General features: G+C 41.1%; 1 protein-coding gene across 1 annotated transcript; it reads right to left on the bottom strand.

The window, feature by feature from the left end:
• Positions 1 to 46021: 46021 nt before the first annotated feature.
• SLC30A8 (solute carrier family 30 member 8) lies at positions 46022 to 66578 on the bottom strand. The gene is made up of 8 exons (XM_039715467.1): positions 66499 to 66578; positions 57823 to 58031; positions 53850 to 53996; positions 50128 to 50281; positions 49411 to 49600; positions 48934 to 49039; positions 47179 to 47313; positions 46022 to 46167 (listed from the first exon to the last, which is right to left on the bottom strand). The coding sequence occupies exons 1-8, from the start codon at positions 66576 to 66578 to the stop codon at positions 46022 to 46024; spliced, it is 1167 nt and encodes a 388-aa protein (XP_039571401.1).
• Positions 66579 to 72089: the final 5511 nt, after the last annotated feature.

The following is a 72089-nucleotide window of genomic DNA, read 5'->3' as shown; positions in this document are numbered from 1 at the left end:
GAAATAGGGAATATTTTTACTTGAAATAAGCTCTCTCCTTTTTAGGAATAATTCCATTAATTTTCCTTAATTTCCCCTTTTGAAGTCCAGAGGAATGAAGTCACAGGTGGATTTCCATCTGTCCATCACTTGGCAGATAGTATAAAGACAAATAACTGCATGATACAAAATAACTTAGTGGGACATGTCTGAAAGGAATGGATATCCACCAATACCATTTTCACTTACTGCTGTTCAATCTTTCTTTTTTTCATTTGTAAGGAGAAGAAAACTCACTTGTAACTGCATACATTAAAGCAAAGTAGTAAAATTTCGTCAGGCTTGCACTGCAGAGCTTTAGGTCAAAAGAATTCAACCAAGCCATGAAAATCAACATATAAGGAAGGAAATCCAAGTCCCACCAGAGTGTGGTTACATTAGCCCCAACCCCACCCCCAAAGAAAGGCTCTTTCATCTCTTGTCAAAAATAATTATCCCTTTAAATACCACTGTAGACATTCTCATTAGTAACACAAATGTGTCTCTAATTCAGTGTTCTTCTGGTGAGATAGAACAGAAAAAGAGAGAAATGAAATCACAAAGCCCAGTATTTAATCACTTTACCAGTTTCTGCCAGAGGTGGTTTCAAAGTCCACTCTACCATGGTATATTCTGGAGATCCTTCTAGCCCTGCCTGGATAATTTCTAAGATAGTTCTTGATATAAAGTGGGCTGTACAGCATAGAAAGTTTTGAAGGGTGGGGGAAAAAATTAATATTTCTCAATCACTTTAGTCTTTTAAAGTAAATTTTGGAGTGACAAAAATGTATCAGCAGTTGCTCAATAGAAAATTGTCTCACACTTTCCATGAAGAGCAATTAGAACTGTATGGAAGTCTGGGTGCATGGCTTCCATTTTAAAACTCTGACTGGCTTGCACATTCATGCATAGACAATATTCCTTTACCTCTAGAAAAAGTAACAGGACCAAAAATCATAGGACTTGAATATAGTTGCAGGTATCCTATTTGGTCAAAAATTAGCTAACCAACGCTTGCTTGTTCAAGAAATAAAATAAGTAAGAAGCCACAAACCCGTAATTTATGAGATTTTTGTATCACTGGATTATGGACAGAAAATAAATTGGTGAATTCTAATTTGAAGGAAGTATCACATAGAAAACTATGAAGCTGGTAGGCACTTCTCTTATTCCCCTCCTCAAGGGGGAAAATCCCACAACCCGTAGCTTTGTTTAACACTGTTTGCACACTCGTGCTCCAGCTAAGTGGGGTGCTCAGCTGTGCTGGGGAATAGCTGGTTTGTACCAACTGCCTGGAACTCTGTGAGTGCTGTTCCTTGCATTATGTGCTTCAGGGCATGTCTCACATGTTAAAAGCTCTCGTACTTTTACATCAGCATTTTCTTAAATCTGTGTTAATATTTTCAATATGCAGTACACTGCAGGCACACCTTTAAACCTTACCATCTCTCTTGAGAATAAAAGCAATGTACAGAGTATTCCTTCAGCCACACTACAGAGTCACAGAGTCACAGGGTGATGGAAAGGGACCACAGTGGGTCATCAACCCTGCTCAAGCAGGATCATCCTAGGACACATTGCACAGGATTGTGTCCAGACAGTTCTTGAATATTTTCATCTTCTTCATACCCTCTGTTCAAATACTTATATACATCAATGAAGTCCCTCTCAGTTTCCTCTTTTGTAGTCTCTACTCTCTCAACCTGTCCTTGTGAGAGAGATGCTAATATTTCTGGGGAAGAGGAGTGATAATTAAATTTACTTTCTGTCATCATATGGATGTTGAAAGACATTCTTTAACTTGTAGTTTTCCCCAGAACAAGCCAGCAACTGAATGCGAAGCTTTTTCCTCATGTCCTTAACATCTAGTAATGGGCTGGTTGTTGCTATAGGTTATAGGTTGTTACTAGGTTGTTTATTGCCTAGTAATCAGCTGCTTGCCACCACTAGCAGTGCTTGTGTAAAGCAGATTTGTTAGTCCTTGTCAAATGGTTGTGTAAACTGCTTATTGAAGTGAATTATTTTCAAACTGTGAAATCAGCTCTCTATTTTTGGTCTGGTCTGTGTGACAGCAGGTAGCATTGCTCAGGACATTTTTGATTACTTTCAGAATGTATTCAGGAAGTTTGCAAATGAAGCTACCTATGCTGTAACTGATGAGAATGCAGTGGCTGAAGATAATTGTATCCTATTTATCATTTGATACACATAATTTTTTGTCATATTTCCAGAAATTCATATGAAAGATTATTTGATAAACTAAGTATTTAAAAAACTTTAAATCATGAAGCTGTTTTTCTTCTTTGTAGAAGTGTTTTCTCCAAAGGTTACTGAATAACATCCAATTTTCTCTACATCTGTGTTATAAATACTGATTTTCCCCTCCAGTCTAAAACCAAATCTTCAATCTTAAAACTGAACTGAGCTTTTGCTCGGATTTGCAATATCATCCATAACCCCCATCCTGCCAATTTGGTTTCTCAATATGGCACCAGACTGTGCATGTTAATGTGGTCACGGTTTCTGTGACTATAAGATTCCAGCCTGACCTTCAGAAATTAAGGGCAAGTCTCATAAATTGACAATTAAAAAACACTTTAACTTGGAACTTTCATAATCTTCAGGGCAGCATAAACCCAGGAGGACACAGTGGCATAAATCTGCAGTCATGTAAACTATCTCTAATCAGTAAACAGTCCAGTTTGATAGTAGTATATTAAGAAAATGCTATTCCACTATAGGAACAGTTAAATGCCAGAGCAGCCTCACATGCTGGAAGAATTGTGAAATCCCATTTACTGGAGATCTTTTAAAGCAGCTAAAACAAATATCTTTCAGGCATGTCTGTCTCAGAGCAAGAGGAGAGAAAAAATGATCCTCTCAAGGTCTGTCTCAGCCCTATATATCTAGAATTCCAAAATGGGCAGTTATTCATTAAAAAAGGAAGTTTATTTATAATGTAAGTCTGTTATTTCCATAGACCAGTGACAGTGACAAGTTCTGGAGGTCAGCTGTAGCAGTGAGAGGTTTATAATGATGCCATGCCTGTAGAGCTGACACCCTGCTGAAACCCATGTGTGCAATAATTACTGTAGCAGCAGACGAGTGTTCTCTCCAGCCTGCTCATGCAGCTCCAATTTACAATCAGTTGAATTGTCTTAGTGATAGATATTTTGAATTCACTTGCAGTTCTAATATTATTTGCCAAATACAACAGTTGCAGTTCAATGTTCTTCTGACTATGACAAAGAAAAGACTGATGAGGGGATTTTCAGTGAGTATTTCATGCAGTTTAGCCTCTGGCACTTTATGGATAGAAAAAGCTTTAATGGGAAACCTGTATTGCTTTTTTTATATGTTGTGCCTTCCTGATACATATTTCAGAGCTTTGTGAAGTAACTCTGGCAATTTATTTAGTTTTCCAAGTAACCACAGCACAACTCTGCTATCTTATTTCTACAGTTGTGCAAGTGAATTATTATGCTGGCAATTATTGTTATTTGAATTATTTGCAAGATCTACAGCATTTATTCCAGGGAATGACAAGATTTTGGGCTGGGCATTTCTTCAGGCTTCTGTATTACTAAGAATAAGAGTCACTTGTTCAGATTCCTTACACCCTCATATTTTAAACCGTGGGGAACTATGGATTAATGAAGGTAGTGCAGTCAAGTAATGAATTCTGGAATAGCTCTGTCTTTCTGTGATTGATACAGTACTTTTTATATGGCTGTATCCAATCACCTGGAAGTAACCTGATTTTTTTATCTTTGTTTCAGTACTCTCCAAGATTTCCTGATTTTTAGTCTCTTGGCAAGCTACCAGAGAAGTTCAACCTCCTGAAATAAACTTCTCAGTCTCAATGTGAACCACTTAGCTCCCAGCTATCAGGGGGTCCTTATCTAATTCTTTATCTGCTTGCTTTAGCCAGCTGGCCCCTTTTCACTTCTCTGATGGGAAGACATGGAAAGGAATCCATTTGCACAAGAACTGCAATTTTCCCAGGCTAGCAACATCAATATTTTTCTCTTCTAGCACTGTTATTCACAATACAGATAGAGGTAGACCAGCACATGGTTTTCACAGTCTGTCATAAAGACTGAGTACAGATAAGCAATTGTCTATGTAATAAGGCTCACAGTTATCCCCACTTAATTTTACTTCATGGCCAGAACAATTTCTGACACATTTTCACTTTGCAGAGCTAGTGCTGATTCTATAGTTGTATAACATTAATTACTCTAGATTCTGGGGAGAATACACATGTTAATGGAAGAGAAACAGACCACATACAAACCCATGTTTGGATTAGGATGTTCTATGCTGACAATGCCTGGAGTCTGACAGAATTATAGTGGGAAACACCTTACATGCTTGCTGTGGTCTTACTTGTCCCCAGGTGTCTGTTTATGGCTGCTGTTAAAAAGGAGATATTGGGCTAGGAAGACCTCTGGTCCAACCAAATGCTGCTTTTCTGTGTTTAGCATTCATGTCACTACCAGCATTTATGCCATGCAACATAAGAAGAATTTTCAGCCTTTTTTACCAATGTGTGAGCAGCCTCTACAAAAGATTATGGACCTCAAATCTCTAAAGAAGCTCTTTGTATTCTACATTTGAAGCAGGTATGTGAAGCATGGATGCTTTCCAAACCATCCAAGTGGACAGAGCAGGATCTATGTTTGGGTGTTTCATGTAAACTGTGGAGAAGCTTTTTGCTTTTCATAACTAGGGGGAAGTAATTTGGGCTGAGAAGTACACAGTGAATGTCCTTTTGTTCTTTTGATGGCCAGATTCAACTTCCATGTGCCATGAGACACTGGGACTTGTTTGCCAGGAGTAGGGCCAAAGGGGCCTGGCTGGCTCCATGGCTGGTGGGTGGAAAAGTAATGCAAAGTTAATGCTCAGGGCCATGAAGCAAGGCACTTAGAAAATTTCTTTGTTTTATTTTACGTCTTTTTATAGCACCTTCTATTCACATTCCTCTGCACAGAACTGACACAGAACTGATCAATCTTGTGCCACTGAAATTAATAATAGGACTTCAGTCAGCTTCAGCGAATATCATGACCAATGTTTGTTCAAGTTGCTGGCAGCTTGAATATCCATGCTGCTGGGATAGATAATGTATCATTGCCATCCAATTTCATACACCAGTTGCAGGGACTCTTTCCTTACTCTCATAATTGTTCCTCTCATCTCTATTTTCTTACCCTGCTGTGTTCCCTTTCCAGAACACCACTCCCAGCACAGCAGCAGTGTCTTTGGCAATGCTAATCCCATCCCTGCCATCCAGTAAAGGAGCATTGTAACTTTAAGTCACAGAGTTCAGCGTGTGTCTGCTCAGGCTTTGTGTATAGTTTATCCAATGTTCTTCTTTACCATAATGATTCACCTTCATGTCAATCCAATGCATTTAAAATCTGCCTCTAGCTAATGGGTTCATGGTGCCAGGTCATTTTCTGACCTCAGAAAGCCCTGATACTTCATTTTCTAAAGGGGAAAGTCTGTCATCGAACAAAATTATCAAGTCAGACACTTAAAATGCATTTTTCAGTCTCTTCTGGCTCCCTCCTAGCCCCCATCCCTCCAGTTGTTTGTTTCGGGTTTTTTTTGCCACATAAAGTGTGGAGCAGGGTCTTGCTGAATCCCTGACATTATGTGTTGTTCTCAAACAATTACTTGGATATCAGTTAACTAATAAATTCTACAGCCATAATAAGAAAATAAAATTATCTGTGGTCAGAGAAGTCCAAAGAGTTATATGAATTTCCTAAAAACAGAAAGGATTTCTTGAAAAAGTTCATTGCAGTCTACATCTCTCAACCTGAATTTATTGAAGCCACCATTAGTCAAGACTGACCATTTTCTTACTGGAATTTGTGAGAATCACAGTTTACACTGCTTTGCCGGGACAGTCCTGAGAATCAACAACCCTGTTCAGACACCAGGCACTGAGGACAGCTCCAGGCACGATGCTTGGGGCATCTTGTGCAGTTAGCAGTACCCCAGAAGCCCCTCATTCCAAAACTTGATTTTCCATCTTGAACTTTGTGGCCTCGTGATATAGGGCCCCACAGGGGAATAACCTCATCTTGAAGAGCCTTAAAGGAGGAGTGGACAGCCCAGAATCACAACTTATACTTTATTCCTGTCAAGAACCTAAATATATTTGCATGTGAGGTGAATCACACTGGTCATGGGCAAGCAACAGACCCCACAGTCTGTTCCCAAGGAGCAACACTTGCATCACCATAAAGTACCCAAAATCCTAGAGAAACAGGACTGTATTTTTTGGGTATGTACAGCTGGGCACTGAAGGGGTGGGCACTGGTTCTGGCAGCTGGGGTTTGCTTCCTTCCACATGTTCAGCTTTGTAATATTTCAGCAAATTTCAGGGGGTATTGTCATCAGAATAACTGTACCTGAGGCTGTACAGAAACCCCTGATGGAGGAGCTCTCTCCTGCAGGATCTGGAGAAAGCAATGCCAGACATCTCATGAGGATGCCTGCTCTGCAAGGCTGTGCTTCCCCAGCATGTCCTTTTCAGGAAAAGGTCCCTGTGCAGGGATGCCAGGGTGGGAAGGCAGGCTGGCTCAGGGGGTGCAGCAGAGGGGAAGGCAGCACAAAGAGGGTGGCAAGAGCAGCCTCAAGCAGACAATGAGATGGCTCAGGAGTGGGGAACTCCATGGCCGTCCTGGCTGTTTTCCCTTTAGCCTGGCACTGTAGCATATGGGAATGAAAGGTCAAGTTGTCGGCAGCAACAGAGATGGAAAGCCTGAGGAATCACTGATGCTGGGCTCTCAAAGGAAAATGTTTTCTCTCCCACTAAAGACAGATCCTGTTTGAAATATGTGTATTCATGAATTTGAGTGTTATCTTTGTGCTATACAGTGACAAAAAGGCCACGTACTATCTACTCCACCTGGCTCCTGCTCTCTGGTGACAAAGGACCTTGGTTAGAATTTTGGGCAGGGGGGAGGTCTGGTCTTGGAGATGGGTTGTAAAAATTGCCTGTCAGTGGAGGCAAGCTGGTGTAGGACTTGGCATCTGGGAGGAGGGAGGAAGGGCTGCCCCTGTGCTGGTGCAGCCAGGCTGGTATGAGAGATGAGTGGGCAGCCTGCATGGATCGTGTGGCTTTACAGAGAACATCCACACACAGCTTCAGGGTGAGATGTGACACTGGGTACATGCAGGTAATCTGATCTTGCAGATCCAGCTGCAGAGCAGCCTGGATGCAGTATGAGCCAAAGAGTCCAGGGACTGGGACCATGCTCCTTGCTGAGTATTCGAGGCATGAGCAGCCCATGGCAGCCATGGTTATCAAAATGTGGGAGCAAAGGGGAGAGCCCTGGAGAGAAGATAGCTGTGAGCCATGAGAGGAAAGTGCTGGCATAGCACCAGCCTACTTCTGTGTCTGGTCCTAATGTTGTCAGCAGGACTTACTAGCTTGGGCACAGTGCCACAATAATGCTGTTTTTGGACCCAAGCTAGATTATATCTGTCTGGCCATTTCAGAGTGTTAGCAGAGGGAGTATGGTTCAGTTTGCTCCTTTCTGCACAGACATGTCCTAAGGAGGTTGGAATAGAGTCATTCCTCATGGTGGAATTTGCTCAGGAGACAGTTAACTTTTAATCAAAGAAATCTACAAAATTATATTGACTAATAAGTGGTATACTCACTTCTGACTGACATTTAATAGGGCTAGTCTCTTTAGCAAGTCCAAGGACACTGCCATTATTTTCAAACAAAAATTGAGCAAAAATTTCATTAATTTACCAAGAATCACATGTGTGTGATTTACAGTGAGGTGGGGCACTCATCAATATCAGATGCTCTAGGCACATACTGAATGCTACACTGAACCTTACAGGGGATTGACATAAACCAGAACTGAGGTCAAGTAGTTATATAATATTGCTCCCTAAGAAAAATGCAGCTCAGCAAGAACTCTATTTATTTTTAATCTTTAGTCATCTGTTGCTTAATATTTTTTAAAAAATTAATCTGCTAGCACTTCTCCAAAGAATAAAAATGCATTTATCTTATGGCAATTTAAGGCATATGGTCCCATTAGAAGAGAAAGGGATTAGTTTAAAACACCAAAAGCAAATGCTTCAAATTATGGTTTGAAAGGCAAATTGACATCTAGATGTCTGGTGTAGGTAACTGAGTTTGGGTCTAAACAGAAAATTTCATCTGCAGTGTCTTATATTTGCAAACAACTCTGTGTGTTAGTACAAGCAAACTTGCTGACCCAGTGGGACAGTCCAGTCGTAAAATGGATCCAGCAGGAATTCAGGAAATGTGTTTCTGCCTCAGAGGTTACATCAGACAACATGAGTAAGGATTCCAAATCCAGGAACTATGAGCATTGCAAGTACTCCACAGGGTGTGGGAGACAGCTGAAATACAAGATTTCTGGTCCCGAAGGTGGCACTCAATGAAATATGTCAAATTCAGTGGGATGGCAATTTTTTTTCAGTGAAATGTTCCAGGAAATGCATTGCAGTCAGGTTGTTGTTTTTCTTATATTACACACTGAGCCCTGGAATACTTCCTCACCATCTTCACCATGAGCACCTTGATAACTAGGTTCATTCACTCATATGTTTATATGTTTTGATGTACTTAACCCAGAGGGAAGCAATTCCACTAGAGGAAGGAGCAATGCCTTTCTGCAACAGCAGTGATGATATACTGTTCTGGACAAGAAAATATTTTCTTCCCACTTTTTCTTCCTTTGGGAAGGATTTGAAGTAGACTATTCTCCAAGACGATGAACTCATAGGGGAAAAAAAGTAGAACCAAGACAAACCAAGATGTGGCCTGATTGCCTAAAATTCCCTGAAACTCTTTTTCAGGTAAGACAGAGAGAAGATTATAAATATAGATCCCAAAAGATTTAAATTGAGGTGAGCATCAAGTTATGCAGCACTATCATCTGAACTGAACAGCCTCTGTTACAAGAGGACTTTAGTGCCTAAACATGATCTCATTCTCTTGGGATCCTCTGGAACACAAGGTGCTTGTGACAGTGATGTTCCTGGGTCACACTTCTCAGCAGAGCAACACCAGGTACAGCTGGGTCACTCTCTGCTGTTCTGAGTCTTTTACCTTTTGCACGATAGTCTCATCCTATTTTCCAAGTGATTGTGTTTTATCAGAGACTTATTTCAGACCAAGTAAAGCATTGTTCTGGGGAGTATGTGTAGATTGCAGAGCTCCAAGGCAGCACAAGGAACAATGGAAGGATTTGGAGACTGGTATGAAATTGTTACTTAGCAGCAGCAAATAGGGTAATAAAATGAACAAGGATACAGTTAACAAGCCAAGGCCAAGAAAAATATAAGATGCCAAGAAGAGAAAACTTTAATAGAGGGAAATGTCACAAGAATCAATAAAATGGGCCAGAGAACTGTGTCTTTCTGCATTAAGTGATGCAGACAGTGTGAAACAGATGCTCTTTCAATGTCATCAGCAACTCAACAAGTTGGATAAATAATTGTTGCCAAGAAAAATAAAAGCATGTGCTGTTAGTGTGGGTGGTTGCCATGATTGTCATGGCCTCTGGTTCAAATGCAGTTACAGAGATGATGAAAAAGAAAATAAATATGGCAGTGGCTGGGGAAAAACAATTAGCCTCCCACAGATGGGCCTTCGGCATACCATACATTGTAGCTGCCATTTTCATCATTATTTTGGGTGGCAACAGGGGAAATAATTAAAGGTGGAGAATTATAGGACAGCCTTTTTCTGAATCCTTCTCATAAAAAAGGAGAAACTGTTGGTCTGGAGCTGTTGGTTCCTCTTGTTATGAGGAATCTGTAACAGACAATTCAGCTGCAAAACAGCTAGACTCAAAATTCCCACTTGACTGCTGCCAAAAGTGTCAATGCCTCCAGAGCTCCAACTCTGCAACCATGTACCACGAGGCCACTGATATGTCATTGGTGGTTCTCTTACAGAGCTCAGTTTTATTCAGGGCATTTCTACACTTGGGGCTATCAGCTGCAGTGTGATGAGGGGCTCAGCTCATGCATAAACTTCCTGAGGACCCAAGGAGAAGGCCTCCAGTGCCTTGGAGTATTCTTCTCACATAATAACTGGATATCAAGTGTTCATATACAACATGACAGGAGGAAGCCCTTGCTCAGGTCACTTGGTCTAGACATGTTTAGTTCATTCCCGCCTTTGTCTGAGGAGAATAATTCCATATCTACAACATCTTGGATGAAAATAGGGTGTCTTCTATGCAGAGTCATAGACAGAATCACCTGAGTATCACATTCATTCTCTGCACACATCCTCTAAATCCCATAAGACCCAAGAAACAGGGTCAGATTTATATTGATGTCAATCCCACTTAAATCTTACTTTAGGAAGGTGAGAGACAGGAAAGACGTGTATTGAGTCAGTCACTTGGACTTCTTGTCTCTATCTCAAGGACAAACAATGTATTTTTATGTCTCCTCTATCATTTTCAATTCCTTAAGCATTTCAGCCATTGAAAATCCTCATCTCAGAACCTGAGCAATTTCACTTACATAAACACAGAAGTGGATGTTCGTATACTTTGCTACAGTCCCAAATAATCTGTGAGGCAAATTGTCAGTAACAAAGCAGGGAGTGAATATCAAATAAATTACAATGTTGTTCTTTACTCATGACACTTCGTGTAAGAAATAAAGTCTGGCTGCAATTACTTGGGAGGCTGATTTGTGTTGTGTACTGAATAATGGGTGAAGGAAGAGAGTACAGAACTTTAGACTATTGACAGGATTCGTCCCATTAAAATACATTCCTTGCCTACAACCACATAAAAATAGCACTGTAATAAGCATCAACAGTGGTGACCCAGCTAGAGCAGTGGCAGAGAAACTTAAACTCTCTGCTCTAACATTTGATGTAAGACAAAATTTCAGGCTGTTTATTCATTCTTGATCCAGGACTGAAATCCACTGAAGATGGGTTGAAATATTTTGACTAGAAGGAAGAACAACCACAAACCACTGACTGAACTGTCATTGTGGCTTTGTCCTGCATAGGTCAAATCTGGTGGCCTGGCTGGGCCACCACTGGAAATAAAGCAAGGGTGGCACAAGTATGAGCCCCTGGCAGGGTCTGGGGTTTCTGGCTGGAATGGAGGAACTGAGAGGGGGTTTGCCTTTCTGGTGTCATCCTTATGGAAGAGGTGTAAATTTCAAATCATCAAAGAATATTACCAGTTTTAGGCTTCTCTGATATTTCAGAAAATTTACACCCCTAGTCCTTTTTCCTCTTGAGAAGAGAGCTGAAAGCTCTTATGGCAGCACTTCCGAACTTTGGCATCCAAAATACAAGATTTACTGTCAGTCCTCATCCCTTGTGCATATGATGACTTTGCTCCAACCTTGATGCAGATGAAGGCTCATATTCAAGGTTGGCTCAGATCATAGGTTTTGAGTTGCTCTCTGGTTTTGTTCCCAGACCAAGCAGAAATGTCAAGTGTTTTATTTCAGAACTTTGTGCTAACATCAGTAGAATAAAACCAAAGCCCCAGCAGTAACACCTATCATTCTCTCTGATGATTTAAAAAGAGCAAGTAATACAATTCATGAGCAGAGCTGCAAAGTATTTAGTGGTCAGCTGGGAGCAAGGAGGGTCTCAGAAGATTCGGCAAGGACAAGTGATCCCTATCTACTGCTCCTCAGAAGCCACTGGATGATAGGGTTAATGTCTTGCTGATTCTTGAACACCTGCCCAGTTTCTCTGTGTGATCCTATCACTAACATTGATAAACAGGTCTGCCTAAAGCAGTAAGAGCACAACATATTTGCCTCTTTGAAGCAGAGTAATTCTGCTGCCAAACCAGAGCTCCCAGCCTTTCAAGGTTCAGCTGTCAGTTACATGTATATTGACATTTCTTTTTACCCCAGGCCAGATGAGGGAGAAACAGTTTCTCACTTTGTAAAGCACTTTTCTTCCCACTGTGTGACAGCTTTTAATACTACATTTTGAAAGGGGAGTGAAGGTGGTTTCCACAGAGATAGAGATATCTTCAAACTTTTCTGTTGCCAAAGAGGAAAGACACACTTCATTTAAACACACAGGACCTGAAACACTTTTAAACTTACCTTTCCAGTAACCTCCAGTGCCTTTCCTTTGAAACCTGTCCTCTGAAGTTAATCAAGATGCTTCCCAGCCTGTTTGTAGATTTCCCATGCTGGAGAGGAGCTTTCCTTAATGCATTGCTTTGGTATACATTGCTTTTTCATATCAGATCATCCAAGAGGTTTTGAGAAGGATTTACAAAAAAGGGTAAATACATGTGTCATGTCACAGAAAGAAACTGCAGTCCAGTCATCTACTCTTCAGAGGATTTATTTGTAATGCTGCAGACAAAGGTTTATGTGTTATGAAAGATTACACTTCTACATTTCTCGGCAGGTTTAATTCTATTTTTTGGAACCATATGTGGAAGGAAATCTAAGCCAGGCTTCTTTCTCAGAAGAGTGAATTCTCTGCAAGAGCCTGAATTTGATGTCTGCCTAAACCAGCATTTTCATCTTATAGTATAATATAGATATCTATATGCCTATGAATTCTGTTCTTGGTGGCAATTCACATGATGTGCTATATTCCCTATTCTTCTACAGAGCCAATTTCCAGTATATTTATCTACTAAAGATTTGATGTTTGTCTCGCTCCCTCCCATTACTCTGAGAAAAGCAGCAGGGTGGCACCTTTCCACCTTTCCTTAATTCACCAGAAATTGCAGGATCTTATTCTTTCTTTTTGTGTATTTTTCCTGGTACATTTAGGAAGCAGGAATTTAAGCATTAGGAATTTCAATCAGAGGCTGAGAAAACAAGCTTAGCTGGTTTTAGGAGAATTATAGGGTCTCTTCATACAAACTTGTTCACTATTCCTGTATTAATGATACCATGTCTGAAATAATTTGATCTCTTCAGTCTTATGCCAAGGTAGAGACAAGGAGGGTGGAGTGCACAGAGTGGTTCTTTCCAGGCTCTGTCAAAAAGGGTCTGTGTCAGAGATCTGCTAATTTCACTTTACTTTAATCCCCTAGTTACAACATAGCAGCAGTTGGAGATGGAACAGACCTACCAGGTCCTGCTTCTGATTTATACCCATGGATCAACACAAGGTGTTTGTCATACATTTCATTAGTCTTGTCCTCTCAGATTTAAAATATAGCTTGATTGGTGGCCAAGTGTTGTCACTGGTCACATTTTTAAAGTTGTTACGGCAACAGCAATTACATGGAGGAACTGCAGTTTAGAAACCTGGTGGAAACGCTTCTATTTTGGGCTCTAATAGCTCTTCTCTGCTAGAGGAGGGAGACAAGTTTGGCAGTATGGAAGAACAGTTGTAAAACTGGAAGGTGTTGGAAAATCCAGATTTGTTCTTATAAAACCTGTCAGTTTGAGACTGACGATTTCTTTCAAAGCAAGCTCCATGAAGCTGTGAGTAGTCCTTCTTTTATAGCCTACCCTTGTGCTCTTGAGAAAGAAAGAGAACCAGTGAAACAAAATACAGTCAAAGGCTTGTATACTCTCCAACACCATGGCATGATTTAGCTTTATATTGTCCATTCCACTACTTAAAGGGAAGAGTTCAACACTGAGGCAATTGATCTAAAAGAGTAGACTTTGTACATGGTACTCTAAGAGATAAAGAGTGCAATAGCTTTTGAGTGAAGACACTTTCATGGACATGAATGGTATGTTATCAAATCTTTAGACGATTTATTTTGATTTATTTTGAAGTGATTTTTTAGAAATGTGGCCACAATCACACATCTATTTACAGTGCACTGTCTTCTCAGATCTGAAGCACAATACAAACATATAGCAGTGATTCTGCAAGGAGCCCTGACTCCTTGCAGAATGCGTCCCTGACATGGGCATTTTAGAAAATGAAGGCTTGAATGTTCTTGCATATGGGGATCCCTCATTCTCATGCGTTTTGTAGCCAACCCGTGTGAATCCCTGTGTAATCTCCTGCCTGAGATGCCATGTGTCACAGTCTCTTTTTCATTCTAACAGCTGCAAATTATCTGACAGCAACATGACTAGCACTCAGTACTGTGACCACATTTATCTGCTGAGTTGAGCTGGGTTTCTTGCCTTGTAAAAGTCAGAAAACACCTCCTGGGGTGTATGAGGTGGGAGGGAGGATGTGGCTGGCTTTTCCCCAATTCATCAAATCCCACTTTGGCACGCCCAGGCACGGGGAGAAACTTTGATGGCAGAGATGCAGCTGCAGCATCAGCCACTGGCTCCTCGGGGCTCCCCAAGTGTGTGCTTGGTTTTAGGAAAGAGAGTAGAACTACCCTTGGCTTAGCTTAAACACGTGCCCTGGACTTGCTGCTGCACAGAGGATTCTGTACCCCCAGCAGTGACACAAAGTGCAATAGTTTAGCATGTGAGCCCAAAGGACTTCAAGGGACCAATTCAAAAGACGAAAGGTACCTCCACCCTGAAGTGTTTTGCTGAATGAGGGCATTTTGAAATACTTTTTTTCACTTGAAAAATCATAAACAGAGCTGAGAAGGCCAAGAAATAAAACCTGAAAGAAATACATAGGGAATTCAGGATTTTAGACATAAAGCATCTGCAGTGTTTTGTGCAGCCATGCCAATTTGTGTGTGTGTAAAACAGGCTTTTTTATTGTACTTTATGAATTGACTGTAGACTATGTAATACAAGCAAAACATAAAAAATAATGAAAATAACAAGATACAAATTAGTCTCCAAAGAGTTTTTATGGCCTTTGTCAGAAGAACAACCCCCCACACCTTACTTTGTAACTGCCTTTGTCTTCACATAAAGATGCGATATTAGAACAAAATCTGTTCAGAATGTTCTTTCACTCTATCCCCACAAGAAAAGCATTGGAATCTGTCACAAAATGAATACAATGATGCTGATTAGAAACAGCACAAACTGGCTCTTCATTTTGCTAACTAAATTGGGAAGTTGAAAGGCTAAAAAATTAATTATTTTCCATGCCAAGCATAAATTCCTGTACATCATTAGTATTTTGCTGCTATTTTATTTGAATAATCCTATAATGACGCAAAGATAAATGGTGAGAACATGCTGGCTGATGAGCATACAAAGAACTAATATTGTGAGAGATGTAGAGCTCGGGCATGTGGAATTTGAGTGTAAGTCCATTTGGTGGAAAAAAGCCCATCTTCACCACAAAGCCATTTTACCTTTGCCAGATGCAGGAGCAGTTGAATGATTTGTGTGATATAGTCAGAATATTCTATGATAAAAATGAGGTATTGATTCAAGGAGATTTTAATTTAGATTAGTTCACTTAAAATGAATAATAAATTGAAATGAACTCTACAGAGCTCATGCTCAGAATGAATTCTCTTGCCATCTCACTGAAACCTGAGGTGAAGAATAGTTCTAGTTAAAACCTGAGCCCAAATAATCAATTTTAAATAAGAATTGTAAAAATAATTTGTACAGGAAAATGACAGATGTGATATCTGTTTTGTAAATGAATTCTAGGGAAAGGAAAAGTAAGAAAACTTATTTTCCTAAAACAAATCAGAAGGAAAAATGTTAGTAATTTCAATACTATGCTTTAATGTTAACAGCTCCTCGCCTACCAAATACTGCATTAATATTTGATAAAAACTTGAATATTGCCACTAGTATTTCTTTCCAATAATACTTTTTTTTCCTCATCATCTTGGCCATTCTGGATAGGATTTTTATGGGTTATTCCTATATTGAAGCCTTTTACAATAACTGACTATTCTGTTTGCTAAGACATCTTGTGCTGATTTAACCTATTTTGCTTTGCATATTGTTTATCCATGCATGTTTACAACGGGCACAGCCACCACCCACACTCAGCCTGTTAGTGTATGTAAGCATGTGTTCACACACTTCAGTATATGATTTTTTCTTGACTCCTTTTTAAAGTCTCCAGTTGCCTCCCCAGTTTCTTACTATAATTCTGATTATATTTTTTCTCTATATTTGTTTCCCTGTATATTGCTGAATTTATTTTCTACATCTGTTGAATTGGAAATACAAGTTCTAAAGATAGATAACAGAACAAAATTGTGATGTATTTTACTTCTATTTTTTCCATAATAATAGCTCGCTCTTTAATCTTCATCTTATTTATTTTATGGGATTTTTTGTTGTTGTTGGCATTGCTAATAATAAGCTTTCCTCTTATAACTGATGGTCTTTGTTTTGCTGTCATGGTTTAAGCCCAGAGGGCAACTAAATACCATGCAGCCTCTTACCCACTCCCCTCACAGTGGGTTGGGGGAGGGAGTCAGAAGGGTAAAGTGAAAAAACTCATAGGTTGAAATAAAAACAATTTATCAGGTACAGCAAAAGCAAACCAAGGAGTTCATTCACTGCTTCCCATGGGCAGGCAGGTGTTCAGCCAGAGCAGGGCTCCCAGAAATGTGAAATGACTTGGGAAGAGCAGCACTATCATGCTGAATGTCTCACCCGGGGGGACTCACTCCAGGATGGGGCATTGACAGCTTCTCTCAGCAACCTGTTCCAGGGCTTCAGCACCCTCACGGTGAAGAATTTCTTCCTAACATCTAAAACCTGCCTTCGTTCAGTTTCAAACCACTGCCCCTTGTCCTGTAACTGTCTGCCCACACAAAAAGTCCTTCTTCTCCTTTTTAGAAGCCCCCTTTAGGTACTGTAAGGCTGCAGTGAGGTCTCACCAAAGCCTTTTCTTCTCCAGGCTGAGAAATTCCAGCTTGCTCCAGAGTGCTCCATCCATCTGAGCATCTTTGTGGCCATATTCATGTGCGTTGTGTCCAGGCACTTGTAGAGACCAGTAATGGTAGACAGTGATAAGGTTTCCCCTGAGCCTTATCATAAGGCCTGTATAAGACAATATACAAATTGACTGCCCATGGCTTGCCTGCTTTGGATTTTTGCTGCCTGTATGTGGTCACCCTGAGCGACCAGCTCCTCTCTGCTTATGGAGCTGCCCTGCTCTTGCTGGGTCCTGGAAATGGGACTAGAAGGTGATTGACATGAAAACATTGCTGATTTCACTCACACCTCCACACCAAGCACCAGGATTTACATGCACTGCTGCTCTGTCCAGCATCAAAGATCCCTGAGTCCATGTGGTCTGTCCAGGGTTCCTAGCAGAGGACAGGATGCCATCTATTGAGTCCTCATCTTGTCTCCTGGTTTGGGAACCCTGTGCTGACTTGTGTGTGTGCCTTTCTGTGCTCCTTTGGGCCTGATGGTCCTTTGTGTCTCCACTTCACCTCCTCTGTGAGTTGTCAGGATTTACTCGCAGTCCTTTGCTACCTGGGTGACATGTGAAGCTGCACTTTGCTGCATGCTAGGATTGTGATGAGCTGCTGATCTCTAGGTGTCTTCAAAAGATGATCTGACATTTCCTTTCATTCCCCATTCACACCAGTCACAACATTCCTATTACTTTTCTCTACACATTCTACACGTGTTTTTTTATGCACTGAACACTTCCAGTGGTGGTCAGATCTAAAAATGTATCAGGGCGCCTCTTCTCTTCCCAAAGGAATAAATCAAATGGTGCTAGCAAATTTTAGACACTTTAATTTAAGAAGAAATACATTTCCAGAAGCAGAGATAAAGGGAAAATTAATAAATTTTCTTCATGTCACAAAATAAATTCAGGTCTAGACTTAGAATGGATTGTATTTGACAACAGAAAAATACCATCTTTACTGTTTGACTCAAAGGCTAACAAGGATTCTGAATGGGGAAGAAAAAAGCAACCAGCTCTTTGACAGCAGTTTCTGTGTTGCTGTAAATCTGCAGCATTACAAAAAAGGCATTTAGAAATGGGCATCCACTTTCAACAAGATTTTTAATTGGGATCCAGTACAAATAGGTCCTTCCTGTCACCCTCATGTGTCTGTGGCTTCTGCAGTGACTGAGAGGCTCCTAAACTTGCTTAATGCTATCAATCAAATTTATAATTTGTGTCATTTCTAGACAATGTCATGTTTCCCTGAGGAGTTTGTGACCACACAGGTAAATTAAATATGTCCAGGCCTATTCTCCAGTTCTGAGGCCACCTGGTATGCTGCCACCTGCACTCATCAGTCCCTAGGCAGTTTAGCCAAGTGCAGATTGCCCAAGTTGGCTGTGCCAACTTTTGAACCTTGTCTGGGAAATATTTAGAAGGGAGCTAACTGGGTTTGGGCAAAATCATGCCAGAGATTGGTTCTAAGAGTTTACCACTTTAAATGAGTGGGTTATCATTCTAGGAACCTTTGGCACTCATTTATGAGTACAAGCATGGCCAGTGTGGACTCAGTTCTTTGAAAAAATAAATATATCTCAGCATTTAGTGTCAGAGAAGAGAGAAGACATTCACTGCACTGTGTCCAGATTTGTTGCAGCTAAATTGTTTTTCTTCTTTTCCTTCTCCATGTCTGCTTTAGTCATATTATCTCCAGAGTGGATATGACACTATTTAATCCTTCTTCTAACTTTCTTCCAGGAGATTACATAGTTATCATTTAGGTAGTAATTAGATTTTCTCTAACATTAGATCAAATCCAATATTAGTAGATATAACTTTGATTTTAATAAGAAAATATTTCTATTTCATAGACAGAATGAGCTAATTAGTAGATAGGATCGTAAAGTCAATACCTTTGAGCCCCTTCCTCAGATTTAATTAAATATTAATTGCAGAACTGCCATTTGCACATGAAAATTAATAGCAGGTTTAACCTTGCATGTTTTATAAAACATAAAGCTTTTCTTAGTTTTTTGCTGCTTATTTCTTTTCCAGCATGATTCTTAGCTGCAGGCAGTTAATCTGCATTCTACTGCCTTCATCGTTTAGAAGAGAAAAAAGTGGATCTGAGATGTTTCAGACCTGTATTTGACAAATAATTCTTTCTCCTGGTGACAGCATGAAAAGTGTTTTGAGAGTGATTTGGAGACAGAGGTGGTGCTTTGCCTGGAACTGGGCAGGGGGGAGAATTTTTTCATTTTTTTTTTCTTCCTTTCATTCATTTGCTTTTTTTAAAATTCCACTCCTCTTAAATGACAAACTGGGGACACTACTGTACTTACTCACCCTTGTCTCCCAGTGCCTCAAACAGATGGATGTTTTCCTTAACAGAACAAATCCTTCTTTCATGGTATTTTTCCTGCAAATCTCAGAATATCAGCAACAAGAAATAAAGTCCTTGCAATTGTTAGGTTCAGTGATGGGAGCAACATGTGGCAATCAGAATGGTGCTAGGAAATGAGCCTGGATATTGAGAGAAAATCGCTTCAATCTCCTCAAGCAGTGTGAGCTGCCAGATATGAAGTAACTGATGCAGTTGCCAAGACACCAGGATCAGGTCATGATTCATGCAGCAGCCAGCCATACTAAGATACACTTTTTAAAACAACTGTAATTTGAAGGGTGATGCAATTTTTAATTGTAATAACAAAGAAACTGGTCTGCTTGTTATTTACCCTGTGTGATTTGCTAAAAGACTTCAGCTTTCTGTCCGAATAAAACAGAATTAGTTATAAAATTATACCTTAAGTCAGTTCATATAGCCATCAGTGAATCGATGACTGAGATCCCACAAGAAGACTCAGGTGTCTGGATAATTCCAGTGGAATCCAGCACCTCCCTATTGATTCCCAGACATCTGGTAAGATTTTTCTGCATGCACACAGATACATAACATGATAGACATTGTTTCTGCAGACCAAGGTTCATTTGTACAAAAGGTACAAGAGAAAAATAGAACTTTAGTCATGCTGAAATTAAAGATACATCCTGTTGGTTAAGGGCTTCTAAATAGCATGCCAGTGCAGTGATCACATAGTGGGGATCAGTCTGCAGGTGCAGCAGAGCTCTGCTCAGCAGCTTCTCCTGCTAGCTGGGCACTGACCAGCTCGAGCACCTTCTGTGCTGAGCTGAGGGATTCATGGCCTTTTGGGATGGTTTGTCACTTTGGATGCAGGATGGGGGGTGGGCAGGGTGACCATCCTGCAGGCCATGCAGCAGCTGCCCTGGTTTTGTACAGCAGCTCCTCAGCTGTGTGGACACTGCCTGGTGAGCAGCTGCCAGGCATGGGCAAACATCACCACAACTGTCTGCATGACTTACAAATGAGGATTTCAGGCAGCCATGCTCATCCCATGCCAGTGGTGAGAGAGAAGCACTGGGGGAGGCTGAGCCATACCCTGTCTCCTGGGCTGCTGTCACTGAGGGGGAGTGAGTTGCTGCTTCTGGCCTTGGATGCCCCCAGCCCCTGGCTGCAGCAGCAGGGGAGTGTTGTGGGGAGCTGTTCTTGTACTTTCCACTTGGCATCTTATGCTGACCAGTTCTGGAGACACAACAGAGGACTAGGTTGTCTATTTGCTTCTACCTGTTCTTAGAGTTTCATTTACTTATGAATTGCCTCTGGAATTTCTATCTGTTTCCACTGTTTTTATATGGCACTGAAGAGGTTAGCTTAGACTAGATGCCTTATTTTTAAAGTCAAATTATATTAATTCTTACTAAAATCTTAACATTTCTATTCTGGGAAAAGCAAACATACAAAAGGTTTTCACTCCTTAACCAGCAAGTAAATCTATAACATCATTGGGACTCAGCATGCATTTAAAGGTTCATTAGTGCTTTAATAACTAAAATGATACAGAACCATTTTGGCAATTATAACACAACCGTGCATGAATAGAATATTTTTCACTGCTCTGTGGTGTATGCTGCATTGCTCTTGCAAAGTAAACCTGTGAATACTTGCTGCTTAGCCTTTCTAATCTCTGAAATTTCTAATTAGTTCAATCAGGGACTTTTCTGTTTACTTGAACTGGCTTTGATTTGAACAGTAGTTAAGATAGCATTATGCAAATTCATGGCAGATGTGCAGAAAATTATTTTTCCACTGTTAATATGTTTGTCCAACCCCTTTCCCCCAATTCCTAAAAAATATCTCTTTTCTTTTTCAACATTACTTTCCCTTTCCCAGCCCCATAGACACATTTAAAAGGAGTGAGAAAATACACTTTTATCTAGGGAAATAATTTCTTATTCCCTACCCTTCAAAACATTTGAAATACTGGTCTGACAGCTTCCTTTAAGAATTCCCTGAGATAAAGCCCTCCTGTTCAAAGCTCTACACAGAAAAGTGGAAACTCCTGGAATCTGGTTGTCAGGGGCCTGTGCTGCTTCTGAAGTTACAGCAGGAATGTTGCATCATGAAAAGAAATGTTATCTCCTATTAAGAGGTAGAAAAAAAGTCTAAATACTGATTTAGCAATAAAAAAGAATAGGTCAGAAACCTCTTCATATGATGAGTTTAGGTAGGTGGTCTTCATGGATTTGTATTCAGTTCATACTTATACTACTTAGAAAAGATTTCAAAGAATCACAGAATGTGCTCAGTCGGAAGGGACCCTCAAGGGTGATCCTGGCCCTGCACAGGATGTCCCCAAGAGTCACACCACGTGCCTGAGAGTGTTGTCCAAATGCTTCTTGAACTCTCAGGTTTGGTGCTGTGACCACTGTCCTGAGGAGCCTGTTCAGTGTCCACCCACCCTCTGGGTGAAGAACATTTCTTTTAATACTCAATATCAACCTGCTCTGACACAACCTCAGGCCATTCCCTCGGGTTCTGGCGCTGGTCACCACAGGGAAGAGATCAGTGCCTGCCCCCTCTCCCCACCCTGCTCCCTCTTACAAGGAAGTTGTAACTGCAATGAGATCTCTCTTCAGTCTCCTCTTTTCCAGGCTGAACAGACCAAGTGACCTCACCCACTCCTCCTTTGGCTTCTCCTCAAGGCCCTTCATCATCCTCATTGTCCTTGTGTGGACACTCTCTAATAGTTAATGTCTTTCTCATATTGTTGCACCCAAAACTCTCCCCAGCACTCGAGGTGAGGCTGCCCCAGTGCAGAGCAGAGCAGGACAATCCCCTCCCTTGCCCAGATGGTGATGCTGTCCCTGATGCCCCCAGGACAGGGCTGGCCCTCCTGGCTGCCAGGGCACTGCTGGCTCATGTCCAACCTGCCATTAACCAGGACCCCCAGTCCCTTTCCATGGCACTGCTCTCCAGCCTCTCATCCTCTCATCCTCCTCTGTACATCCATGGTTGCCATTCAATGGGAATTAATGCTCACCTATTGCTATTAATTGATACCTTAATTCTTTAGCCATTTTTTAAATCAATTCCCATATGTCTGGGTAATGAAATGTCATTCTGCCAACCAAAGCAGTTGTTATACTGCAATGCAGTGGAGGAAAAATATAATGTGCTGGTGTAAGGAAAATTTGTCTGGCTTCACATTCCTCTTCACTCAAAGTTCTGAAAATATTGCACAACAGTTCCAGTAAAGCTCCAGTATTATAATGCAGATACAACACCTCCAGAGGTGTTCTCTTTCTGGTGTTATAAGCATTAATACATGTGTAATACCTGGAAATTTTGGAAAAAGAAAAATAATTGAACTTGGATGTCAGCATACTTTCCTTCTACTGCATTTCTCCTCTATGCAAATGTGTGTTTTCACAAACTGTTCCTTGTTTGTTCACTACAGAAAATGCACCTGCAAGATCATGTCCCCTTGTCTATTCTTGCAAGAGTCCTGAGCAGATTATTTCTTGATGTCTCTCCTTATTTTTAAAAAATAGCTTTCTAGTGCAACAGAAGCATTCATGGAAAACATATGCTTTCCCTCAATGCCTGGTTTTTTTTTGTCAGAAAATTAAATCCACACTCAAAACCACTTTAATCCAGAACTCTAAACTTCATCTGATTTATGCTGGCATATATTTACATAAAGTTGGTGTGCATAGGTTTAAGACACTGCATAAGCACTCAGTATTAACATGTCCCATGGAACTACCAGCCTCATTCCTGTTTATTCATGATGTATGGGAATGAGGCATCTTTGCTTCTGCAGCTTCTATCATTACAAACCTCAGTTGCTGCTTTCTGCCATATCTTCTTGTTATTTTCTTGCTGTCATCTGTAGCCAACAGTCCATCCATCACCGTTGCTTTGATGATTGCCAGAGCCCTTGCACCACGCTGCCAGTTTTACATCCTGTGGGTGGAATAACCTTCCCATTGCAGTAGGGGTTTCTAGCAGCCCAAGTGCCAACGAGACTGGCTATTCCTTGCCAATGATAAGCATGCAGATGAAAATCTTCTGTCTTTCCTGGGTTTGTTTGTTTTATTACTGTCTGTTTTGATTTATGGTTTTGGTCATTCTGATTTCTCTCCTATGCTCATGTTGCTGCTGTGACACAATCTTACATCCAGGATAAAATATTTTTTGGAAGTGAACATGATTTTATTTGCTCTGGTTGACCACAGTTATCAGGAGTGCATGGTGCTGTCTGTATTAGGTCTGATTTCTCAGTAAATACCAGTAAAATGGTGCTGTGAATGCTAACTCTCCTCAATTTTCCTTGGTTTGCATCAAAGCAGTTTTAAGCAGCATGTTTAAACAATATATTGCCTTCATCCTTTCCCATGTAACCCTCACACATACACCTGTATGTATAAAAGTATTGAATTATGTACATAAAGCAAGATAAAGAAAGTCAGATTCTAGGCATGAACAGAACTGACATGGAAGTAACCACGCTGCATCCCCTGAAATTGTTCAGCTTTGGAAGTGGCTGTGTGTCCTTCCCTTGCATTGCTGGGAATTCCTCAGTGAAAGAAGGCTGTGAACACCATCTCTCTACCATGTACAGTTTGGGACATGCAAGCAGACTCCAAGGGTTTCAGTTTCAATCACTTACAGTCAATTAGTACACTTATGTCTTTCATTACATTATTTTATTTAAAATTTTTAAAAAATCCCAAGCAAGAAAAACTAACCTCAGAGAATTTTTCTGAAGTTTTATTTTGATATAGAATGTGTTCTTTTTTAATTCTCCCCAATACATACTTGAGATTTTGAAAGCCTTATCTTGATCAGCTTTTTTTGGTACTCAGAGCCTTATACTATTAAATTGCTTCATTGGTCAGTCTCACAGCCTGGACATAAAACTTCCTCAAACATAGGATCTTGCAAAAGATCTGTTTCAAGAGTATCTTCCCTTGTTGTGTATTTGTTGTATTTTTCATTGATGTTATCCAAGACTGCTCAGGCAACAAAATGTTCCTGTTTTGATGTTAGGGGAATGATGTTGCCACAAAGAATTTGCATATTCCCTCCTGTAGCAGGGGTTTTCCTGAGGCAGTCTGCATGATGCAGACACACCAACAAGGAGATTTGCCATTTTTCTTTCTTCAGAGGAATCAGCTAATGCGTGTAAAATGTGAGGAAGCTTGAACATGTGCTCAGAGATTATAAAAATAAAATTATATTGGGGTAATTTGCTTTCTACTTTGTCATCAAAAATTCTAAAAAATAAGGAGACAGTCACTCTCCTTGCAGTTATAGTTAATGGGCAGCATCATCACTAGCTGAGCAAATACCTGCTCAGTTTATAGTTTTCCAGGTACATCTGCAATGGAAAGGCAGACCCTCCAAGTAATAGAAAGTGTAAAGGAAACTAATAGTGGCTTCTGTGCAATCTTGTAGACAGTATTTGACACAGCAGAAAGATGAAATAGTCTCCAGAACTGGAGAAAAAGTATTTTGGAGAGGAAATTTAATTCAAATGTTGAAAGTTGCTGAATTATACACAGCGCTAATGAGTACAATTTGATGCAACCCTCAGAAAAGGAAATTACATTTAATATCTCCATGGCAGAAAGTGCACCAGAAAATAGAGGGAAAACTGCACTTCATTACTGGAAAAATGAGCTGGCTTTTATTCCTGAAGACATTCAATTCCTGACCTGCCATTACATGGTCTGCCTGTGCCCATGGCATCCGTGCCTGTTAGGAATTTGTCCATTCCTCTCAGAAAGTTTATGACTAATTCTGCCATTCCTTGGTCAGGTGAATTCCAATTTTGGTGAATATGTGTAATTCAAATAGATGAAATTGACCCACAAAAAAAAGGTAGCAATGAATTTATACACAAATATCCAGAATCATAGCTGTCAGTCTGCAGTAAACATAAATGTCAGTCTCTTCCATTCCTCATTTTAATCTGGTGCGCCCAATATTAGCTTAATCATCAGCTGTTTTGTGAGGAAGATTTAAAGGCATGCAAAACACTCCTGAAAGGGAAGGGTTACACAGCCCTGGGGCAGGGATCTGCACAGGTACAAAGGGCAGAGCAGGGACAGAAGTAATGAGATGAGGACCTTCTCCACCACAGCAGAACTGGCCACTCATCCTGGTCTGGCTTTGTGTGTAAGCAGAGCTGCCTGACTACCAGAAGGAGGAAACTGCAAGAGAGAAGAAATCAATTCAGAAAAAGGAAAATAGGTATCTCCTATGCAATTGCCAGATACTTTCTAATGTAGTTTTTGCATTAAATGCCCCATGGGCCAAGGATACTGCTAGCTTGGAAGAGAAATTGCCCTCAGAAGAACCAAAAGGACAGAGGGGCTACACCTTTTGTCAAAGAAGACAAGGAGACTTTATTATTGCCTATTTCCAAAGTCGTGCTGGAGTTACAAATATTGAGACTGGCTTGAAACCCACGTGACTGAATGAAAGGTTAGATTTATTATATTTACTATCTGATTCCTGAGCCTGTAGTAAGAAGCATTTATGTTACATTCTTAAATTTTCTGATGACCATTAGAGTTGGACCTTATGGCTGCCTTTTTTTCTCATAACAAAATGGGCTGAGATTGGCAGTGAGTCACCTACTTCCAGAGACAAACCATAAACTATTGCAAGAATCAATGAGATGCTGACAGTCGTCAGCAGCAGGTTGGCTAAAAAGTGGCAGTAATCTGACTCTGGCTTTGCAGAAATAATATGAAGTGCAATTTGAAAGCAAATAGGACTGAGACCATGCAAGGTTTCTATCAGATTCATGTTCTCATTTCCCTGTGGGTCTCTCCCTCTTCCCAGCTGGCTGAATTTCTTTTCTTCTGGTCACAGGATTTTTAGGACAATTTGATAAAGAATATTCTCCTTTTTCAGGTGATTTTTGCTGAGGAATTTTGCAGTCTGTGGTTTCTCTATGTCTACAGAAGTTGTCTTGCAGAGGAAGATATTTTGTTTCATGTGAGCACTACCATAGGCTTTGGAGTTTAGACTTAATTGATATCTAGTAATGCAATAATAAAGACATTTCATGGCATCTAGAGCAGAAGGCTGCCCCAACAGAGGCATACTTTTGCCAGATAAGGGCCAAGATAGATTTCCAGTGATGTTTTTCTGACTCCAAACCAGTTTTTGTGAAGTGAAAAGCAATAATGTGCCAATGGGAGGGAAAGCATTTCAACTCGCTCCACCTTCATCTACTAATCTCCAAATTTTACATTTCTTTGCTTTATTGTTTTTGGATGCTGTCAGCGTGCTGTGGCTGTGGCAGAGCCCTGGTGCTGTGCTGCAGCAGGAGTTTCAGCTGAGCCCCAAGGTCCAGCTCTGTGCCGCGCCCGCAGCGACACCGGCTGAGCTCCCGTCCCCGCCGCGCGCGGGTCAGTCAAAGGGCACGGCAGGGATAAAAGGTTTATTAAAGTTTAAATGACATGGTTGTCGTGAAGATATATTTTATTTTTTCTGACATCTCCACTGTCTGCAGGAATGACAAAAGTGTTCATCACTCACTTTCTTTCTGTAGAGCTGAGGCACATGGAATTCTTGAAGAGTTTAGCTGTGGCATCCAGTCCAGAGGAGCTGCTGGGTTTGACGGTGTTACAGCAAACATTAACGAACAGGCAGGGCAAGGGCTGCCAAGAGAAAGCTTAAAGGACACCAAATCAGCTTCACTGCTGATGTCCTCAACGTGCCCTTCTTAGGGAAACTTTGTGACCTGTGGTGAGGGTCTCCAAGCAAGAAAAAGTTTTGGACCTGCCAGGAGAGAACGGGCTCTCAAAAAAGCAACCAGGTCCCTCATGTTCATTGAAATCTGTGGCTGCAAGGATCAAAACCTGAATTCTCAGCACTAGGAGAATGACTGACTGAATTGTGACAGCATAAAACAACTTTGTTTTTTTCATGTCCTTTTTATGCTCCCTTAAATTCTCAGTTACCTTTGTGTTACCTCATTCTCACCCAGTTCCTCAACAAGAGGTTTCCTGAGGTGCTCAAACACACTCATCAAGCTTTCTGAGGTTGAAATATAAAACTGAGTGTCGTCAGCATGCCCTTTAGGCCATACCTCCTCTGAGCTGAAATGAGCATTTGTAAAAGAAAAATTATTCTGCCTTCTCATTCAAGCTCAGGGGCTGAAGAGGAATTTTCCAGCTTTACCCCCAGGCTTTCCCTTTTCCAGACTTTGCAAGTCACTACCACACTACTCCTAGCCCAAAAGTGTTTGCTACATCAAAGCAAGGACATCTAAGGACTAGTAGGAGTTTTCTTGTCTCTAGCAAAAGATGCTTCTTGCTCTCAGTCATATAAAGCAGCTGGGAAAAACTTGTTGGATTTGTTGCTTGTATCTTCAGTAGATGGCCATCCAAATGCTGATGTCAGAGACAGGGACATCTAAGGCAGAGATCTTCATTATGGGCTTTTCTCTTGTTTCTTGCTAAGTGCCAGCAGTGAAACTACAGTCTTAAATTGGTTGATATCTTGCCATCACCTTGAGGAAAGTAAAGACTTCACCTGCAGAATTTGAGACTTTTCTTCTCTGCTAATGTGTACAGAAAGGGCAGGGTAGACTTCCTGGGGAACTGTCATGGTTTGACAACCAAAGTGAAGAAAGGTTTTTCTTTTTTAAAAAATAGCCACTTTGGTTTATAAAGCTAATTTAATCTTCTGCTTCCCTTGCCATGGAAAGGACAAAGTAGTGATTACTCTCTGTTTGATATCGCTAGGTTAGAGCTGAAATAACTTTTATTAGAAGTAAGTGACTTTAGGCAAGGATTTTTATAGAGATAACAAGGCACATGCTAGTTATTTGGGATGTCTTACAAGTAGATCGGACAAACAGGATAATCTTGGATCTTGACCCTTGTTATTTGGCATTGTAAGAGTTAAAGATTTAATACTTACTATAATAAATAACTAATATTTTGTATTACATCATAGTTACTGTATGAGTATTTTAGCCTTGTTATTTGGCATTGTAAGAGTTAAAGATTTAATACTTACTATGTTATAATAAATAACTAATATTTTGTATCACATCATAGTTACTGTATGAGTATTTTAAATGACCTTCTATTTCTGTTCATTAAGACATGGCATATTTGACTGTAACTTATTGAGATCAATAAATGCTTAATGTGTTAACTTCTCAGTCTAATTTTATGTGACACCTTGCTGAGCCAGCAAAAGGAATGGAGGACAGATTGGGATGTGCAGTGATATCTGAGAGGTATTTATATACAACAGCTATGGATTTGTGGCATGTTTGCCAGGGTTATTAAACTATTTTCACATTGCTAAGTCCTCTAACTACCTATCCATAAAATGGAGAAAGGGTCATTTTGCAGTTCAAATCCAGATTTCAGTAGATCATGATTTATTTTCTATCCATACTATAGATTTTAAATGTGACCTTGGGCAAATCACTTATTCTCCCTGCCTCTCATTTCTCTGTATGCTGGAGTAGGCATAATAACTCCTTAGAGGTGAGAATGAATATGTCAGTGTTCATGTGGCACTCACACTGTTATTCAGCTCAGGTTCCTACTCTGCCTTCAGCTAAGACATAGTTGATCAAATTGTATTTTGCCCACAGTTTGTTTCAAAGTAAATTTCTTGCTCTTGTAAGTTTGACACAGTCATAGATGGTGATTGGTCTGAGACTCTTCACAAAAGGTTCAGTCTGTAGCCTGACAGACTGAAAGACCTTTGCTCACCCTGCCTTTGGTGTGGAGTCTCTCCTTCTTTCCCAAACATTAAGCCAGATTCTAACACATTTCAGAAGCTGAAGACTTTCTGGGTGCTCAGCATTGCCACATAGCCACAAGTAGGACTTCATTTCATCAGTGTAAAAGGCATAGTTGAAAGGAAAATACAACCACGGATTGGTTGCTTTTTCTTCAGTGTAAATTCTACATTGATAATGAGTTACATAATTCAGTCTGGTCAACAGAGTGCTAGGGCACAGGAGTCTGCTTTTCTGGACAGCAGTTAGCCAAGGCAGTCAGCAAACACAACACAGTTATGTTTTGCTGTCAATGAAGACTGAATCATCTCCCTGAACATTCAAAATGCCCAAATGTTTGCTGTTGGAAAGATTATCAGAAAGCCTTTTAATAATTGTGCTGTGTTGTATATCAATCACCGGAGTGCACGTGCTGTGGTTCTCTGCTACAGCCATTGTGGGCTCATCTGTTTCCCCTTTACACAAACTCATCTCCATAATCTCATGCATCTGGCACAGGAGTTCTTTCATGCCACTACATCACAGGCTTTGGAAGAGATCTAAGAAGGTTATACCTGTGACCTTCTCTCCTTTTCTTTTTCCATACTGGACAAATAGCTCCTATAGATTGCTTCTTTTTTCCTTCTCCAATGGACATGTTCCAAAAGACATTTGGGTAAAATCAGCAAAATTTCCCTATGGTGCCAAGGTCACAAATCCCAACCACATGATAACTACATGGTTTTGCCCCAGCAAAACCCTAGATTTTCCATATGCTGTTGCATATCAGTCATCCTTAGATGCAGTGATAAAATAAATAATGTTTTGTTAAGTGTTCTGCTTTTAAAATCCCAGAAAGTGTCCAAAGCAGCAGGAAACATGCTGCTCTGATCTTGTGAACAAAGTAATTTCTGTCTCCTCTCCATCACAAATGCCAAGCCACTCTGGTTACCCACTGAGTCAGCCCTCACGCTACCTGAGATATTAGCAATTAAAATCTGTACACTCTGAACTGAAGGGATTTCTCTTAGTGCCAGGAAAAAGAAAAGCTCCAAAAATTGCAAAAGTCACACTGAATCCATCAGCCTGCCTTTGAGTACAAGTACACAGAAAATTCCCAGTTGACATAGGATCAGTTCAGAGACCAGCACTGGAATTACAGGATATAGCTGGCAAACTATTAAAAAATGAAAAACTGGAATCAGTTCTGCCTGCTTTATCTCAGATGAAACTATCTTTTCTATTGGAGAAACAAACTATTTTAAAACAAAAATAAAGATTTTTAAAAAGAAATTTTGGATAAGAAATGGGTACAATTATTTTAGGTCATGTCAAGCATACTTCATCCAGAAATAGGAACCATGATTGATAACTGTTTGTTGCTGGTGGCTTAAGTTTTTAAATTGCAATAAAAATCCCATTCTTTTTCTAATTTCATAAAGGGAAACAAAGACCTTACATCTGTCCTGGGGCACCTCTGTGGTCTAGAGTGGCTCAGAGGAACTCTAAAAGTGCCCTTAAAATTAAAGAGAAGGTTTTTTACATCAAAGGGGACAAAGGGCATGTTGAAACTGTCCAGATTTACACAATGCAGTGCAAAAGAAAAGGTTGTAAAAACCAAATATGAACTAACAAGCACAGTTTACCAAGGGTGAACCAGATGTCTGGTCAGCTCCAGCCTGTGCCAACACTCTCAAAGACAATCTCTACAACCTTTTGAGTTTCAAAAGCAGTAAGAGGAGAGCTAAGGAGATTCTCCATCCTTTATTATAGGGTGGGGGAAACATGGTGACAAAGGATGAGGGAAAGGTTGAGTTATTTAATGCCTTCTTTGCTTCAGTCTTTAATTGTAAAAACAGGTGTTCTCCAGGTATGCAGATCCCTGAGGTGGAAGACAAAGAAGATGCCATAATCCAAGGTGAAATGGACAGTGACCTGTCACAACACCTAGACACACACAGGTCCATGGGGTTGGATGGGATTCACCTGAGGGTACTGAAGGAGGTGGCAGAAAAGCTCACCAAGCCACTCTCCATCATTTATCATCTGTCGTGGATAACTGGGGAGATCCCGTTTGAGGTTGAAGTTAGCAAAAGCACACAGGTCCATGGGGTTGGATGGGATTCACCTGAGGGTACTGAAGGAGGTGGCAGAAAAGCTCACCAAGCCACTCTCCGTCATTTATCATCTGTCCCGGATAACTGGGGAGGTCCCGTTTGAGGTTGAAGTTAGCCAAAATGACACCCATCTACAAGAAGAGTCAGAAGGAGGATCCAGGGAACAACAGGCTGTCTGACCTTGATGCTGGGAAAGGTGGTGGAGCAGATTGTTCTGAGAGCCATCACACAGCACATGCAGGACAACCAGGGGGTCAGTCAGCATGGGTTTGGAAAGGCAGGCCTGTTTGTCCAACCTGATCTCCTTCTATAACAAGGTGACCCTGCTGGTGGATCAGGGAAAGGCTGTGGATGTGTTTACATGGACCAGCAAAGCCTTTGACACCATTTCCCACAACATTATCCTGGAGAAACTGGCTGCTCATCGCTTGGACAGTGAACAGTTTGCTGGGTAAAAACCTGGCTGGATGGCTGGGCCCAGAGAGTGGTGGGGAATGGAGTTAAATTCAGCTGGCAGCTGGGCCCTGAATGTTCCCAGGGCTCAGTGCTGGGGCCAGTTCTGTTCAGTATTTTTATCAGTGATATGAACAAGGGGGTGGGAGTGCCACTTCACAAAGTTTGAGCCAACACCAAGTTTGGTAGGAGTGTTGAGACCTGCCAGAGGGTGGGAAGGTCAAAGAGATCTGGACAGGCTGGATTGATGGGAAAAGGCCAGTGAAGTTCAAAAAAGGGAAATGCCAGTTCCTGCACTTGGGTCACAACAACACCCTGCAACACTACAGGCTGGGGAACAAGACACCCATCTACAAGAAGAGTCAGAAGGAGGATCCAGGGAACAACAGGCTGTCTGACCTTGATGCTGGGAAAGGTGGTGGAGCAGATTGTTCTGAGAGCCATCACACAGCACATGCAGGACAACCAGGGGGTCAGTCAGCATGGGTTTGGAAAGGCAGGCCTGTTTGTCCAACCTGATCTCCTTCTATAACAGGGTGACTCTGCTGGTGGATTAGGGAAAGGCTGTAGATGTGTTTACATGGACCAGCAAAGCCTTTGACACCATTCCCACAACATTATCCTGGAGTGTGTCCAGGAAATTGGGAAAGGACCTGGGGATGCTGATAACAGGGACTGAACATGAGCCAGTGTGTGCCCAGGTGGCCAAGAAGGCAAATGGCATCCTGGCCTGGATCAGATACAGTGTGGCCAGCAGGACCAGGACAGGGATTGTTCCCCTGTACTCGGCACTGGCAAGGCTACACCCCAAATCCTTGGCTTAGTTTTAGACCCTTCATTACAAGAAGGACATTGAGGGGCTGGAGTGTGTCCAGAGAAGGGCCACAGAGCTGGGGAAGGGTCTGGAGCACAAGTCTGAGTAGGAGCAGCTGAGAAAGCTGGGGGTGTTTAGCCTGGAGAAAAAGGAGGCTCAGGAGAGACCTTATCAATCCTTCAGGGAAAGGCTGTGGATGTGTTTACATGGACCAGCAAAGCCTTTGACACCATTTCCCACAACATTATCCTGGAGAAACTGGCTGCTCATCGCTTGGACAGTGAACAGTTTGCTGGGTAAAAACCTGGCTGGATGGCTGGGCCCAGAGAGTGGTGGGGAATGGAGTTAAATTCAGCTGGCAGCTGGGCCCTGAATGTTAGGCTGTAGCCAGGTGGGGGGGTCAGTCTCTTCTCCCAGGTAACAAGGGACAGAAAAGGAGGAAATGGCCTTAAGTTGCTCCAAGGAAGGCTTACATTGGGTATTAGGAAAAGTTTCTTCATTGGAAGGGTTATCACACATTGGAACAGGCTGCCCAGTTGTTTAGCTGCCATCCCTGGAGGTATTTAAAAGATATGCAGATGTAGAACTTAGGGACATGGTTTAGTGGTGGACTAGGCAGTGATGGGCTAGGGGCTGGACCCAAGGATCTTAAAGGTCTTTTCCAACTGATTCTATGATTCTGAATATGTAACATGTAATAGTGACCTTGCTACTTGCATGTAAGTTGCGTGCTGATGAAATTGCTAACACTATTAGCGATAAAGTCAAAACAGCTTTTCTGAACAAGCTTCTTCAAAATCAGCCTTTGCCTTACAAAAACATCCTCCCTGCATCAGGGCCCCCCTAGTCTTTTCAGTAAATTTGTGACTGGAAAAGGCTCTGCCCTCATCTGTGAAGAGTTTGCTTCAGTTAAGCTTGGAAGAATAAAGATAATGAAACACTTTGTGTGTGTTGTGTCCCCTGAGGGAGAAGGACTGATACTCGTAAGAGGATTAGAGAAACAACTTCAGTGAACTGATGTGGATTGCACTCATCTTTATATTAAACTTTAGATTAAGGCCCCAATTTCAGCTTCTAAGGAGAATTTATGGGTAAGGTTGGTGCTTCTTGGAAGTTTGCACTCCAGACTGATTCATCTTAACCTGTTAAGATCTTAATGCTAAGATAGGCATGTCCTGGTATAAGACAGGAAAGTTTTGATACAGGTTCCCAAAGCTCCTACTGAAATTATTTTTTCATGGCTGATTCCTTTGGTCAAAGTCTTGTTTGCAATTATAATTTCAGACTCCCCAGTACAAGAAAGGCATTTACAGACTGGAGAAAGTCAATGAACAGAGCACCAAAATGGTTATTGGTTCAAGCACATGACTAGGAAAAAAGGCAGAGAGGGCTGGATTTCTTTCAGCCTGGAGAAGAGATAGCTTAGGGAGATCTTACTGCTCTCTGAAACTGCCTAATGGGAGGGTGCAGAGAAGACAAGACTCTTCTCAGAGCTCTGTGCAGAAGCAGGATCAGAGGGCAACAGACTCAATATGAAATTTGGGAAATTCCTCTTTGTTATAGGGAAAACTTATTGTGACAGTGATCAAATATTGGAATAAGTGGCCACGAGAGGAGTGGAACATCCATCCTTGGAGACATCTGAAACTCAGCTGGGGTTGAGCAGCCTACTCTAATTAGGCCTGCTTTGAGCTGTATGTTGAGCTGGGTGACCTCCACAAGTCCCCTCCAACTTAAATTATTCAGTGGGTTTAAGAGCCAGGAAAACAAGATGTTTTCACTGGCTGATTCAAAGGCTTTTGGTTTCCCTGCTTTGAGATTCTCTGTTTCTGAAGTGTTGGCAGAGTGCAAATCTGAGGGGAGAGTGGTAAGCCTTGCTCCCAGCTTCTGCTACAGTGGGTACCAGCATGACCTGCTTGATCTTCACAGTCCTGAGCAGTAACCAGCTCACCTTCAGGCAGAAGGAGGGGGCTGAATGGCAGGACCATGGGTGATAGTGAAATTCAGCATTTGGAGCATAAAAGCTTTGTTCATTTAGCTGTGCTATGCCCCTTGAGCGTTTTTGTACAAGTGGAAGAATAAGATCTTTGGAAATCTTGTAAAATGTTGCATGTTTCAGCTGCAGCTGCTGGTTCAGACTCTTAGGAGGACAAGAGAAAGTGATTAAGGCCATTTGGTAAAACTACAATAAAATAAAAATATATCTGATGTGACCAAGCCGACTTCTTTAGAAGTCTGAGGTAAATAACTCAAGTGGGATAAACAGAAGTAGATTAGACCTGAGAGCATTTCACCTTGCTTTTCCCTAAGAACCAAGCATTACTCTCTTTTTCAGGTTAATCTTGGTCCTTCATCTCATTCCACACTGGCATGCTTGCAGATCAAAGAAATGTTTAGGTAGAATAATTCACAGCACTCTTTTTCTTCCTTTATGAACCTACTTTTTTTTTCCTTTTCTCCATACTCCCCATACACATTCACCAACCCAAATTGTGCTTGTTACATAAGCTGTCAAGTTATCTGTATAATATTGTGTTAAGGATTTAGCTAGAGAAATGAATTCCCTTGGTGTGTGAGTAAGATTAGAACAGCAAGTGTATGTGATGGATTTGTGGACTGAAAACTCATTCCATTTTATTTTGATTATGATGGCAAGGTTAAATATGAATGGTATTAGCAGAAGTATAAGCATGACTCTTCAAAACCTCATGAACTTGAAAATCTCTGCAAACCTGTGTTTGGCACAGCAATATCACATTAAAATTGGCATGTACTTCCTCACTAGTTTCCATTTCTTCCCTTAAGCAGCAAAAATTGCTAAATGCTTCAGGAATCAGCTTTTAGCCCAACTTACTTTTCTCAAAGCCAAATCTTCTGGACACCCTCACAAGAAGAGTCGTGTGTGCTTTTTGAATGACTAGAGAGAGCAAGACAAAAGCCCTCACTGGTGCTGCAGCTTGGTTTCAATGACACCATGGCCACAGAGACACACTGAAACTTCCCCAGGAATGCCCCAAGCCCTGGAAATGGCAAAAACAAACGCTGATGCAAGAGACTATGCAGCAGCAGTGAGTCTGAAGCTCACTGAAAATGCTCTCAAGCCCCTGTCTACTCTTTCTGCCTTTGGAGCAGTCAGAAAATATAAGTCAGGAAGGACAGGCTTAATGTCATGTAATTTATGGCCCACAGCCATCCCCAGCCCAAAGGCACCCTAAGCATCAAGGGGCCACGAGTGTTAGCTATGAAAGGGGCACACATGACTGAGTGAAACACACCTCCCATCCAAATGTCAGGTCTACATGGGACACCAGTGTCATTGAGGCTGCCACATATTTCAGGGTGTTTTCAGATGCAGAAACACGTCAGCTGGAGTGGTCTCCTAAGCCCAAATTCCCCACAAGTTTGCTGATGAACCAACTAAACTTAGAGAAAGTCTGGACTTGATCTCACTGTAAAAAGAAGATTTTGATAGTCATTTTAAGCAGACATTTTCACATTGCCAGAATCAATCCAGTCTGCTGGTTGTTGCCACTTAAGTGACTTTCTGAAGGTATTTACTTCTGTATAGCAAGATACATTTCTCTGTTAGAGAGCAACATGACCACTGACATGGACTTCAAACCTCTTCCACATTCCACTACAAGAAAAGTGAGTAAATAAATCCATGCTTATGACCTGTGGTGGCCTATTGCCTTTCTTGTGTGTGCTCTTGTTAGTGATCAACAGAATGATGAAAAAACATCTAACAGGCAAACTGAGACTTGAAGTCTTCTCCTTGCAAATCTTCTTCTCCAGGTTTCTCGGAGAGCTGGATTGCATTTTGCCCTTTAGCTTTTGGAATAAAAGCCTTTCAACCCAAAAGCCTTTGCACTTTGAACACCTCCAGTCAGAGGAGACAGCAAAGTTGACAGCACTGCAGTTTTAGATCTGTTATAACTCCTTTTATCACCTGCTTTTGTGGTACAAGGAATTGTTTGCAAACTGGAATTGAACACTGGTAGCCCCAAAATTTCTTCCCAATATGCCAACTGCTTTGTCTCATTATCTGTGTTCTGTGATGGCAGAGATTTCAATCCCTGTTACTTGTCAGACAGTTTGGTCATCTGCAGATGGGGAAAGGCATGATGCATACTGTGGATTTACTGTACTGGTATTTCATGTCACAAAGTGCTGTGTTTTGAAATACAGCCTCCTCCTGGCTTAAGGGCAAATTCACATGCCTTTATGCTCCAAGCCCAGGTAAAGCAGCTTGTTAAACGCAGTTTTTTAAGTAGAGAACAAATAATTGGTGACTACTGCAGCTGCTTTAGGAAGTGGGGTAAGTGTTAAGCATCAAGGGAGCAAAGCCTGCCCTGAAACAGCAGCCTGTCCTCTGGCATCAGCAAGTGATGGAGGTTCTTCAACTTCTGGAACACATCTGGGAGACACTGAAAGCAAGAGAGAGCTCTGCCTGACATCTCAGATACTGGCAATTACAAGACAGGAAAAACAGATTTTCCAGGCTGCTTCTGACTAAACACTAACAGGTGGCTTGACACATAACTTGAAACTTCAGAACCATCAAAAATGAAGCTGCAAAAATGTCACTTTGAGCAACCAAAGACCTAGAATCCACTGCTCCTCATCAGTATGTTTTCTCCATGTTACTAGCAGTGCTAGTTCCTGCTGTGAACTGGTTAAGGCTTAAGAAATTTTGAAATCTCAACAGCTATGCAAGATATTAGGATATAAATCATAATAGATGGGTCATGACATTTTCAGCTTCTTCTGGTCAGCCTTGTATTCCAGTAGGAGTAAGAGAAGTGAAGGACTTAGAAGCAGAGCCTTTTGAACAACTAAAATCATGGATATTGAACAACCATGGTTGTTCAATATCCATGATTTTGAGTATTACAAAAAAATTTAGAGAACGGCCTTTTTTTTTGGGTGGTGGTGGTGGCTGTGTTTGTTTGGGGAAAGTTTGTTTGGGGAAAATTGTTTGGGTTTTTGTTTGGTTATTGTTGTTATTTAAGAAATGAGAGAAATATTAGGTTGGGCTTTCTCAGTTTATCAGAGGGTTTCTAAACCCCAGAGAATTAAAGGCAGAGGTGTTGCTGGAATGCAGCAGATTTTTTTTCCTTATAATTTTTTTTTTCATGTAACAAAGGAAAGCTGCAATTTGAGCTAAAACTGCAAGTAAAAATTATCCCTACCTTATTTAACCAAAGCTGTCTCCTCTGGTACTAGCAACATTATAATCCTGTTTATTCTCCAGTGAGTTTGGTTTGTAGGTTCATGCAGGGGAAAAGACTTTGCTAAAGTAAAATAAAACACTGAGGGAAAATTCCACATTTTTATTCCTTAAGCAAAGAAGATAAAACTCCAGACTTCTCCCCTTTTGCAAATCCTCTTTGAAATAGCCCAATGAATAAAAATGGTTTAATGGTTCAAACTGAGAACAAACACATACCCACTTCTCTTTTGAACAAACACATAAAACATAGAGCTATGGTGATAAGGTAAGGTTACTGAGGCACTTTGTACTTACCAGAGCTTATTTGATGGACTCCTAACCAGCTTTGACTTTTCATTGACTTTCCTCACCTTTAATTTAAGACTGCATTGACTTTTCCTGTCACCTTAATCCATTTCTAGCACTAAATTGCTGCACAGCTAGCTATAATGCTACTCAGTATTGATTATATTCTTTCCTCTCAATAATGTTTTGTTACATACATTGAAAAATAGCCCAAGAAGGCTCCTACTGTTTTTCTGGTTTTTAGTAGTTAATAATTCCACTTTTTATTTTTGTAAATTTTTTTTTATGTTTCCTTGGTCACTTAAACCCAGGTCAGTGTTTTGGAGAAAGGAAAGCTGTAAATTACACGTGGTGCAATGTCTATACAGAATGTATTTGATGTCTGGGGTTTGCCATAAATGAGAGCTGCTTGAGAGGAAACCCCTGCCAGGTCCCAGCAGTGCTTTCCGAGACACCAAAATCCTGTTCCCATGGCTGATGCAAGCTGGTGCCCAGGCTGGCTCACCACAGAAAGAGTGGGTGAAGGCTGAAAGCTGTCTCAGCCTTGGAACTTCCTGAGTACATAACCTGCCAACAGGAGAACACAGCACCCCTGGGGGTTTGAGGTTCACGCTTAAGACACGTGGAGGATCCTCCGGCACTGGGCAGCTACAGATGAACTTCCAGGGATGCAGCAGTGCTAGAGAAGTGAGACCTGTCCTGTGCCAGGTTTGCAGACAGTGCCTGCAAAGCCAGGACTCATTTCCTCCATGTCCTTGCCCTAAAATGGTGGCAATAGTTCCTTTTTATGCATGTGTTTTTTCATATAGGTTTTTACAATAGTTCCTTTTTATGCATGTGGTTTTTTATGTAGGTTTTTACACTAAGGCAGGACCTTATCTCCATTACAATAACCCAAGCCTGATTAATAGGCATTTATTTCTTATGAAAAAAAAAATGGAATTACAGAAGTGAAAGGTAGAAACAAAATATAGTATTCTGCAGACAACTACCAAATGGAATAACACTGTGTTAGCTGATGCTTTAAAAACTCTCTGGAAACTTAAAAGTTGCCTGAAGAACTGCACAAGGAAAGATAAAATCTTTTTTTCCAGCCCCAGGATTTAAGCCTGAATTTATTGTTCCATGACAGGGTGTCTCCTCTCACCATTTGTGGATCATAAAAAGAAAACTTAATTTTTCTTATAAAAAAATGACTCATGCTTTCAGCCAGGCTCAGTTATGTGCTTGGCTGGGTAGGTCTTCAATGCTTTTTTGGTGGAGAAAGGATGGGACATATCCATGATAAATATAAAATGGTTTTTATATTTTTTGCAGGAAGAAAAGTACTGTGTTCATTGCTGTCTGTCTCCTTGACTGTGCTGTCACTATGCAGGCTCATTCCCTTTCTCGGGCATTATGCAGGGGATGTAACACAGGGCTCATGGAGAAGAATGCAGACTCTCCCAGGACAAAAAGGTGCACCCTTGGCTGTCCTCAAAGTCAGCCTGCTTAGGTGGACACATTGCTAAAAAATAAAGTAATATGAGGTGATCTGGTCTAATACACCTTCCTTAGCACCTTTGAAAGAAGCTTTTGGCTTGTTTTTTTTTCCTTCTTGTGTCATGTGTTTGGTATCCCTTTTTTTTTGTCATGGCTAATAAGTCCTCTCTGACTTTCCTTCCTTCTTTCGCATAATGTTAACATCTCTGTCTAATGCAACCCAGTCTGTACAGATAAATGCTGATAGGTATTTGTGTCTCTTCCTGGGCAGGCCATTAAAGCACACTCAGAGAAATCTGGTTTGCATAACAGCTTCACCACAGACCTCAGATATGACCTCACAAAAATCACTCTGATTTCCTTCATCATGTTCCTTCTCCTGTCCTTGGTGTCTCCAGCCCTGGTAGGGCAGAGCCCATTTCTGACCACAAAAACCTGAGCTGTGCCTGCTACAAACTCTGTGTGCTAGGAGAATACAAATTAATGACATCAAACTGCTATTGAAAAGCCTTATTGACTCACGTCTTTTATTCAGTATTGAAGCCTATATGACTCTTAAGCCTCTGCACAGTTAATGCCAGCTTTCAGTCATATCTTTGCAATTGAAACTCAGCAGGGGACTAATGGATGACCAGCTATTTTTTGCTAATACACCATAGAAATGAGTGTGCCTGATCAATTCTTGAAAACACTCAGAGTGCAGAAAGCACTCAGAGAAAGTCGAAACTATTCTTTGTAAGAGAACATTTTTTATGCTCTCTGACTCTGCATTTAATTCTGTAAGTGTAGTTTAAAGGGCAAAGGGAGTTTTTAAATTTCATTTCACATTCAGACTCTTCTCCTGTCAGCACTCCTGTGGAATTGTTGCTGCTGCTCATGAATATTGAGGGGCAATGTGCACCTCTGCAGGCAGAGAACATCTCTGCAGCTCATTCCCAGCCATTTCCCAGGTGCATGGTGCCATGATAACATTGCAGCCCATGGGGTTTCCCATTTATACCCTTATAATTTTTTCTTCTATCCTACAAAGGATTTGCTTTTGCAAAAACTGTCTGTATGGTAGAAGAGAGCTGCATGCAATGTCCTCAGCTCATCAGCAGTTTGTGCTGCTCCTTCAAAGTGCACCACATCCTTCAAAGCACAGCATGTCTTTCAAAGCACTGCTAATGCTTGCCTGTCAGCAGATGAGAAAGCAGGGCAGGAGCCAAAAGTTAAAGACCCAGGTTGCAGGCTGCTGCTGGGAAGCACACTGCTTCCAAGCATTCTGATATCAGAATTACTGCCTAGACCAGGAGCTAGCCCAGAGTGCCTTGTGCCTCTTTGTGGATTAGCAGGTTGTGCTATGATTAATGAATTCCTGCTCTTTCTTATTTAGACAGAAGGTACATGAACTGTTCCAGTTAGCTTCAGTCTCCAAGAGAAAAAATTAGCACAGAATATAATGACACAGCAGGAAAAAAGAAGCCGGTGCTTCACCAAAGCTTGGGTGATGGTTCTGCCCTTGCAATTCACAAGGAGTCCCAGGAGGTGAGAAGCTGGGAGCTGTGTCATGCAAGGAGTCCCATGGCATGTGAGCCAGCAGGACACCTTTCCCTGCCTGCCATGGCAGCTCCTGTGTGTGTGGTAGGAGAGAGTACAGCTGGCAGAGCACACGGCAGCACAGTTTGGGAGGCAAAGCTGCAGAGCCCTGCTGCTAGACTGCAAGCCATGGGGTAAAATGTCTCTGCTGCCACCAGGAATGTTTCACAATACAACCCTTCTAGCTTCTGTTCATTCATTTCATTTCATTTCATCCTTTTTTCAAAAATTGAAAGTCAAACCCTGAGACTGTAGTGAAAAGCAGACAAGTCTCTCATCAACATAACACCTGGGATGGAAAATCCTGAATGTGCACCAGCAACCATGTTAAAAACCCTCTGCTGTGCTTCTGTTCCAGACACTGTTCTCACCGGGCTGCTGTCCAAAACTTCCTTTGCTGCAGTGCACTCTTGCTAGACACTGACTGTCTGACACAAAGTCCAAGCAGAGAGAAGTCAAAGGAGGCAGTTAAGCAACTGGAAGTCTGCAATTTCTTTCTTGCTTGAACTGTGTGTACTGAAGTGAGAAAGGATTTTATTTTTTTTAGCTGAAAGAGATTATCAGAAAGCTTGATAACATGAAAGAGTACCTTAATCTGGAGACTGTTCAGATAATTTTTTTTGCTATGAACATTCTAAATAACTTTAGTACAAAGTAAATATATAGCAGTACTGGACACGTGCTAATATGTGATGTCTGGAATGGCTGTTGCTCTTTGTTTTTATTAAGTTCCTGTTGTGAAAAAAGATGCATCATTATGCCCCATTTTCAACAAACATGGAGCAAAAGGCAGTTTCTTTCTGAGGAGCTTTTATCTAACCACACGGGTTGAAGAGGAATGGGAAAAGGTGTAAGTAGAAAGGATATGCTTCAAGTACATGTTGGCATTGAAATTTGAATAGGTGGGTGATAGAGGCATTGATGAAAAAAGAGACATGGGCAAAAATAGAAGAGCAAGGAAGAAGGGAACAGTAGCCAAAGGGAATGGAAAAGGAAGGAGAGTGTATTTGCTATGGCTGAGGGGAAGGCACTGGGGAATGTGTGTTGGGGCATGCTAGCTGTTATGACAGAGGAGAAAATGCTCCAAAACAAAATGGATATAACCTCTTGGCATTGGAAAGAGACCTATTGCAGACCTGCACAGTCCTTTTTCCTTAGACCACCATTTGCTGCCAGGAACAGGGATATCTGTTTGCCTTCCTCTGGAGATGATGAATTACTGCTGTGATTTCTTACACTAAGTGGACAGTATAATTCTTGTTTTCATATACAGTTCTCATAATAACATTTCAGGAGAACACAGAACTACGTCTATGACCTTAGTTGCAGTAAGACACTATTCTATTGATGATAATAATAGATTTGTTCCTGAACTGTTCCCAGCTTGAATAATTATAAATACTTCTGTCACTGCTTGGTGGTCTTCTCAGTGCACTAGTGGCACTTTAACCTTTTTTTCATTGCTGAAAGAGGAAAGTTTAGCTTTGCATTTGACTATTTCAAGATTTGTACTCCAAAATGTCTTGAAAGTTTATTTATATTTTGAAAGAAAATTTAGAGGAAAATGAGTATACACATATTCAGAGAATTTCAGTATGATCTGCCAAGTAAAGTCTGTACTTGCCCATATGGACTGAACTCCATCAGAAAACAGCCAGGCATGGAAAACAGACCACTTACATGAGAAACACTATTCCATTTCACAGTGGTTCCAAGAATACTTTAGATATAGCAATTTTGGTCAGTTTTTGTGTAGTTATCCTTCTGACAGCCAAAACGATGTAAAGTTAATAAAAGCAGACAAGTCTAGAAATTGTCTCTGACCTCTGCATATCTCAGTAGCATTTCTGCAGAAATCCTCCCCAGTCAGTCAGACAGTATTCTGAAGACAACCTTATACCAAGATCACAACCCTGAGGATCAGACTAGACAGGAATGAAGAACAAACATACATTTTACATTCATTTACATTCACACATGCATAGCAGGAACATTAAACATTCAACTCCTTATAGCAATATTTGTAACGACAAGTAAATATTTTCTCTAAATGAATCTTCAATCTATCATATTTAGGTAAAATTCCCTTAGGTCTCTAGCTTTAGCTAAAGACATGTGGTTAAATTCTTTTTGCTTGAAATATATTTACTGCTGCTAACAAACCCAGACTTCTCCTCTGCCTCCCTAATCCTGCCCTGACCTTTACTACTCACATACCCAGGTTACACTACGTGGATGGAAGCTGCTGCCTCACATCCTACTTAAGACTTTTTTACCACTTTCCCTCCACTCTCTTTCATCACAGATCATTATTTCATATGAACTCCTTTCCTTACATCCCTATGTTTCACTGCTCCTTTTTTCAAAACATAATGAAACACTTTCCCACTTTCCCTTTCAATTAATTTGCCTGATAGCCTCAGCAGTCTTGGGGCCGACTGCTGAATCTTCTTTTTTCCAGCCCCTCTTTTGTTGCTTCCATCCAGATTTTTCACAGCTCTACTACTCAGCATAACTCTCTTAGTGGACCATATCACTTGCCCATTTAAATCCTTTCCAAAATCCACTCTTGTTCTTAAAATTCTGGTCTTTTTCCCTACCTCAACCTTAATCTCAGAACTATGAATCTATGTCCTATATGCATGTTTCTGTCACCCACATGTTATCTTTTACACTGGCCTTGACCACAAAACCCTTCCTCAGAATTCCCTATTACATTCAGGTCTATATACTCATTTTATTCCAAACTCTTGGAAAGACATTTTCTTTCATATGAAGGCCACACTATTAACTTGTCCTCTCCAAGTAATGAAAAGAATACTCAGGTTACCTGACAAGCACAGCTGAGTTGCCTTTGGAAGGAGGCAACTATGCTAAATTATACCAGCAGAGAAACTGGCTGAAATACAAGTTAACTTCATCATTTAGAATTTCTTACTGTGCTTTGATTTATTTGTGTCTTATCTTCTGGAGTTTCAGCTGTGAAGGGCAAGAATTGTCTTTATCACTGCACTGAATATCACTGCTATAGCCTCAGCTCTTTCAAGCTGATAAATAATGAGATACTCATGAAATTCCTAGCGGGTGTTTTGTTTTAATACCTCATCTGATTTCAGTGGGAGGTTTACCTGAGTAAGATCTTCTACTAAGCAGAATAATTTCTTGTTCCCCCTACCAGGTAACAAATGCCAGCTTAATACATCAATCCATCATCACGTAGTTATGTGTTATCTGTAGTCAAAAGCCCCAATAAAAAATTCTAATCTCCTTAGAATGATAAAGGAGAAAACTAATGTGAACATATTGCTAATAAAACTGAATTTCCTAAAAAGCAAGGGCCATTTATACCTTAATAACACAATGGTCCTTCCAACTATCAGTCTGGAAAGTCAGTACCACTTGGTATCACACAATTTATTTTGTTCTAACAAACCTGTTAGTAAAGTGAGCCCTACAGCTGTTGGAGAGAGAACTGTGGAGAGGGAAAACATTATGTCTAGTTCTGCATGGTAAGCACTGTTAGGGCCAGGGGCAGAATTGAAGCTGTTTTTTGGAGCACTGGAGCATGCATTTTGAAGTGCAACCCTTGCTTTTGCCAAGAGGTGAGAGTTTAATTCAGTTGGTTGGACAAAAATAGAGAGATTGCAGCAAGACCTGACTCTTTGTTCTCAGTTCTGCTGTAAGCATTGCCAGATATGTAAAAGAGGATGATTTAACACATTCTCCTGCTTCTGGCCAGGGCAGGGTTAATTTTTGCAGCTGCCAGGAGGGGGCATGGGCAGGACCTGGAGGTTGTTCTATACCACCTGCTATCATTTCCCAGGGATGGGGAAAGGAGTTGTGTAGTGTGGCAGCAGGGCAGGGTATTGCCAGGGGTGAGCACTGTCAGGTGAAACATTTGCCTCTGGTATCCTCTGTCATTGCTGTTGCTGCTGTTACGGTTCATTTTCTTACTTCATTGCTGTTTTCAGTAAATGGTTCTTATCCCAGACTATAACTTTTACCTTTTGTGCCTCCAGTTCTCCTCTAGTCCACGGCAGGGGAAGGGGAGGGGGAATGTGGGAGTGAGCAAGCATTTTTGGTGAAAACACTCAGTTGGGGAAGCCATGACACACATCTTATTAGGAAATGTGGGAATTAGTTACCTGAAGGAGAGGCATGTCACTTCCCCTTACAATGAATGGCTGTGTGATATGCCAAAGGTTTTTTTTAATTATCTGGTATAATTTCAGGGGAAGTAGTGTCACTGGGTAACACCCCACAGGTCACTCTGGACTGTGAGACCAGACAGAATGCTCACAATTGGTCCCAGATTTTCCTTGCCCTAATTATTTTTTCCTTTTCTAAGAGCACCTGGTCTGTTTTATTGTCATGACTCAGTGGTACCTTCTGACATGGACACACAGAAATCCACCTCAAATCTTCTCTCATAACTTATCATAGTGCAAGTTATGGGTTAATCATTCAGAATTCTTCTCATGCCTGGCAGAAAAGAGTTTGCCTGAAGGCTGGCTGAAAACATAAATAGGGGGAGCTAAAAAACCAAAGAGCTGTTTGCCAAATACAAATGGAATGAACTCTTTTGTGAGCCATTCTCTTGAGGTCCATTCTCTTGCAATCAATGGTACCTGTCTGATACTTCCCTTAGTAGGCAGGAAGAGGAGTGTCTGCCAAAAGGCAGAGAAAACATTATCACTTTCTTCCTCAGATTTCTTCAACTCTTGTAGTAATTTAAATTTTCTCTTTTATCCTGAGTGAGTGCTGAGTTCGCTAACACCAAACTCACATTTCATTACACCTGTGATAATTTGTCTGTTGGTAATTTGAAGGTTGATTAGTTTTTTGTTACCTGTAATTACAGTCACTCTAAATGTTGCTTTAGTGCCAACCTGCTGGTCTAGTCAAGAATAATTTAGGTATTTCTCTTGTAATTGAAAGAAACAGCTGATGGACAGGCAATCTAGCAAATGGCTGGATTTAATACTTGCTCTCTCATGGTAGATGATATCAACAAAGAAAGGCCCATGCTTTGCTTGCAATGGCAGGGCTTGTTATGTCAACTAATTACCATTTGTTGTTAATCAATTACATTCAACCAGCACATACAGTCTCCATTGACCTGTAAGAGAGGTGATGGTTATTTGGAATAGCACACTGCTCCCTTTAATCCCTGGGCTCTTGGCAGAAGACACAGTCTGGTTTTTGATCCTCCCCTGATTCAATCTGAATGGTGATGGAGTGGAAGCTGTAGTGCTCAAACAGGGCTTGGGTAACATCTCTCAAAATCTTCTGGCTGTCTGCTGAGTCTGCTACAGATAGCAAGCAGAAAGTAATCAAAACATACATTTTGATAATACTTTAAAGTATTGTATACTTCCAATGTAGACATTGATGTCTAATATAGATATTGTATACTTCTAGGATAGAAACTTATAACAAGAAGTTTGTTTGAAAAGTGTTTCTTGTCCTTTTTATCCTGCTTTCAGGAACCTCCATGTCAGCAAACCTTTGTTCATTCAAATGTGGTTGGAATATGTAATTTTGGCAAGAGTTAAGCTAAATTAAGTAATCACCATAGAAATTCAGTTTGGCAAAAGACTGAAGGAAAGCAGAAATACTTTAAAAAGATTAGTTCATCCAGTCAGGGAGTAGCATCAGTGCCAAATGGTTTGGGTGCTGATAGACCCTCTGTTTTTGGAAAGTGGGGACTCCATGGAGGACTTCACCTCTAGCCCCATCCTTGGCCAAACACAGCTGGCTTTTCTATTTTTCTTAATACATAAAAATCTGACAGACAGATAAGAAAATTGACCTGAGTAGTGCACAGTTTGTCAATTGGGATAAGAACTACCATTTAAAATAATATTTTAAAATAAGAACTGGAGCTACCTCTAAACTCCATCTATTTTTAAAGACTGCTTTACTTCTGGAGATACATCAGGAATGCATATTTGCCCTGTAAGATTTTCTTGTAGAGATCAACAGTTTTCAAGTTTGACAAAATTGTGGTAAAAATCCGGTTTGAGTCTAATTATTTCAATTTAGTTTTAATGTCTTGTCATTTACTGTGTTGTCCCACAGCCTCTGCAGTTTTCTAGTTTTGGCCTAAGTAGAGGTCCCTGTTGTTTAGACAAGGTTCCTGGGAGGAGGATCCGAGACCTTTATTTGTTATTATTGTTGATTTTATTTTTCCAACAAAATTATGACAATTTTTTTTAACAAGCAACAGATATACAGTCAGCTTAATCTGAATCAAGAAAGACTGACCTTTACTAGACAGCAGCTGAATAGTTACTCCCTGCTTACAGAAATTTACTGACCTGTGGCAATGTGAGCAGAGAGAGCAGTTTGATTCATTGTCAGAGACCAAAGATGAAGGTCGTGAACAGAGTCCACTTTTTCAACTGTTAAAATTCTTGCTTTTACAGCATCATAAGCAAATCCTTTTGATGTTCCTGAAAAGGAGAAATTGATGGAAAACCAGTATTTTTAAGGGATAAGAATTGTGATCAATAGAGGAAAATTAATCATGAACCTTTATTCACTTAGATGTATCATTTTTATAAAGAAGTATTCAATGCTTTGGAAAGCCCATCTATTTCAGAGTTCACTGTATTATATAATCTTAACCCTTGGTTTAAACTTCTCCATGGAAGGTTGAGATTCATGCATGTTTTAGGGGATATTCTGAATGTCCAGTTTACATAGGGTGGTGAGCTGTTTAGCCAGATCATGTCGCAGTTTTGCACCAACATCTTTTGTGAGTGCATCTCTATGCCTACGTGAACAGCATGAACTCATCATGCTCCACTTGGATCAGTAAACTGAAACAGCAGCTCCAGCATCCACTTTATTTTTAGAAAATTCTGGGCAGAATATTCTGCTTAGGAGATAGGACACTCCCCAGAGCTCCCCAGGAGGACAGTGGGCTTTGTGCAGAGGGGAACAGAGCACTGCTGGCTTTGGCACGTCAGCACTGCTTACAGAAGCTGGGAGTCACTGCTTTAAGAAAGAGACACCTGAGTGTCAGGGGGTGCTCCCTCTTCCTGGTAGCTTGATTTTTTTTTTCCCAGTAACCAAGAGATGTGCTATTTTGGCAGCCAAATTACAGTCAGTTGCCATGCTCTTGCCTAGGTACACTTCTACATTGAAGTATCTCTATCTCACAGTCACTGAAAGCAAACCAATGCTCAAATGAAACTACTGTAACAGCATTTTCTAACAGAGATTTAATTTTTGGTTTTTAACAGATATTTTATTTCTTGAAACAGCAGTAGGTGCAAGTGAAAGAGAGAAGAAATAGCCATGCAGGCAGTCACACTTAGTACCCATTCAAAACCTGCACATTTAGAGCTGCTTTTCCCTTTAATCCTCATGTCTTCACAGCTGAGAAAGAGGTTGCATTATATTATTCAATGTGAGTAAGGCAAAAACATGCTTCTGTGACTGCTCAAGTCGTTTGGCCTTTCAAATCTAATATTCAGGCCCATAGCTGACAGGATTAAATATTGTTAAGCCTGGCTCTTCTTGCTGCTGCTGTGCTGAGAATTGTCTATTCCCATGCACTGGAATGCAACTGGAAAGCTCCAACAGCTTGCTTTTCTGGACTCACATAACTAAAAATCTTTTAAACTTCTGCCTCTTGCACTCAGCCTATTTCACAGACACAGCTCAAAGCACAGTAAAGGCACCTTTTCTTGGCAAAGACTTATATTTCACACAGGTAAAGGAAATAGACAATGAACAAGGTGAGTAGGCATCTCACATGCCAAAGGGGTGATAGAAAGAAATGCTACACATATGGCAAACAAAAGCAATTCAGAGCTCATTAGCAAAATACCAGTATGAAAGCTTTTACAAAAACTGGCATATGTGTAAACCTAATGTATTGGTAGGAAAAAAAAAATTTGATTAAAATTAGAAGGTTTAAAGTATGATCAGAATTATGAGAGTATCGGAAATTGATACAGAAATGTGCCATTATACTTTTTTTTCCAGCATATATAAGCATTATGGAGAAAGCAACAGAAAAAAAGTCAAAATGTAAATGTATTGATTCTGAAATCAAGTCCTACCTTCCATTAAGATAGTTAAAATATCCCTTAAAATCGTGATGGTAGTTGCCAAAACAAAGATGGAAAACACAAATGTGCAGATTGGGTCGGCTATTTTGTACTGTGGCTAGAAAAATATGAACACACCACTTTGTTAATTTCATTATTGTTGGTTATTGTCATTTTTAATTAGCATGAAAGAATAATAAATTCCATTCATCTAGTAGAGAACAAATGCTGGCCCCCTTTGCCAGCACAGGGAATTAAGGTGTTACAGATGAAGAAAGGGAGACACCAAAGCATCCAGTTGAAACAGCAAGAAGCAAGGGTTACACTCTCAACAGTTATTTCAGTTCCCAAGAATAATTCTCTTTAATACAATTACAGTGTGTATGATTAAGACAGAGGAAATATTTACATAGTACCTAGTGTCACAACGCTGTGAAAATAGCACTTAGCCTTGATTGCAAGGCAGGCATACGAACTAATAAAACCAACCTTAAAGAAGATGATAAGTGCACTAATTAGCACACTAATGCTCTGGAATAGATCTCCAATGGTATGCACGAAGGCTGCCTGCAGGCTGGCATTGCTCAGAGCTGGTTTTTGCAGAGGGGCTGCCGTGTGCTCCCTGGCTTGTGCCCCATGGCTGTGCCCGTGGCCACTCTGGTGCAGAATCAGGCTTAGTCTGCAAGAGATGTAAAGCTGCAAATATCAGAGGATAAACTGCATCTCTGAAAGCAGTGAGGCCACACACATCACCACCCCTGTCACTTCTGAATGCTCAACAGTAAGATCTGACACATTAAGTAGAAATGCAGAGGTGGCTGAGCAGACATTCCTAGGTTTTCAGTGATTTGCATAATCAAGAAAGTCTGTGAATGGGGTAATTAATGAGGCCTCATTTTCTATAGAGTTCTTGAATATTCTGACATCTAATAAAAAGTGAGACAGAAAATAATCTTTTCCTGGGGTTTGTAGATTCATAATTTTCCTTCCCAGTGTGTCTGCTAATAGAAAGGAGGAGAGCAACTGCAACTTCCAGTGAGAAGCAGGACCTCTCTTTTTGACCCCTTTCCATACCCTCATGGAACTCATAAACACTTAATATTTTTGAGGCCGTTATCTCTATATAGTTTTTTTGGTTTTTTAATTGAATTACAGCAGCAGGTTCAAGGTTCAAATGTCATTTGAGAGGAGAACAAAATAACTTACAGGATGTTGGTGAGCACAGCACAAGCAGAGGTAATGAGCATCACTGTAGCATCAATATCATAGTCTGGGTGTAGCAGCCTCATGCAAGCCAAATATGTCAACACACCAGTCACCATCCAAACTATTATCATAGACATCAAAGCTCCCAGAATTTCTAGGAATGAAGAAAACCTGATTTTAACAGTCAGAATAGGAATGCAAAAACTTTTAAGAGTTTGATGATAATGGCTCAAGGTGTATGATCTTTATAGCCAGAAGAGATGCTTCTCGTATGCTGGCAGTCTTAAAGCTCACAAAGAATGGGCCAAGCTCCTTTCTGATCATAAAAATCCAGGGTAGCCTTGTGCATGTGGTGGCCTAACCCTGTTCTACCTGCTCCTGCTTTTGTCCCCTTCCAGTGCTGAGTTCATGCAACATTCTAAGAGATTGGAGATCTGTAAAAGATCATCTGGGGAGTTCTGGGAGGAGCAAAAGGAGTTTGCCTGGCCCTGACTGTGGTGTGACACCCATAAAGATCAGCCCTCCTCTCCCAACAAGGTTATCTCCATCACAGGAGGAGAGGTTTGAAGGAAGGAGAGAGGCACAGCCTCCCCTCTTTCTGCACACCTCTCACCACTTCACGTTTCAGAAAGAGAGTAGCAGCTCCCAATGAGGTCCTGTCAGCACAACTCATCCTGGAACTCATTCTGCCAATGCCACAAAGTCATTTTTGTGCCACCAGCTGTGATGAGAACAAAAGAAGTTATTTTTTCCCTGGGGTAGCAAAATTTAATTTTGTCTCTATTGGCTTTGAGCTGGGCTCAAATAAATCCAGTCCCCAAGGCCAGCTTTTATTGCACTGTTATAGGAGAGGTCCAGGGAAGTGCATATGAACGTGCAGCATGCTTTTAATAGGATATGGGAGTAGTAATTGCCATGTGACTTGAATGGGTAAATGAGCACAACTGAGACAATACCAAAGAAAATGCAAGCTCACAGTAAAGTGAAAGGCAGCAGACAGCCAGAAAGCATTTGCACAGACCTCCACTGACAATCCATTAAAACAGCTTGTGATTTTTTGTATGATTTTATGGGGATCCCCTCTTTTGCAGGCTGTAAAAGCTTATCAAATAACTGCTTTGCCTAAAACTGGAAAATAATAAATCAAAGTGCACTGACAGGGGAATTTAGTTTTGCTCAAAAGTAGATAGGAGCAAACATAAATCTTACAATTTTTTTTTTTTTTTGCAAGTTGCAGGTTGAACTCCTGCAAACTTGGCCCAGCTGAAGGTGTTGATGGCTGTGCTGTCATTGGCATGAAAGCAGTCAAGAGCTCTTGTGAGCACACGTATCCACCTGTGTGGATTTATGCAAATCTTCAATAACAGAACATGTTAGTGGTCATCTTTACATATTAATTTTCAATGGAGCATCTTGGCAAAAGTTTAATTAAGCTTGCAGATCAGTTCAGCAGCACTACATACTTCACTCGAGATGTTCTCAGTTTCTTTTTTTTCAGAACTGCTAGCACTAACAGTACAGCAAACAATAGTGTAGGATTGTGTGAGGATCTCTGAGTACAGCTGAGGATGATTAAGGTGCAGGAGAGGTTTTGTACCCGAAAATAGTTTGGCTCACACTATCAATCTTATTCAATATTGTGTTTCTGTGTTTGTGAAAGTAGCTGCACTGCTTTGGCATGGAGGGCAGGAGGCATTAGATGGCTAAACCTGAGCACTACCATAAAGAGTCTTTTCATGATAATATCTATCAGTCTGAGAGAAGCAGTGAAGAAACATCTTCCAGTGTCATGGAGGGCTGCTCCTTCAAGACCCTGGTAGTCAGTGAAGAGTGACTTTGCCACCTGACTGCCCTCAGCTACTCTATTAAGGTGCCCACCTGCATATTAAACTGAGAATATAGCTGGGAAAATAAGCAAGAAGCAGGGTAACAATCATGGAATGCAATTAAATAGCTTCTAACATTTGATGCAAGGCTCTTTTTTCTACCAGGATAAAAAGGCCAAAAAAGGGTTGGTTTTCAAGTTCTGCATTGCAATGACAAAATAAACACAATTTCGTTCAGACTGAGGTTGAAGTTACATGAAGTGGCTGAACCTGCCTACATCATCAAGAGAGGTTTCTCTTTCACTTTTTCCCCCCCAGCATAAGAGATAATAAACATGAAAGTAATGGTAGACCAACTCATGTTTAGTAGCAGTTTACTAAGGCTGCAAAATTCAGCTGTGTGTTGTCTAATAATGCCAGCCATGCTTGGGCCATGCTGGACCTCCCATCACCCAGCAGCTGTTTCCAGCAGAGCTGGTAGAATACTCTCAGAGAGCGACAGAAGGGCAGGGTGAGTGTGGCACATGCCTTCCCTGCTACTCTCTGCAGCTACAACCAGCCCTGGCCTACAGACATCTGAGTCAGAAGCTGTTTCTGGACTTTGCTAATAAATATCCTTGAAGAATGTATCATCTGAGTCTTTGGTTCCGGTGCACAGGTGTCTGCAGTCATTTGAGGTACACTAACACCTCCATGCATGGCTTGACACAAGGTGTATAATTGACCCACAGACTTCCAGAGTGGCAACTGGATTTCAAATGCCACAAATCATTCACATCTAAGCAACAAAACCGAGTCCTGAGACAACCAACATGAGACTTATTTTCAGACAGAGACAACTAAATTGCCTACCTGTAAGCATTACCTGAGTGTCTAAGCTCCCTCTGTGGACAGTGGACATCAAATCAATGTTGATTGTCACAGCTCCCTTCTTCACTGGCTGACTGGGAACACTTACTGGTTTCTTACTTATGAGTGTCTGGTCATATTTGACAGGCCCTGATTTTGTGCTTGACACCTTGTTCAGTTTCCTACAGGTCTTGTGCAACAGCTGCCATTCCCATGCATAGCCTCTGACATCCTAGACTTCCCTGACACACTGGACTTCCATGTTTAGGAGGCTGAATGGAGTTAAGATTCTTGTTGAATATATCAGAGACTTGGACCCTGTGCTTAAAGGTGCTCATGTGCATGTAGGCATTGATATTTGGGTGTCTAAATCTTGAACAGACCCATACTCCCAGAAAATTATTCTCATGGTTAGTATTTTGCTAGTGTCTTGTCTTTTGCAAAAACACTTGTGTTTGATTGTCAGGATTTTGGTATTAGGTATCATCTGTAAAATGGTTGGTTTAGGTGGAGGACAGAGTACTTTAAAAACCTGTTTGCATCTGATAGAAACCAACAGTGATAAAGAGATATGAAAGGAGAGACTCTAGAAAAGGGTAAATATTAAAGGACCCCACTTTTCTACAAATGTAACATTGTGAGCTTTTAAAAATAATGTAATAATTTGCTTTAGAAATGGAGCAAACCCTAGTTTTTATGGATATTGTTGCTTTTCTAGAAATTTGTTTCATAACAGGTTGAAAGCTCAGTCCTCCACACACTCAAGTCACTGAGAGAAGTTGCTGTTATTTCAACCACAGTTAGCACCAGTCCAAAACTCTGGTAAATAATGAAATTAAAGACATGATTTTAGATAAAGGGTGACTATTTACCTCTTTACAATTCACTGTTTTAGTGTGTTTTGTATTGAGAGCTGTGGGAGCATTAGTGCACTGTCTCTAAATGCCTGCAGCCCTCTGTTGCACATCAGCTTGTTCTCCAGTCCCTGGCTATGATAACTCCCTTCTCCCATTCCACATGATGTTCATAACATGCCATGTTTGCTACCTGCTCGGTGCCACCCAAAAGTGAACTGCTTGGTAGAAGGTTTGGAGGTGAGCCACAGGGAGCAGAGGCTGATCAGGAAGCTTGTCAGGTCCACCAGGAGGTGCGCGGCGTCGCCGACCACGGCCAGGCTCCCGGCGAGCTGCCCACCTGTGTGAGACACCACTGGAAAGGGTCACAGCTCTGCCCAGGGCTCGCAGCCAAACACATCCAACCCAACACCTGTGTTACTGGGAATCAAAGGGAACGCTCAATTTTCAGTCGTCATGCACAAGACCAAAGCCTCTTCGAAGATAATTTCATTTTGTACCTCGTTCATGCAGTGAAAGGGATGAATTAATAGAAATACATAAGCCAAATCTCTTAGAGAGAGACCTAAGAACAGTAAGAGTTGTGATACATTAGTCCTGTAGTTACATTACTATTGTACCATTTGACTATGTTAATATCAGATTTTCTTTTTGTAAAAAGCCATATTTTTGTGAAATTCCATATTAGGAATCACATTTCCAGTATCCTCCCACTATCTTTTCACAGAACACTGATACTTTTATGTATGTACAACAGTTCAGAGACCTAGCTTATGGGATTAATTTCCTATTTGTTACAGGAAAATATGCATGTTCTTCCTGCTTCCTGACTGTTTATTTGTCACAGGCAACACTAAAACAGGAATACACTGAAAGATCCCAGTAGAAGAACTGTGATAAGCAAGCAACCTCATTTTAGTGAGGGCATAGAAAAAAATGTTCTGTTCTCAGGACCAATCTATCATTTGGAATCTGAAATGCATGACTTAACTTTCCTGCTAGACCTCAATAAATGTGGCTGAATATCATTTTACTCTGTGGGGGTTTGGATTTATGTGGATTCTGAAGGAAAAGACCCCACCAAATTGAAAACATTTTGGGTTATTTTAATTCACATTTCTTTTACTCAGTAAGCCAAATATCATTATTTTGCCAAACTCTTCTAACCACACCTCAGGGCTAAAGACAAATCCAAATAAACTAAAAGTTTGCATTAAACTGCCCCAGGTCCTGGTGGCTGCAGAAGACAAGGATTCCAGGCAGGACACTGTGGTTCCAACACATTACAGCAGGGGAATCTTTTCATCAAAGTGCAAATGTAAAAGTAGACATGTGAAATAACAGAGCCAAAAAACGTAGTTTCTGCATTTGGTAATGCATTTCGATTCTTCAGTCATTTAATTAATTTCAGCTCACTCATTTCTCCTGACCACAACCTGTATGAGAATTAATGAATCCTGGAAAACATAATAAAATGCCTCATTCAAATATCTGGCAACATACCACTGCCAAAAGGACATGTAGATATATCTCTTGTTTCCTTATAGATAGAGAATTTTCATGCCAGCAGGATGGACTGGCTGTTTAATTTCCTTCTGTATGCTTATTTTAGATTAGAATACCTAACACCATAAGTTTTTTCAGGGCAGAATTTTGCTCAAAGTTACTTCCAAAAGGGAGAAAGCATGGCTGCAGAATTTGGGGGCATCTCATTCCTCGTGGTAAAATGAAAAATTCATCAGAATAAGTATTTCCCAGCACATGCTCAAGTGTAAATGCAGAGATACTTTTTGGTCATGACACATCTCTTAGACTTTCACTGTTTTCAGGGTAATTATCTCAAGAGGGAGGCAGTTCTCCTTAGCAGGGGGAAGAAGGCTTGTCTGGCAGTGCCCAGATTTAATAACCCAGGCATCGGGTATCTTTCAGCAAACAAATATGTAGATCACAAGCTGTGGGCAAAACCCTATTGCATTTTATATACTCTATTTCCATGTTCTGTGGGACAGCATCTCAAAAGCTTGCTGCTAGCCTACTGCCTTTGAAAAATGTTTGCAAATTATTATTTTATGTATTGGTGGCATAACTAAAGCCTTGGGTGAGTTTCAGAGATCTCAGTCTGTTTAATTTAGCAACTTGTCTCACTGATCAAGTTTTTCTGTCCTGCTCTGACATGAGACCACATGCAGTGTTTGTCTTTCTTTCTACTGCCCAAGTGGAAGTGCTTTGAAAGCCATTTGGTCCTTAACCACCAAAAATCACTGGAAAGCACTTTCATATCTGGGCTCCACACTGGCTAGTATTGGTCTGACTGATACCTCCAGATCTATGGAGATTGTGATGGATCTGCCTTAGAAGAACAGGAGGTGATTGTCTTTCAAAGAGACAATCTTTGGTGGTGTATCAGGCTCAACCAGCAGTGCCCCGTTTGGGAAAGCAGTAATGGCCAGCACAGATGGCTTGAGAAAAATATCCTGGAAAGGTCTAGGCCTTCAAAGGTCTAGGCATTCAAAGAAACACAAGTTTTCAACCTCTCTGAGAGCTTTTTTTCTTCTGTTTAGCAGAATAATGCCCACGGATGCTGTTTGCCCTCTGAGGGCAAGGAGGGGAGGGGAAGATACTCTTTATCTTCAGGAGTAAAATAAGTGTCATAGTTATAGGTTTTTACAGCTTTTTATCAATACTCCCAACAAGTGGCCTTTAAGACTTACCCTTCCCTATAATGGATGTTTATAGATTTATAGACCACAAGCAGTAGAAATTGTCAGTCACTCAATGGTCAATCATCAGGCACAGCAGTCTTGCCTAATGATTAAAAATATTAAATGTATGGTTCATAATTACAAAAATCTCCACAGAGAGCTGTCTGTAACTGCAGTTAATAACTGGTTTGTCAAAGTTTAATGGTCTGAAGCAAAACGGTCTTCAAGCCTGTTACTTAAGCTGTCACTGCAAAAAAGCTGCATGATTCATTAAGCAAAACGAAACATTTAGTTAACATATCAGCTGTCCTTCCAATTACCCTCTAGCACAGCCACATTCACCAAACTTAAGCCTACTGATTATATGGTTTTGTTAAAAATGCCCTACTGGCACTGGAAATTACTGCATGGGGATTAGCAGCACTGGTTTTCATGGGGGAAATGCACATGACCCACAAACAACAGGGCTTCATGCAGAGGGAGCACGTGGGAGGGAAGAGTTGGAGAAGTCCCTGCTGGGTTTGGCAGCCAGAGGAGAAATGCAGCAACTCTTTCCGTGCCTCCACTTCTCACTTGCAGGGAAGACAAAGCCTTTCTGTTTCGTTTTCATGGGGCTCCAGAGATGTCTGAGCTGGGAAAATATGAGTTTCAGAGGCCTTCCTGGCTGATTTTTGTTACATGGGCTGGAACACATATGGCAGAAGTCTGTGGGATTCCCCATGCCTTCCCTTACCTCAGCTCACTGCAGAGAAGGGCAAATTAAAGAGCCAGGAGCTATCAGGTGGATATAAATATCCCAGAATCCATGGAGAGAGCAGAGCAGTGAGACAAAATGAAAGCCAATACTCCATGAGCAAGCCAAATACTTATATTGGATGTTGTAGGGTGGATCCAGAAGTGAAAGCTAATTAAGTAAGGGAATAATCTTCCATTGATCCAGAGGCATACCAGCAGGCCAATTTAAAAGATAAATGTGCCCTGATATAAATACATTGACTTAACTGTAGAAAAACAGATGGTGAATCTGGCCCTGGATTTCCCTGGATTTTGAAAAGACTCTTGCATTTATTTTCAGACCCTACTGCTAGCAGCCTTTATCAGTGCTGAGGTCTCATTGGCCTGGATAAATATATAAAATCTTTTAAAAAGAATGTAACCAATTTATTAGACAACCTTTTGTGATGCTAAAACGTGCATCAGTCAAGCTTAAAGACCTGGAAGAAAAGTTAAGACCATTAACTGATCTTTGTATTCTTACCCAGGTGCAATCCTTGAATGAATATATGAAAATATTTTGAAAATTTCACTTAAACCCTCTCCTCCCCCCAATTATTTTAATGACCAGGGACAAAGGAGAGTTATTTAGTGCCAGGTGGGTTCACCCCTGGCGTGGTCCCTGCAGTCAGAGTGCACTCAAGGCAAGGATGTGGCTGTGCTGGGCACCAGACTGGGCTCTTTTGGAACACATATACTTCCCTGTTATCTCAGCAATCATGAAGAAGGTGCAAATTACTGATGCTACACAGAGCTTCCTCCTGGCTTGATGCTGCTCCCTCTGTCTGTTCTCATAGGCCTGTGAGTAGCTGTGACAGTGATATGCTGGATTAGCTCCTGTAACTTCTGCTTCCTGCTGCTGCCTCTCTTCATCTGAATTCTTCTGAAGCCAACTCATCCTTTAGGATAGAAAGAAATGGAAGGTTAAAAAAGAAAAACCCTAGTTATTCAGGAGTCTGGCCCTACAGCCCCAGAAATGATGTAATTAATGCTTTCAAAGGATAAAAGCAGCATTGGGAACAACAGAGCAGGTCATAGAAGAGGCCTGATCACACAAGCAAGGCTCTGTGGGAGGGAGCTGTGCATGAAATGACTGTTCTGGCTGTGTTTCCCAGCTCTTTGGGCTCTCCTACATCATTTAGCAGTTTGTGAAGCACAGGGTGGCTTTCTTAGGCTGTGTATATCATGCACACTACATGACTTTAAAGAAAATGTACTTCATGCAAATAGCTACCAAATTCAGCATAACATGGAGAAAATTCTACTAAAAAAAAAAAATCAGGATTTTATTCCCAACAGCTTTGTCAGGAAGACTAGTCAAAAAAACACCCGAATCTTCTTAAATATAATCAGCTAAAGATATTTCTCTCCTCTTTTTGCACACAAAATTATTTTATCTCAAATTTCCACATATGTACAAAATCTACCAATATTCCAGAAGAGCCTGAGCTTAGAAAATGTTCACCAAAATATCTCAAAGGTATTCAAAAATCAAAGAAATCAATATATCCTATAGTACACATAGAACCCATTGTGCCACTGAGTTTATGATAAGGTGAGAAGTCCAGCAGAATTGGCTCTTTGAGCATTGCTCCATCACAAAGTGATTTTTCAGCCAAACCTTCTCTGCCACAAAACTTCAGTAGTGTGCCTCTCAGGGTTCCTGCACAGGAAATACAGGGTGGGGGTAGAGAGGTCTGGGGCCAAGCTCATTGCACAGCAGCTCTGGAAGCTCCTGGGTGACCACAGTGTTTGGTGCTCTCAGAAGAGCAACCCAGAGATTCCCCCTGGCAGGCCCCAAGGTGGTTTGCTGTGCAAAGATGTTCCCTTCTCCTTATCTCTCAACAGAAAAGAGCCCAAATTGTCAAAAAAAAAAAAAAACCCACAAAAAACAAAAAAACCCACAAAACCAAACCAAAACAAAACAAAAAACCAAAACCAAACCAAACAAACAAACAAAAACAAAACCAAAACAAAACAAAACAAAAAAAACTTCTAAACCCCCTCCCAGGGGGACTTAAAACCGTTCTGTCTCTCCCAGTACAACACTTGTTGCCAGAGCTACTCCTAATGTGATGAGTGCACTGAGACTGTGGCACCAAAAAAAAAAAAAAAAACACAAAAAACAAAAAAACCCACAAAACCAAACCAAAACAAAACAAAAAACCAAAACCAAACCAAACAAACAAACAAAAACAAAACCAAACCAAAACAAAACAAAAAAAACTTCTAAACTCCCTCCCAGGGGGACTTAAAACCATTCTGTCTCTCCCAGTACAACACTTGTTGCCAGAGCTACTCCTAATGTGATGAGTGCACTGAGACTGTGGCACCAGAAGGTGAATGCTGCCAAGATGAGCATGCACACAGTCCCTATAATCACATACTGCAGCTGTTTGAGGTCTGTGTGTGCAGGGGCTACCCAGGAACACAGCAAACTCCACGGCTTTTTTTCCAAGTCTGAAATTAGCCTGGGGACAGGATGTGGGACTGGGCTTAGTTGCCTCAGTAATAACAGTGGCTTTTTCCCCATTTTGACTTCAGACTTTGCTCTGGGACTAGGAAGAATTGTTTCTTCAGCTGAAGGAAACCTGTGCTCCAGGAAGTAACATGAATCCTGGTGACTTTCTGTAGTGCTTCTGCACTGTTTATAGAAGTGTCAAGATGCCTAAAATCTCACTGGAAAGAAATTAGATGGTGGCTGCCAACGTGCAGTAGTCAATGTCCAGAAAAAAACTGTACTGAAATCACAAGCTTTTTCCAGCTGCTTTTTTTGGGTGGCCTGAGGGGGCTGCAGCTGCTCAGCAGGTCTGAAGTCCTGCCAGATGCCCCACACTGGTGGGCAAGAGGCAAAGGCACCTGCAGAGCTGGTGTCTTGGCCATTTATGTTCATCAACATCACAGAGGTACTGGTGAAAGAAGAGCTGACCCACCTTTGCAGCCGAGCCCTGCAAGTGTAGATAATCAGTGTGGATTTGGTTCTGTAAATATTGAAATGTTCCCAGGGTGCCACGTTCCCCTGAGTCAGCCTGTTTCCCAGCCAGGTTAGCATGTGGTCTCTGTTTGCTCAGTGGAGGTGACTGCTTCCCCCTGTACGTGAGGAGCTTGTGTGAAAGAGCAACTGGTCACATTTAATGTCTGATGCTTGGAGACAGTGAGTTTTCTTAGTCCTTTTGTCAGCATTTTCCTTTATTTTCCTCGCATCAACAAATAAATAGGAGTTGGACTAGGGAATGGGCTGCCCATCTGGCAGCTGGGGTCCCCACCAGCCAGTCCTTCTCCAGTCCTTTAGTTTTACATTTATCGGGTTCCTTATGTGCACTGGGTCATTTTTGTACAATATTTTACTGATGAATTAGACACAGAAGGTACCACAAATTAATTCCTTCCAGATGGCTGAATAAAATTCTGTAGTTCTCTCACTCTCCCCTGGAGATCAGGGCAGGCAAGATTTTCTTTCTCATGATCTCTCTCTGGAGTTAACTTCCAATGCTTTTCTGTCGTTTGCATGTAAAATTAATTTCCCCTTACCTCAATTTTCATCAGCTGGCATTGAACATTAAAATCATCTTAATGACATGAGTCACGATCAGCTCAACAGCCTCTCAGGCAGGAATGCCAAAATTACCACTGCATATTCTGAGCCACCAAGTCCTTTCCTTGTTGTTAACAAAATAGGTCGCTCTGTGATCTCGCTCTCTTTTGTTTTTTGTCTTTCAGTCTATCTGTCAACTAACAAAGCCTCAGGGCATCACTGAGGGGCAGGAAAGCTCTGTCCACAGATCTTGCTGGACAGATGCAAAAGCAAACAGAGACAGTATAAAACCACAAATGTCACATTTTTCTGTCTAAAGGGTACCTAAATAAAAGTGCCCCGGTTGCCAGAGGTGGGGAGCATTCACTGCTCCCTTTGAACTTGCAGAACAGCATCTGGTCTGATGAGTTGGGAAAACTCCTGCCAGCTCCTGTACCTAACCATTATTTTTCTCTTTCAAAAGCTGCCTGCCACTAATTAAAAGAATCTAAGAATCTAAGAGGCAGTTTTATAAAAGTGTGAATCAAAAGCTTAAGGTGCAAAGATCAGCTCTGTTAGACCAGAAACTCCTTCATAGTGTTTTAGAGCAAGATGTAGCCTTTGAGCTTCAGGTCTCTGTGCCAGCATATTGCAGATTCACAGATTAAAAAATAATCTTTTCTCCATTTCAAATTCTCTTTTCTTTGTAAAAAATATAGTCAGGGGAATGTCACTGAAAGGCTCCTACTGAGTTGTCCCCGGAAGGGGGAAGCAGAAAATATTAATACATATTTCAGATTTCACACAAATCATTAGCAATAGCTTTTTATTACAACTTCCTTTCTGTTTATTTTCATTTGATCTGCTGGGTGCCTTGATCTGCAGGCTTGTGAGAATAATTGCTATCCTCCTAGACCATTATGAGTTCCTCAGTCACAAGAGGAAAATGTGGAATCACAGCACTTTCCACAGGAGATGATCTCCTTCATGAGGGAAAATAGTAATTTTCTGGTGCCTGAAAGCATAATGAAACTACCTTCAGAGAAAAATTTATCAAAGCCATAGTCACCTCCCTTATGCTGGCACCATTCTGATTTCAATTGATGTACCAATCTTGAATATTTTCAAGGTATTTAAGACCCTGTTAATAACCTGGCCATCCAGTTTCTCCTTTTCCTTGCTGTGGGCACAAAATAAAGGCAAATATTTATATGTTTGCATACATTTAGATGTCCAGTAGACAGGAATTCATGCCTTAGTTATCTTTTGTGCCTCATTTTGAGGGCCTGGCCCTGTAAGCATAAATGTATTGTCAAGAGTTTTCCTTCTACATAACACAATAACAATAGCTGCCTGGAGACAGACCAGAGGTGCATGTAGCCAAGTATTCAAATTCTGTCATGAACATGAAGGAATACATAAGGTCAAAGTACCAAAGAGGAACATTCCCAGAGAGTTACTGCTCCCCACTTCTGAACCACAGCTCCTATCCAACATCTCTTTACAGATCTTTATTCCACAAACCCAGCTGGCTTGAAAGTATTGAGTTCCACAGTTTAATTATGATGTGTGTAAAAATAATGTGTCTTTTGTCACTCTGGAGCTGTCTGTCTGCTATTTTAATTAGTTCTAACACTGTTAGAAATGAGTGACTATTCCCTGTTTACCTGTCTCACATCATTCATGATTTTATGTATCATTGTTATACCTCTGAACCATCAATTTTCTGAGCTGATGTCTTTAATTTCTGTTTCATATAACTCACTACCTTGGTTCTAATTTTCTTTCTGAGATGAAGTGGGCAAAACTGAATGGGACATAATGGAGATGGCATATGGCCAGTATTGGGAAGACACAGCCCGTTCTGCAGGGTCCTATTGTCACCTGAAGGGGGCAAAGGCAACGGGTTTGGGTTTGCTGAGTCTGCTGTTACTGTGTGCTACTGGGCCAGCTGGCAAGCCCGTGCAAAGGGGACAACCACAGGGTCCTCAGCTAAACCAGTCCAGAGATCACAAGAAACACCTATCATCCTCCTGAGCATTGATTCTGCACAGGATAAGGAGTGCTGGAAAGCCTCTATTTGATGAGGACTCTTTGATCTTGTAAGAGTTTTCATATCACCTGCAGGAAAGGAGAAAAAGAACAAAATATTTCTTATGTGCTTGCTATAGAAAATCACTCTTCACCCGAAGAAATCATCTCCCAGGTTTGCTTCAAACTTTTTGCTTGCTGGTATGAGCCTGGCAGACAGGAAGCAATTAGGAGTCTAAGGACTATAGACAGGAATATCTACAGGTAAATGTCCTGTGTTAAAAACTTTTGCATGAAGAAAAACTCTAACATTTCCACACAACTTTCCTGCTATCAACATTGTCCACCCCTGCGTTTTTCCCTGCCTTGTCTCTTGTCTCAGAGACAAAATAAAAACCAAAACTTTGAGACTTAACACCTTGTGTTTCACTTGTGTGATAGTATTCAAAATCCCAATACAAAGACACATAAAGAACATAATAAGAAATCCATGCTGGATCAACCCAAAATCTAGCTCATAGCATAGCTGGTACAATCAGAGGAAAATCCACTGATTTATGAAGTGGGATATTGAATATTTGTGGTCAATATTACAGTGATCTGTTGCCAGTAAGAAATAAAAATAATCTTGCCTGTCTTCATTCAGGGAAACTTGAGGAATTTGGTCAAGCCATTACCTAGACCATGATAAAGGGTTATCTAGATCACTGTGTAGGTGATAACAAATAGAAAAAAAAGAATATAAATTATTAGTCATTAGAAGAATTTAGTCTCTTTTAATACCACCACTGACTGTGAAAAGACCATACAGAACTATTCAGAGACCTAGTTCATACCTAATTTAAAGACAGATGCTGTATGACAATGCATACTGCATGAAGCAGGAGGTTCTGAGTGCTCAGCTTCAGACCCTGTAACCATTATGGTTCATAACCTTCCTCAAGTCTGGTAGGAAGTGGTGTTCTGTCCTGAGACCCATCCCGTGTAATGCCTTCCTCTGTTGCCTGGAGGAGGAGGAGGTGCAGGACACCCTGATCACGTTGGCAGATGATGCCAACCTGGAGGTGCAGCTGATGGATGGGAGGGCAAGGCTGCCATAAGGAGTCTGGAGGAAGAGCTCAGTAGGAGCCATCTAATCTCACAAGAACAAATATAAAGTCTTGCACCTGGGACAGATTTGTGACACCATATCTACAATATCATGTCCAGCTTTGGGGTCCTTAGCACAGGAAGGATCAGTAAATCAGAGCAGGTTCAGCACAGGGTGACCAGGATGATTAAAAGCTGGAGCACTTCTGGGGGGACTGGACTTTTTGTGAGAACCTAGATGCAACCTGCCAACATTCCTGAGGAGGCTATTGAGAAGATGGAGCTTTATTGCTCTACATGGAGAAAGGATGAGGTCATTGGTCAAAAATTGAAACAAGTTCCAATTGAATATGAGGTGGGGAAAATGATTGTGAAGTTAATTCCCTACTGAAGCAGATTGCCCAGAAAGGTTGTGGAGTTTCTATCCTGAGAGATTTTTTTCAAGACTAGACTGGAGACAGCTCTGAGCAACATTATTCAATCTCTTGGTTGGACCAGAGACATTCTTAAGGTCCCTCCCATTGTGAATTGTATGAGAAATCTACAACTGATCAGACTTTCAAAGGGCTCAGTTGAAGCCCACCCCCTTTTAAGCATTTCAAGTTTGACACAGGAAGCCTTAATGCATCCAAACCATCTAGTGACTACAGACAGGTCTGGCAAAACACTCTCCTCCACAACCCTGAGTGCATGGAAAGGGGTCAGCTTTCAGGCTTGCTACTCACATGGTCAAGATAAAACTAGTTTTGTTCTCTGTGTATTGTAATGATGGCTTTTATTAAAAAGAAAGAGCCTGGGTGATGGCAAGGAAATAGGTAATCTGTCTGCAAAATAAATTGTGTTGAAAGCATTAGAGCATTAGGGTTACACATGGGGGACAGAAAAATGTGGTAATTTATACCAAAGGCTAAGATGAACTATTGGCTTAAGGCAGCTGCTCTGTGAGCCCAGGCCCAGAGGGCTGCATCCCCTCATGGGCTGGCTGTGGCTCACAGGCTGGCACCTGTGGCACCTGGGGTCACTGGGTGGCACCCCAGCTGCTGGGTGCAATGGGAAGCAGGGCAAGGGCTTCCCCTGTGCTACCAGCTCTTTCCAACAGGAGGAAGACCCTCAGCCTCCATTTCTGGTTATTTCTGGAACAGAGTAATTAAATTGTGCAGTTAATCAAATTTCATCTGACAGAAAAAGCAAAATGGAGATGCAGCACAAAAGCCACATGGCTGGATGACAAATCCTCTTCATTTTGGAGAGCTGTGCTACCACCTCCATCATTCAGCCACCTCAGGACCTCCTCTGCAGAACACTCTGGGACCAGCCCTCCAGCTCAGGGTCTATTGCATGTAGCTGCAGCATCAGTCCAACAATTGCAATTGCTGCAGCAATTCACCCCAACTAATTTCAATCCTAAATTAAGAAATAATTATCAGAAAAAAATTTACTCCAGAAGGTGTGTCAGCTCTCAGATAGCAGGATCAGCTGCCAGGGATTCTTGCCCTCAGTGTGCATCCTACCCTTCTGCTTGGCAGGGATATTCCCCATTCCCAGTGATCCAGGAGAAAAAATGCTTCTTCCCAAGGCAGCCACAACTGTCCCTGTCTCAGGGAACCATATAATGGGTTTGCCCAATGTTGTCCTTTGTGTCCAGAGGTTGCAAGGGGCCAAAGGACCTCAAGCACTGAAGCTGTGCACACAAAATTGCAAACTTTCAAAAAAACACTGAGTGTCTTCAACACCTAAAATGAACTGCAGAATCATATGGGATCTTTTTGAAATATAAATATTACCACAGGAGTCATTTTGGACAGTGCCATCTATATTTATGGAGCCATGAAATAATATTTAAATAATAACCCAGACGTTCAAATGACTAAAATACGATGGCACTGACCCCAGTATAAGAACATGAAGAGACAGATTTCCATTTGAACTGACAGTGTTTACGCCAAGTTTCTGTCCCACATGTTTTAAAAGAGCCAAGCAATAAATAACCTGAAAACCAATGAGATAATGGAAATGTCAAGAGGTGCTAAACTGCAACTGAGCAGCTATTTTCTTTAAAAATACTTGCTAGTCTGAGTGAAAAGGAAGAATGAAAAAAGGTTTCCTTTTGGAGAGGAAAAACTGCAAAACTGCAAAACTGCAAAACTATTTTGTGATAGACATTTATACTCTTTTTTTAACCCCATCTACAGTATCTCATGTTTTCAGAGGCTCTTTCCTCACTCAAGCAAACATTTACTAACCAGACCTCTGGCATACAAGAGGTACATTAACTGTAAGCCCAACAGACTATCCACAAGAATAAAGCATCACCTTTCTTTCAAACCAAATGGATAATTTAGGCATTCAACATGAAGGAGCCTTGAGCCAAACATGGTGTCAATAGCACAATTATAATTCAGCCTAAAATTGCAGCATAATCCATGAGGTTTTGCATCCTACAATAAATCTACTAAGCTTATAAAATACATAGCAAGAGACACTTGCTTCAACAGTAGATTGGTTCAATCCATCACAGACACAGACACATCAGACTGCTGTCTAGTAAATGTTTCAAATATTTAATAAGAAAGTTTGGGAAGAAAAAAATTGAACAAAACATTTTGAAAGTAGTAAAATGTATGCACGATGAAACTCTCAAGACTTTGACTCCTGCAGCCAGTTGGCAGATTGGTGATCTCATATTGCTCTGACACTGAAATGTCAGTGAAGGAAACAAAAGGTTGTGTTACCTGTCTAGGGCCAACGAGTACTTCTTGGTGTCCTTCTCGCTCACAAGACAAGTTCTTTCAAGACCTTTTTCAGTAGCCATGAAGAAAGTCAATGGGGTTTTGCTTGGTTTTTCCCTTTAAACTCTCTTTTCTCTGTCTGAAGCAATATGGCCAGAAATGTCCTTTTGACTTATGCAAAAGTCTCTGCCAAATATTTTAAAAAGAAAATGTTTTAATAATCTTCCCAATAAACCCGAGAGAAACTGTGGGGGAAAGCTTCTCTCCTGGTGCCTGTGGCGTCACTACCATGCCAACCAGTGACTTGCTGAGCGTGTCAGATTGGAGACTTCGGGCCTCCCCCCCTGTTTTTCTATTTTTTCCTTCCATGTTTGATGCTGGATCTGCTCTTTGGTCACGCAGGGGGTGCGTGCTCTCCCAGGCACAGGCCCAGGGTCCAGCATAGCAGAGCACACATGGATGTGCACAAAGGAGCTCGCGTGGATGCACTGAAAGAGAGAACCAAGGTCATTAAAACAGCCTGATTTGCTGGAAACAGCCAAAGCCCTGTTTGCCTTTCTGCATGCTTGGCTTGGGAGGAAAGTCAACCTCCCTCACTCCAGCTTTGTGCAAGCCTTTTAATCTAAGCAATCACTCTAAGGACTGATTTCTTCCCCTGGCATCTTCTCTCTTAATGTTTCGGAACAGAAGAGGCTGCTTATTATTGCCATGTGCAGCACAGGTTATTGAAATCTTCATTTCAGCAGGAAGGACTGCAGGTTGTTATTTCTGCTTTATTCAGTTTGTTAGTTCTATCAACAGCTGCAGTCCCTGGAGGGGAGGAGAAGCCCTCCAGTCTCACCTCTCTCACAGCCTGACCTCAGACATTTGCTTCAGCACTAATGGGAAATCTTCCACCAGTGCTGGTTGTGTTTTACCATATTATTGGCAGAAGCAGACTGTGAGTGAGAGCCCTACCTGTGCACTGCTTTCGTGGGAGAAATTAGAACAAGGCAGTGGGAGGCTGCACTTAAATTCTGCAGTCTTTTTTTACCACAGGTACTCTAATATGACTATGATGAACTGGGATTGCCCCTTCCTTCCCTCAGCTCTCAGAGCACATATTCTGGCTGAAATTCATGGGGACAGGTGGCACATTTGTACATATAAATGATAAAAATTTGGCTTATGCCATCAGAGATCCACATGTTGCTTCCCACATGTGAGCTGTGCAAACATTTCCATGGAACTGTGAACCAAGAAGCATTTTTCTGAACAGACACAGCAGAAATGCATTTTTTTCCACAATGTGCTGTCATCTTTGCTGCTTTAATGCCCTTTTCTTGAGAGCCTTTCCCCAGATTCTTATACCCACTTATGCATCCTTCTTAGGTGGAAGAGATTGATTTTATGACTCATTCCTGGAACTTCCTCTCTTCTTCAGAACTGTAAAATGTTGCTCTTGAATGTTTTTTAAAGTTGATGCCACTTACTGGACCTGAAAATGTGGTTGTCCAGCAAGGCTGGTTTGAGAAGAGACTCAGGTCCAAGGATGTGTAGTATGGATCCAGGGCTTTTGCAGAAATCTTACAAAACAAAAGTGCCACATTTCTTGTCACCCCAGTAAAGCCACTAAGGAGTAACTTTATTGAGCTGCCAAGAGGGTGTAAGGGAGGAAAATGAAGGTGGCCTTTCCAGCTGTGCACCCTAGAGCCTGACACAGGCTTACAATTCACACCCAATGAGAGATTCTCCTGGCTCCCCATCCCATAAATGCCACCATTATTGCAGTGTCTCTGTAAGCATCTCAACTAATCTTTCCTTCAGAAATTACCAAATAGCAACATCCTGTTGCAGACTCAGGATATCAGAAAAATAAACCTGACCTGGAACCTGATTTACAGTGGATCTCAGCTTTTCTAGGGTGCTAAGCCAAAATATCAGGTCTAAGCACCTTCAATTAAGGAAAATTTAAAATCCACCTCAGAAGATTACAGGTAAAGCCAGTTTCTTTTTAGAATCACTGTAGGCATGTAACTTTTGTTAGTGAGATGGATGAGTTTCCATCATTTTGCAAGAGGATCTTGAGCCTCAGGTGCATAGCGGCAAAACGAAGCCATAGATCATTCACAGCATTTAATGTAGACTTCTGTTTTGTGTTTATTATTGTCAGTGCTGATGGTTGTGCTTCTCAGGAGACAGGCTGTGAGGCAGGATAGAAAGAAATCTCTTTGAGCTATCCACAAAGACTTGAGTTTCCTCTTTATCAGACTCTGAAACTCATTAAGAGAGAGACAGCAGCTGTCTGTGGAATTTCTGTTTCAGAAAAATTATTCAAACCATCTCAATAAATTCATCTCGGGCTTTCAATAATAATGCAGTTTGTTTCTGAGCCTACATTAAAAATGCTGCAAATCCAATCATACCAGTTTTAATGACCCTAGTCAAGGACATTTCTCAAGATTTGCATCCAATACAGACACATGAAGCATCACACTGGCTTTTGCAATTGAAAGCTCCTTGTCATTATTATCCAAAATCTCCATTAGTAAAAAAGCATATCCTTCATCCCATTTCAATTTTAATCAACTACACTTTAAATACGAAAAAAATCCAATCCCTCTCATCCTGTCATTATGGAAGCAGATACTGACAGCTTAAATGTACAGAGGAAAAATCAGTGCCTCTATTAATTGAAAATGGCACTGAAGTAGATCATTTTTATGAGCCATGAAACATCTTGAAGATGATCTGCAAAGAGTTTCTCTACCTTTCTCTGGCATCAGCTTTAGTAGCTCTGTACTGCACCACTGGCAGCCTAGGGATCCAGGCATTTGTGATTTCTGGGGCTTGGTTATTACAGTTTTCACATTTGTAGTGAGAATATGCTTTTTTCACCCAGTGAAGTTCCAGTGCCCTTCCAGGCATCTGTCATTTTGGGATCCAAGGCTGGAAGCAAGACAGATTTAAAGGAAATCCACTTTCCTCTTCTTGTGAACCCTTCAATGCAGTAACCCATTATAAGTGAGTGTCAGAAGGAAAATACCTACCCTGATTTAGATCCAATTTAAAAATCATTAAAAGGATGTTAATATTTGATATTTTAAAATACTAAATTTTTAAACATCAATATTTTTATCTTGGGTTTGCTGCCAATTTTTCAAAAGAATGGAGACTTTTGATAGTAACTGACTGAGGGGTAAAAGTCATCTGCAATGTTTTAGATGGATATTTTAGATTGCACAAAGTCATTGAGGAGAAAAAGACTTTTGAGGACCTTGTCAAAAAAATTCAAACTTGCATTGGGAGTGGGAATCTAGAAAGAACACAGTACTGCTCATGGGGATGTACACCTTTCCTTCCTGAACAGTAAAAGTATATGCTGCTACCAAATCAAGTGGAAATCCTTCTGCAGAGCCTGGAGTTTCAGGTCAGGACATCTACTCCTCACATGAGTAGAGTTTCCAGAGCATCCAGAGTTTCTCCTGATGAAGCCAGCGGGATGAGACAGCCTCTCCCAAGACAGGAGTCTCTGGAAGAGCTCAGAGCCTTGCTATGGATGGTGAGAGAGCCCAGGGTGCCCAGGCTGTGCAGGGAGCACTGGTAAATGGATGAGGAGATAGGGATGAATCTAGATCCCAGCATGGGAATCCTGCAGGACACCACAAACATGATCCTTGCACAGCTACAAACTTCCTCTGGTCCATGCAAGGCCTCTTGAAGGTTTTTTTCTCCAAGCTGTGATATGAATATGGGTCAAATATGTGTGGTGGGGATGGGGGAAGGAGAGGAAGCAACCTTTAGCATTTTTTGTCTTTTTTATCTTATTTATTCAAACTTTCATCTTGATCTCACTTTCTTAGGGCCAACATTTCAGAAGTGCTCTGAATTAGCTTCCCAGTGTCTCAGGTCTCACGGTTGAACCCCCACTGTACAAATAACCCAGCTGTCATTAAGTTCCTTGGAGGGACCAGGCCTTCAGAAGTAAGTAGTGCCAAGAAATGCTATTTTGATACGTTGCTTTTCTGAGAATATGGCAGAGTACTGTCGTGTCTGAATGTCCCAAAAGGCTTGTCCACAAGTAGTACAGCCTAACTTTAGAAGAAGTTTTTTATTCTAGGTTGTAACTGAAAAGAAAAAGACAGTGCAGTTGAAAAACTAATGCTAATGTCACCTCAAATGTTACTGTCAAAGGCTGTATCAGCTTTTGTTATAAAAATATATTATCCTTCTCTGAACACTTAGTGGTTTTCTGTATCTTTTCCATTGTGATTGCAAAGGGCTTCTGCTTGGTTTTGTTTTTATGATGTCTGAAGCTGGTTGGGGAATTAAGCCTGTAATTGCATTGCTAACAAGTATTTCTTAGATACATTTATTTTTCCTTGGGGAAAGAGTCTGTTAGGAAGAGAGTACACATATTTTGGCAACAAAAGAGACAGCTATGACATTTGGCTCCTAAGTTACTACCTGGATATCATTTTAATTGTTTTCTTCTACTAATAAAATATAGTAACTTTACTGCATTAGTTCCTTTATTACACTTCCAACATACATTTCATTGTCATGCTCTTCCTAAGTATACTTGGGTCATGAAGATACATTACAATACATTGAGAGCCAGTTTGTTCAAAACACAAGGAGTTCTGCATTATTTCTCACCAGTGCAAAACTAATTGGTTTTTCTCAACTGCTGCATATATATTTATTTTCCATTTTATCATCTCTATAATTGCAGTTTGAATTAGGAAAAGGACAGAGCAACCTGGTAAAAGCAGTTGCAGGGACAATTTGTGTTTTGCTTCCCAGCAATCAGGATTTCTCAAGCCTGTCGAGTTGCAGGGGTGTTGAAAGAGTGCTCACATCCCTCTTGCCTGGGCCATACTTGCCTGGGCCATTGCTCAAGCACTTTTCCTTTCTTCCATGACTTCTGAAATTTTCTTTGCAATAATGTGTATTACTGGGAGGAAGGAAACCAGGGCTCCCAATCCAAATGTTCAAGAACACTGCAACTTGGAAGAAATGAGATGGCATTTTGCCTACCCCCTTTCTAGTTTCTGAGTGTGTGCAATGCACTTAGGGCCAGGCTGCACTGTGAGGGCTCCCCAGGCACACCTGAGCCACAGCACAGGGATGGCAGACCTGAAAATTCCTGGTGGGAGGCAGGTAGCCCTCTTTGCTTTGTCTCCTGGAAATTGCTACTGGGTGAGATTTTCTTTGCAGCCACATATTTTCTCTCTCTTTTCTGCTAAAGAAAAACTGAAAAGTCCAGTATAAGTTCAGGGCTGGGACTTCAAAGACTGCCACTCTTGCACTGCGTTATGGCACGCAGCAATGTACCCATGAGGCAAGGGATCCAAATGGGACACACTGGCTGTCTTTCAAGGCAGAAAATGCATGGGGATTCTGCATCTGGCATCTCAGAGGGGCAGCACATATGTGATCCCCAGGCAGTGCCCACCTGGACTCCCAGACAACTTGAAGGGACATCAGCCTTGCAGCGTGAAGCTAACCCTGTGTAAATTGTTGAAACACTTCTAGTTCAGGGAAGCAAAGCACACTAGATAAGTTATAATGTTAATGGCATTTTCCACACATGCATACCTTTGAGTTGCCTA

This window comes from Passer montanus, unplaced genomic scaffold, assembly GCF_014805655.1.
Source record: "Passer montanus isolate IOZ18808 unplaced genomic scaffold, ASM1480565v1 scaffold33, whole genome shotgun sequence".
Classification (NCBI taxonomy): Eukaryota; Metazoa; Chordata; class Aves; order Passeriformes; family Passeridae; genus Passer; species Passer montanus.
Note: the sequence above shows the minus strand (reverse complement) of the source record. Positions and strands in the feature narration are given on the sequence as shown.

Bases quoted from the DNA above. Each gene is read 5' to 3' on its own strand.
- SLC30A8 (XM_039715467.1), bottom strand. From the start codon at position 66,578: ATGGCTACTGAAAAAGGTCTTGAAAGAACTTGTCTTGTGAGCGAGAAG. The intron at 47,314-48,933 runs GTAGGACTTGAT...TCTCCTTTTCAG, and splicing joins TTTAACTATCTTAATGGAAG to GAACATCAAAAGGATTTGCT. The intron at 46,168-47,178 runs GTCAGTAAATTT...TGCTATCTGTAG, and splicing joins CTCTGCTCACATTGCCACAG to CAGACTCAGCAGACAGCCAG.